Raw genomic sequence first — 72,089 nt, forward strand, 5'->3', positions numbered from 1 at the left:
CTCAAAGACGCAGTACAATTTACTGTACCCGCTGGTGCATTATAATGCCGAACATGCTGCAAGTTCTACTCTTTTGCTCCTTATTTAGTTATAAATGGATAACAAGGAGTTAATAACAAAAACTATAATCTGCCGATTAAGAATCATATTAGTGCAGCAATATTAGGTTCCTCCTACACAGTGGGGCAAATGGAAACTAATGAATCTGCAACTGAGAAACAAAAACCACTTGTCACAATGATTGAAAACTGACAGTAGCAATGAATTGCAATAGGTGCTGAGGTAATGAAAGTGAAATAATTGTCAATATGCTACAACTGTAAGTGTAAAAACAAAACAAAAATGGAGGGACCCACTGAAAAGACAATGCTTGTAGAATGTGGACCCCTCTTGGATAAAACGATTGATGCAAAATCAAGCTACCTGGTCTTTAAAGTATCCAAATACACACACTGCTGTACCAATCACAGTAGTCTTTGCGAGGCTTGATCTTGATACACGCATGATGGATCTCTGTCAAGCCGTCGAATAACCCCTCGCTCCCATTTCAGCACCGAAGGCGGGATGAATACATCATGCATGTTACGCCCGCGTACATCCTAATACCACCAATGTTGACACTTAACACAGAGCGGTAGGTATGTTTACAAAGAAGTCTTCAATTTTCTCTGCGCCTAAATAACGTGGGCAAACACAATCAAGGTCAATCCCTTGATGTACCCAGAAGCCTTTTGATTACATATAATGCACGATTAAAGCTCACTGGTCACACAAAATACTGTCTTTTTCTGAAGTGCTGAATGGCTGCATACACTGTATGTGGTAATAATTCCCCCATTCATTATACAAGCTTCTTAGATTAGAAACCACATATTAGAAAATGTTGGTGAAGACTGTCATGAATTCTGAAAATAACATATCATGTGTATACATTAGATATGGATGTTTGCATAAAAATACAATGTATATGTCGTAATGAACACTTTGAATACCAGTACCACAATCTTTCTTATGCATCTTCCAAAATTCATAAATTGAAATTGTACTTATAGATTTAGTTTGAAATCTATCCCCATCTCCTCACTGATCTCATAATCACATTGTATCCATGTACCTTGTATTTCACATGACCATGAAAGAGAAATGTCCAAAGTCTTCTTTTTTCTTTTAATAAGAGTGATTGTCTCAAGTTTAGCATGGTCTTTAAATCTGTCAACAGATCAGTTGACTTGCAAAATACAAGTGTACAAATGTATGCGTGTATATGGTAGCCTGTACTGCTGAACTACAGTGTATACAGTGTACATTATGCATGCAGGGGCTGACTTGGTGTATGATGTTCTGTAAATTGTACATTGATATCCTCTAATTTTGACCATTCATGTTCGACCCTACGTGTACATAATATATGATTCTTAAAGAGTGTTTTACTACATGGATGAGAAATAATATATACAGAAAGTACCTTTGAACATCATCACTCACATACAAAAGACCATTTTTGTAACAGTATTACAATTCTATGCATGTTTTGTTAAAAAATGATTGCCTCAATGACAACAAAGCTTGATGGAAGCTTGCCCTACCCAGCAAAAACTGATGCAAAGTGAATTCCTGGAAAAAAAACAACAACAAAAAACAAAAAAAAAACTTAGTTGGAGGGAGCAGGTGATTCATGATTCATTACTACAACATAAGTTGTAGGAAAAGAAACACCATGAATTCTAACACACTACAAAAATAATCTTTTGCACTTGGTTTAACCTTCAGTATTAAAAGTTCTTTTTTGCAGTCTTCCCTCTTGTATTTGCACCAAGCTAAAACTGTAAAGAAATACTACACCCCGCTGCCATGGTAACTGTCGTGAACGCAGACATGGCATTCCCGTCAGAGCTACAGGTGTCAGGCAGGTGCATCGGACCCATAGGTTCAGCCATTGGCTAGCAGTTTTACACCATGCAGTCAAGGCACACTGTACACATAATAGGCAGTGTGTGATCTTTAAAATGCTAATTAATGCTGTGAATTCTAAAGATGGTGGCACGTCCAGCTAAAGATCAAAGGACAGTTGATCACAATTTGTCCCCTTCCCCTGCCCCCCCCCCCCCCACAACCAAAGTTGGTCTTAATCCTTTGAGATTAGGGAACAAAGACATAATACATTTGTAGGAACTCAAATTTTCACCAATTTTCTCAGAGTCAATGGATAACTGTACTGTAAATAGCATATCATCATAACATGTTACAGCTTGTAAAGTTGTTGACAGAAATGAAAATGACACAGCTCTATTAAAAAATTCCATGCACAATCAGATTTTGTTGTTGTTGTTGTTGTTTGTGGGCTTTGAAAACTGGAATGCCAGTACTTTATCTTTATAGATGCCCAAAGGTGGCCAAATAATGAATGTCTTCGTTTGTGTGTGTAAAACTATTGAACACGTACAGTTTCTTACGGAATGAAACAGCTCTACAGTATGTTATACCAAGGAGGTTCTAGACCCCGTTTACAGTGCAAGGCCAGGCTCGGCCGCGGCTTGGCCGCGGCCGAGCCCGGCCTCAATTGCGCGGCCGAGCCTCCCAATTTTGTCCGTTTACACTGCTGGGCTCGGCCGCGCTTTTAATTCAAACCTTTCAATATTTTGTCGCAGTGGCGCTCTGCTTGTAAACAAACGCAATTTGGTATAGCCTGGTTTTCAGACCCTTTGCCAACTGGATTCCGTGGCGACAAAGTCGCCGTTCGGGCAAAGGCCTTTGCCAAGGGAAAAATCCTTTGCAGGACAAAACCACCTTAAACTATACTAGTTTTCCACGTTGAGGGGGTTAATATCATGAATAGTGAAATAGTATGGGCAGAGGGTCTGGAAGCCAGACTAAAATTGGCCGCGCATTTGGCCCAGTTTGCGTTTACACCAAGAAGAGGCCGGGCTCGGCCGCGGCTCGGCCGCGGCCGAGACCACCTCCAGAGCGAGGCCAAATGCGAGGCCAATTTTGGCCTCGCATTTGGCCTTTTGCGCATTCACACTGAAGCGGGGCTGGGCTTGGCCGCGGCCAAGCCTCGCACTGTAAACGGGGTCCTAGAGAATGGAGTCACAACCATCTTTTTCCTTTGCTAGATGTTCGAAGCTGCCGCTCAAAAATATTTGACGCATGTGCAAAACAGGATCTGCCGCGCAGATAGGAAGATATTTCTTTGTGATGGTAATTACTTTTCGCTATCCCTTCTTATAAAAGGTAGGTGGTATAGACATGAGGATGCGCGAATAGAATTGAGCAAAAAATGCTGAAATGAAGATGAAAATTACTCGACTGGGCATATGCAGGCACTAATCTGATATATCTATCAATAAAGAATTATACTTGAAGATTATTCCATACTAGTTTCATTTGTGGAAACTAAGCGGAAAAGTGATAAAACCAGCTTTCCAGGATGGTACAGTTTTAAACATTTTCACATGACACAGCTCAGATTTACACTTTTGTGGAAATTTCTGGACGGAAATGTCTTTTGTTTTACATGCTTTATCATTAATTGAAATTTCATTTCATTTAATAAATAGATAAGCAAAATATGGCCAAAATTATGATAACGTTCAAAATTAATCTTCAGAATGCTGAGCAAGACGGTGGCAAGGAACATCGATCATCAAAGGCACAAGTGCACCTGTGGAATTCCTTTGTAAATCAATAGAAATCTGACAACTGTTTGAATAATCACAGCCAGTTGTATAAAATGTATAAAACATCCTTGGTTATACTACTTGTGTACAAATTCAGAGTACAGTTTGAGTGACAACAAAATACATTTTTTACTCTTCAATTATGCTGAAAAGCAATCGGCAGTGTTTGATAGTTGTCATCAAGAAGATACAAAATAAAACAGCTGTACATGTATTCAATGTGCTGACAATCACCTTGGCGAAACAGCTATTTAAAGTTAAAAGGACCAAACAACAAACTAATATCAAGAAAATGCCAAATGATTCAATGAAAAAACAAACAAATAAACAAACAAACCCATACTCATTAGTGCTTAACATTTCAAAGAAAGTCCTTCATTACACAACAGACAGCCACCTGTGGAGAATTCTTCGTGTTCCTGTATGCAATACACAAACTGTGCAATTTTTCTGGGGCTTTATTTTCCAGAACTATTTTGTCAATGGATAAGCAGAACATATTCAACATCCTTAACCCGTTGAGGATGGACTGATTTTGCTACAACACACATTTCCCATAGACCCCTGCCCGAGTATACTCGGGACTCGTCCTCGATGGGTTGATTACACATGGTCATGAAAATGGTTCTATAACATTTGCTCTGACTGCAACAATTGCTCCCACAACAATTGCTTCCATGAAATATTTGCCCCCTACATTGTAAGTCAAACATAAATTCTACACACAAACACAACCCTAACCCTAATCCTAACCCTCACATCAGACTAAAACCTAAAACCCTATCACAACCGTAATCCTAACCTCATGCAAGTCCTTGGAGAAAATAAGACCAGAGTAATTGTCGCAGGAGCAAATGTTGTGTCACCCATGAAAATAATATTTCTGTTATGAAGATTCAAGCAAGTGATGTGTATTAAAGCACAGAACAAGCAAAGGGCGCACAGCTGGCACATCACTCACATGAATGACATCAAACAAAGTCTCCGTGACAGACAGTAGGAGACCATCTGGCAGTCCCCGACTGTTTGTCATTCCATTAAATTTGTCTCATTCAGCTCATATTGAATAGCAGTTTAACTCAATGCTTTCTATGCTGCATTAGGCAAGAGAATTCACTCCTGTCCTTACGATATCCCCTTCAATTGAAAGAGGAACCAAACTGAGTAATACTACAACACTCCAAGCAATGAGTAGGAGAAGGCCACTGAGGCATTCACTACAAATGCATTATAGGACCGTGATTATCTGGCCATCGATTATACGGATTCTCGGTTATCTGGACATCAACTGGCTGACATTTTTTTTTTTTTTTTTTTTAATGTTTTCATGTATTTTCAGTGCCAAATCTCACTCAAAACAAACACATGTTCAACCATCATTGTGCGAATACATGATGGGACATATTCAATTATCCCAGTAGACTTTAACTTTCAAGTCGGTTCGTGAGATGATGTCAATGACTGGTGCTAGGCTTGTCACTAGCACCGAGTGCACAGCAGTGGTTACAGTACAATGCAGTGGCAGTATTCGACAAGTCGCAATCTCAATCTCATTGTCGGTCAATGTCAATCAAACAAACAATACATGAAGGGACATGAAGGGATATTTACTCAGACCTATAATTTGTGTTATTTCCATAGCATATAAAGTATGAAACATGACAACATCATGTAGATAATAATAATAATAATATTAGTAAATTGGTACTTACATGATACCCCTAGCGTGATAAGCTACAAAATGCTGTACACTTGTATTTGAGCATATCTCTCTCATCTGGCCAAAGCAATTATCTGGTCCTATTGTATGTGTTCCTACCGTACAGACCAGTTTACCATTAGTGATGGCTAACATGACCCTGAATGCTCAACTCATAGGAACAAAACATTCTCTCGTGCAATCATACTTGCTTATATGCTAACAGGATGTTTTAGGAAATGTTTTTTCACCGCCACATAAAAGAAACTGTTCAGGTGCTGTCTACAACATCACTCATTACAACCCTGTGTCTCATAAATGTTGTTTTTCTCAGATGACCTTTATCTGCCCATGTGCAGAATATAACTTCAAACAAACTTCAATATTCCATCATATATGCAGTTGGAATTATCATTTCTTGAGAGAAATAAATACTTTCTCAAGCAAAATGGCATCCTCCAGTGCAAACACACAGAAAACTGTTTTTTTATTTTTTGTTTTTCTGCAAAGATCCTTCATGAGAACCTTGGCATTGATTCCTCTAGTTTTATATGCCTCATATGCAGAAGATGGTAACAATACTTTTCTTTGTAGTGCACCCTGGAGCATAAGAATAAATAAGCATTTTAAATCTGTGCAAGTCTGTCACAAGCCACATCTCATTTTGAATAACATTGTGTATCTAGCCCGTATGTCAATACAAATAAAACACAAACATATTGATGTGTTACCTTGCCTTCTGTCTCATACGATGGATTTCAAACACTGATGAATACACACATTGTATGCTTGTTGAATTTTCTGTAGATATTTTTTGGAAAAGCATTTTCATTTGCTTTCAACAAAAGGCTTTGAAAGGAAAAAAATACCAAGTTAGGGTCTCAAGCAGCACTCACTAGCTGGACTACCACGTGGTAATACAAAATTGTAGATCATACTGAAGTTGGAATATAAATCAAAACATCTCCATACAAAGTTCATTGCCAGAATTTAGGACTATTCTTCCTCACACATCACAATTGTACTAAATAATTGCTAAAACAGGATAGTGAAATGTGGCCAGATTGTCTTTATAAGTCTACGCATAGAACGTACTCAAAGGGAATTAGCTCTCACCTGACAATCATATTTCATAGACGTATGTACGTGTACAAGCACAGCTAATGAAATAAAGAGCTTCCTGAAAATCCACAGGGGGGTATTAATATGATTGCTGACAGAGTTTGAGTTCAAGCTTTGGTTTACTTTACATGGCCACTGCGGAAGCAATTGTCAGTAAGCAAACGATTACAAGACTAGAAAAGTCAGGGCACTTAATAGAACTAAATGAGTTTTAAACTACAAGTGACAGGCCACTCTATAGCAGCTTAATTTTCCTATTGATGACATCCCAATGGTAAAAGGAGGGAAATTTGTCATCATCATGGACTAATACTTGTCAACTGAGTCACCAGCAAGAACCGAAAATTGAGTGGGCAAAGCAGGAGAAAACTTGTCCTCCAGATAAGTAGATTACTAATAATCAAATACTTAAAAAGGCCAGCTGTATAGTTTGTGATGGTATCTCCTTCAACATAATGAATTGAGCAAGCCATGTCAATATGCATTGTTTTTTGTTTTGTTTTGTTTTGTTTGTTTTTTTTTTCTCACATTGCATCAACTGCTAGTCACACTCCCCTACAAATGACCCCAAGAAAAAACCACAAAATAGAGCTCAGATTAATCTCTAACTGTCTAGAGATATGGTATGAAAGAGAGTTATACACTTGTACAATATGTAAGTGAAATATATCCAAAGACTCTTGGTCAAATTGGTCACTTCCTTTTCAGACAAAATATGACAGGACTTGAAAAAAAAAAAAACTCATGCAAATGTTGGACATGTGTGAGTAGTATTAAGTACTTCTTCAGAACCTGGTGTTCTGGCAGATTCTCTGAATTATGAAGAATGCCTTTTTAACTGCCATAATAAAACATAAAAACATAGGCCCTATTAAATGTTCATGTCCCAAATTTCATCATCACTTCGTTTTACTTTCAGCAAAGGGGAACAAATGTAAAATCAGATGGATTTTCTGTCGTTTGAACATACGGAGCTGCGGAGCAACTTTTTCAGCCAATGCAGTGGGCCAGTCAGCCATCGGTTGGAAAAGTTTGCTCACATCACTAGTATTAAACATCCTGTGATTCCACCACTGTAAACTCTTTCAAACAAGGCATATAGACACTTCCTCAGTTCTGGTCAGACTCAGAAGTGGTTGTGGATAATGTATGCAAACTGATGTAGACACACGTTCTGTGGGCAGGTGAGGATGGCGAAAAGATGGAGATTGTATTCTGTACAGTGGACTCACGTTATAACGAAATCCATATTTTCTATATTTTACTAGATCTCTAGATCTATTGTATGTCTACATCGTGTGTAACCTTCAGCTAAAAATTTTCAAAGTTTGTAACTGTAAGATCATTGAAATAATTCCATTGTAACTGCCAGAGCTAGAAGAGCCTTAACCGCAGCAGCGACCCCATACGGACAAATACGTACCGTAAAGGGGTCGCACAGCAAGCCTATACCTGTCACAGAAGCACCTGATATGGCTTAGCATTTCGGTGACTAGAGACCAAAATACAGGGTTTTACACTGAAATTAGTAGCCTTACTCTTAGATAAGATACTTACAATCACAGCAGGCGAAGTCGATTTACAATATGATCTGTTTTGAGAGCCGAGTGAAAGAGTTTATCCGAGGGTTTTTATAGTCCTACCGCATTTCGTATTGTGGTACGACTTACACGGCGCATGCGCGAATATGGATAAAACGTAGCACATACTATAATACGCAATGTATGCGTGTGGAAAAAAAACGGACGGCTCGCTGAGAACTGAAATGAATATTCATGAGACGTAACAAAAAAGAGTGCATGCTGGGCGCTGATTTACTATCGGGCCTACCGGCACTTATTAATTTCGTTTTTAAAGCACATTTCGAATGTGTGGTTCATTATTTATTTGCAATAAAGGAAGTGCACACATAATGAACATCTGGAGATATGACGGATTAAGAAAATAACAGGTGATTTTCATGATAGAGGGTATATTTGTTTCTTTGTTTGTTTCTTTGTTTGTTTGTTTTTTCCCAGTCTGCAGGGGCAATGTCCCAGATGTCTCATCTATAAATCAAGTTTCCTTTCACACTGTAAAATGTTGAACATTCACAATGGGCTCCACTCACAAGCTCTGCTTCTTGGGGACTCATATTCATTTTTGCTTCATGTTTTTTATCTGCTGTGATTTGATTTGAATACACTTCTGTTACATACATGTCTTGTTTATTTTCAATGTTTCAGGATTGTTTGATTATTTATTAAAGAGACCTTTCTTTTTTCAAAGACCGTATGGGAATCCTTTCCTGTCTTTTTCTTTCGGGCATTTCACTTGCTTTTTGATTGTGTGTGTGTGTCTGCACGCATGTGTGTTGAATGATTATTTGTGTGTAACAAGTTGGATGAACTGGAAGCTAAATTTCTATGTACTGTGATTAGAGACCAATAAAGTTGACTCTGAGTAGTCCTTCATTTTCTTCATTCATTCATTCATTCATTCATTCATTCATTCATAGCAACGGGACAAGAAGTGTCTTCCGAAATTTTTATATCAGAATGTCATAACTTCCTTTTTTTTAAATCTGATTTTATCATTCTTGCAGTGTTCTCCTGGATTTTTTTTTTTCATTCTCATGAAATATAGACGAAGTTTTAGACTGGCTTTCATCTTAAAGGTATGATGGATTGGTTAATGAAAAACTAGAAATTAACCCTTTCAGATCCATCCATATGGTCATGGGGATTGTATTCCACTGCTCCCTATGTCATTTTTAAAACATTTAGTGTCTTTTTTTTTTGCACTATTATCGACACTATATCTAATAACACTATACACTCAATTATAGCTTCATATTGATATTGTTATTTATACATACGAGTGTGTGATTACACCTTTTATGTATTAGTGATGGTAATGTACAAGCATATTCATACACTTATTCTCTTCCTTCTCATTCGCATTAGGAATAAAATAAGCACTAAATTATTATGTCATGTCCCTAGTACTCATTCTCATGAATAGTTAACTTGTCAAATTGTTAAACTGTAAGATGATAAATGTCTAATCAGTAGGCCTATTGTTATGAAAGATAAATTGTAGACCCCATTCACACATTTTTATTCTTTTGATGCTGTCTTGCTTGATCCGGCAATGGCTTTTTTAAGCCTTTCTATTCGTGTTCAATCAATAATCATTTTTCCTTATCTCATAACCATGCTTGCTTTAATTGATCAATATTTTAATATTATTAATATGTCATCAGAACCTGCCTTGCTTGATAAATTATAGAAGATTATGATAATGATATAATGATTATTATTATCATGATTTGAAATATCTAATCATTACTAGTACCCTGTATAGCTTCAGTTTGCTACTTTCACTGTACTTATTGATGCCATTGTATACTCACTTTATCCAAGATTTGGTGATGGAAACCAAAACAAACGCTTTTGCCAAACCCAGTTGGCAATATCATTAAGGTGTCCTTCTGTTTCACTGTGCTTTCCATTATTTCTACCTGCTCCTCTTTAAACTTAATTCCAGCCTCCTCCTCTAATTCCTTGAGAGCATCTTTGAACTCCATGATGATGATACTGATAGCTATGAATGGTCCGAGAACTACGAGCAACATTGTACATGTACATATATGGCAGATGACGTAAACATGAATATTCATTTGCGCATGCCCAGATACGTGATATTTTCAAAATGGCGAGCGGCAGTGTCGATAGTGTCGAGTGGGGTTCCAGCAAAGATGATGGCGATTTCTCTTGTTTTCGGAGGTAATGGTGAGTAATACATAGTCGGCTATAATATTCAACATTATGGTATTACAACATGTGGCTTTTTGTTGCGAATCCATGTGTCGTTTTGAACGGTGAGTTTGTGACAGAATTGTACGCGTCGCAGTACTTCCTAAAAATCGCATGCGATGCTTCGGGGCGCTGTTACTGTGTTACAGCGCCCCGCGACGGGGTTAGAAGAGCCTAGAACTTTAGTGTTACTGGTGTGAGTGTTATTGCCAATTTGGCGTAGAATCCAAATTAAATGGTGTAGACCTATAAAACTAATACTCATTATAACTCAATACTGAGTGACGCACGCCATTATAAAAACCAAAACAACAACAAATGGTGGTCAAAGCATGGACTAGAAATTCTACAAACGTTAGGTCCATGGTCAAAGCAATCCACACCAACAAACGGGCAAGCTTCCAAAACACGAAAAGCGACGGTTTTGCTATGCTCCGCCTGCGCCTGTCTGCATATTGGAATCTGGATAGACAGTCAGTCCGCCCGTGGTGGTGGTACAGTATGGTTGGTGGACGGCGCGGTATGCATTACAAGTGGTATGAATGCGATTAAGCGTTAGAAGCCATGCTAATCTTGAATGAAATGCTTACCGAATTGGCTTGCCTCCTCTCCCACATTCAAAATATAGGCACTCTCAATACAGCTTATCAGAGTTCATTTTTGGTTGCTGGAATTGTGTCCTCTTCGGGGAACGTCGAGAACATACGCATACGAGTTGCACGATGAGTGCTCCAGACAGGTGTAATTCTGCACCTATGTAAATCTAGCTGAGTGGTGGTTTTGTGTAGCATGCAAGCTACGGGCGATTGCAGCAGCACGCAAAAAGCTTCCCTTCACCATCGATACGTAGTCGTCACACATCCTGCCTACCATACCACTCCATTGGTCCATTCCTTGAAATCATCAGTGTGTGTTCCAGAGGAAGAAAAGGAGGGCCGCAATCAAAAGTGCCGCGAGATGGCGCTGCTCTGCCAGTATTTATTTTTGCACGTTGCGTTATTTGGCCATGTATTTTTGTTCTTTGTTCCTCCCTTGTACAATTCAATTAAATTCAAGCCAATTTATTTTCATTTTTCGACAAAAGCATATAGACATCATTTTGTTGTTTTTTTGTAACAGAAAATAAGGTGCGTATAACTATGTAAGATGAAAAGAGTGTACAATAATAATTGTAGAACCTTACGATAATCATATACATTGTCATAAAACTAAACAAAAAAGTAATCAGAAGAAAGTAAGCAATATGCAATACGCAGAGAAACAATATGTTTTTCTGTCCCCACCCCCCCCCCCCCGTCCCGATGGTGGGATTATACTAGCATAGGCTATCTTATACAAAACCATAGCTTCTGCAAAGGAAACATTGCATCTGTCAGTAAAAGTTTTTTGATTGATCTTACCTTCAGTGAATCGAGCGCAAGATCAATATTGATCTCAAGTCTGTTTTAAAGAGATATATACGTTTGATTAAAGCAGAAGGTTGATAGCAGATCGAGCGTAATTATTTTTTTTTGAATTGCATCAATTGTAAGATCACTTGTAAGATCAAACTTTATGAAACCAGTCCCTTATGCAAAAAGAGTGACAGAGAGAGAGAGGATAAAAGAGAAATTAAATCTTATTGTTGCGACAGCATATGAAAAAAGGAGCATGGTTTTATGGTTTCATGGTTTTAATAGTATCATCAGTGGAAGTACCTGACCTCGCACCATGCCATATTATGTATTTCAAATTTTCAAATTTCAAGCTTTATTTTCACCTTTTTTCAACAGAATGTACAAGAAACAATATGATAAATTTGACATGCGAGTCGTTGAGAATATATACATAACCAGACATGGATAACAACATGTTCATGTCTACATGATCAGTACAAAAAAGATACACTCTGCGAGAGAGAGAAAAAAACAACAACAAAACAAAACAAAACTGGAGGTACCCACTCAAAAGACTTTGCTTGTATCATGTGGGTACCTCTGAGGGAAAGGGGGAAATAAGGGGGTGAAAAGCTTACAACTTCAAAGAGTGCGGAAAACTGGGAAAGTCGGGGAATAGAAAAACAAAAGAAAGCAAATGTGTGAAAAACAGGAACAGAAAATAGGGAGAAGAGGAAGAGAGAGAGAGAGAGAAAGACGGAAAAACCTAAATCATTTTGATGCATACACCAAGGGCCAAAGCCCACAGAGACAATTTAGCCAAGCGTCTTCGAAAGTGATATACAGTTTCGAGCTGCTTTCCAGCGGAACAGACTGTTAAAGGGGATGGCTAGTAACTGATGAGTGGGAATCAGTGGGAATACTGGGGGATGATTATTCCCATTCTTGTGGGATTCATTTAAGAGTAAATTATATATCTATTATTGTGTGAAAATTATTTGCTTCAAAACGGTCTCATATTCAAGTAATGTGCAGTTTAATGTCCCGTCACTGTACAGGCATGCTAACCTGGAAACATTAAACTGCACATTACTTGAATATGAGCCCATTCTGAACCAAATAATTTTCACACAACAATAGATATGTACTCTTAAATGAATCCCACAAGGATTGGAACAATCATCCCCCAGCATTCCCACTGATTCCCACTGATCAGTTACTAGCCATCCCCTTTAACCGTGAGGGCGCGTACTAAGTACGCAGTAATGATCGATGCCTCAAGAGAACGCAGCCTATAGTGAAAGAAGAGGAGATAATGTCGTGCTTACGAAATACATTACACAATTAAATTCACTTGGTTGCATTATAAAACTACAACTTCACTCTATTTTTAAAGGAATTGAATGAAGGTGCATTTTCTATGTCCATAGGAAGGTTAAGTATGTGTATATTTGTACGTGTATTGTGCATGTGTTGGTCTGTTTCTCAAAATATCATGCATTCAGTTATTGAAGTCGCATAAAGCAAAAACGTTACATGATTGTACAGTGTTATAAAACGCAAATCATATCCCTATACGATAATTATGCCATGTACCTCAACAAACAAACAAGCAAACAAACAAACAAACACACACTTTTTATATATGACTTCATCACTATGGTCAAAGTAACGAAATTGTGTCAACCCCCGGCTCCCCCCCCCAAAAAAAAAAAAAAAAAAAATCACAAACAAAACAAAACAAAGCAATTGCATGCAAACTAATACATACACTGCCCAAACGTACACTCTATCTATATAATTGCAATACAATGTTGTTGCAATTCATACGTTACTCGCAATGAATTTCAGATCAAGTAATAGTGTTGGTATATCTGGCAGTGTATTTGTCACCCCACCCCAGCTAGGCACACAGTATATATACATTTTCACCACAGTGCCATAGAGTTATGTAGGAAAAGCAATATTTAAAGGCGCATTTAGCTCTAAAATATAATGACATAACAATTATTATTTTTCAACTTCAATTTAAATTCAAATTCTATTTTTGTATTTCTCGATGGAAAATACATAAAGTATTATAACAAAGTATGATAATACATCAATATGATAGCGAGCATGGGAAAATACAAAATTCAAAAACAAAAAAATATATATCACTATTATAACATACACATACACGCACACTTTTCGAATAATTTTTATTGCTCATTACACATAAACACAAATGAAATTTACACATAGTACAATCGCTTTGATCGTGTTAAGACATGGAACTAAATAACATTATTTATTATGGATTTTTTTTTCTCTAATGTATTATTATATAGGCCTACAAATCAACTACATACCAATAAAAAAAAATCACCTGAAAATGCAGTTTAATGCTAAATCTTTATGATCAACTTATCATCGAGATCACATTCACACAAATAAACACACTCAGGCATACAACAGGCCTTTACATGCCTGTATGCCTTACACCGAAGTTCAGTCCTCCACACTGTAATCGGTGCAAGAACAATGACCAACCCGGATGCAGACCCGCCGGTGGTTGGGCTGTTACCTTTGTTCCGAATTACCTAAGGGCAGTCACTCTATCACTCTTCAATTTAGCGAGTAGATTGTTATATGCATGTGCATATACAACGATAATTTTATACGGAAGTGTAAGTTCTTTATAGCCACATTTAGGGAGGTGGGAAGAGACAACCTCGGTTTTTCTATGAACATGAATTTGCCGTAAAATAGGAATTAAAGGAAACCAAAACCCAAGAGCAATGTGGATTGAGTGAAAGTAGCAACACCAGTAGAACACATCAATGAAAGTTTGAAGGAAAATCGGACGATCGATGCAAAAGCTATGACTGTTTAAAGTTTTGGTGTTGGGACCATGGATCTAACAAGGAGACTACCAGAGTTCAAGACGTCATGCTGTGTGGACACAATATAAAGAAAATATGAAGAAAATTCAACATGCTTTCACCTTTCTATCTATCACCGTAATATCAAAGCGAATAGTCATGTAATATTGATATGTAATAATAACGAGAAACACTATAGAAATAACGTGTTTTCATGAAATATCGATATCACATATTAGTAAGGATAAAATTACAAATATATTTGGCACTGGCATTTTCTAACAATACTATTCATCACCTTAAGCTGAATACCTATCCTTGGATTTTGATCGCAACCGTTGAGATGATAGAGATTAATATATCCATGAAATGAAATGAAATGAAATGAAATGAAATGAAATGAAATTTATTCATATTCCACATAGTGAACATTATATGATAAAATATACAGGGTATAACACATAGTGGATATAATATCAATACTATACAGAGTATATAACATGTATATACAAAATATCGTGATATTCTGAGATAAAATCACACCATGTACAAATGTGGAGGGGACTACTTAGAAGCACTGCTTGTTAAATGTAGTCCCCCTACATATTATAGACAAAATAGTATCAAAGATAAGGCTGAGTGGAATAACAAAAACACCATATATACACTATTTACAAGGGCACAATTATGAACCGTACTATGGATATACAATAAGTCATTTATATGTTACAAAGCACAGGTTTATGTATAAAGTGTTTACAGTGTGCATTATATACCATTAGAATAATGAATGAAACAGAAGATAACCTTCCGAGTATACTTAATGAAAGTACTTCTAGAAAACATTGATTGAAGTATACATATACGTTTTATTACCATAAAACTGTTTATCAATACTTATCAAGAAACAAAGTTTTAAGCTTATACTTAAAGCTATTCAAGCTCTGAGCTTGTTTTAGTGAACGATCAAAGGAATTCCAAAGCTTAGGACCAGTAAACATGAAATTTCTGTTACCAAAACTAGTTCTATTTTTAGGAAGATGATAATCATTCGCATTCCTTGTTGAGTAATTATGTATAACATTATTTTTTCGAAACATTTCCTTAAATACAGCAGGGGTAGCGTTAATTTCTACATTGTACATAAAACAACCCAGCTGAAGACGATATAAATCAGTAATCTTAAGAATACGGTTTTCTTTAAACAAGACATCAGTGTGTGATCTATAAGCGGTATTGCATATTAAACGCATCGCTCTTTTCTGCAAGAGAAGTACCCTGTCCATTTTTGTTTGTATTGCATTTCCCCATGCCATTACGCCATAATTAAGGTAAGGAAGAATAAGAGTTGAATATAACATAAGAAGCACTGACTTGGGGAGAATCCGTTTAACGTGATTAATAATGCCAATATTTCTTGACACTATCTTACAAATATTATCAATATGACAATTCCAAGTTAGCTTATTGTCAATTGTAATACCGAGAAATTTTGTAGTCTTGACTTCTTTAATGACAGAATTATCAAATATCACTTGGTCAGGAAGTTGTTTAACAGAGTTACTAAATAACATGTAATTGGTTTTTTGTTTATTTAAAGATAATTTATTTGCTTTTATCCAATTTGTTACATGTGTAAGTTCTACATTTAAAACTTCTACTAACTTATTAGGATCACTGTGAGTATAGAATATGTTTGAATCATCAGCAAAAAGGATAAAAGAGAGAACACTCGAAGAACATCGAATGTCATTTACATAAATAGAGAATAACAGTGGACCAAGAAGGCTTCCTTGGGGAACTCCACACGTGATTGGTACCGTAGACGAATTATATCCATCAATGGTAACGAATTGCTTTCTTCCAGAAAGATAACTTTCGAACCATTCCAGAGCCTTACCTCTAATACCATAGTGCGCAAGTTTGTATAACAGAATGTTGTGATTTATAGTATCGAATGCTTTAGAAAAATCTAAGAACAAACCGATAGTATGACAGGATTTTTCGATTGAAGCTGAAATGGTATTTATTAAACTTAGAATGGCATGAGTTGTGTTATGTTTTTCTCTAAAGCCAAATTGGGAGTCAGATATGATGTTGTGAGATTCAAGGAAGGTAGTAGTCCTTGAATGAACAATTTTCTCTAAGATTTTTGATAACGAAGTTAACAAAGATATTGGGCGATAGTTGCTGATACATAATTTGTCTCCTTTCTTGAATATTGGAGTCACCTTTGCGAGTTTCATTTTAGATGGTACTTGACCAGATTGTAGTGAAAGGTTATATAAAAACAATAAAGGATCTGCTATACAATGTATAATGTCTTTGATAAGGACATTGCCAATGTCATCATAGCCAGGGGCTTTGTTTGCTTTGAGCTGAAGTACAATTTTGATTAATTCTTGCCTGTCAATTGGCTTGAAAAAAATTGAGTAGTCGTTTGGTGAGGAAAGAAATTCGTAAAATGATTTATCACTTGGAGTGATAGTTTGTGCTAATTTTGAACCTATTTTTGAAAAGTATGAGTTAAAAATCTCGGCAATTTCAGACTTGTCTTCAATGATAGTATTATCAACTTGAACTTTAGAAATGAGATTTACAGCCTTCCCTCTATTCAAAACGGTATTTATTACTTTCCAAGTGTTCTTGATATCACATTTGAATTGACTCAATTGGTCCGCAAAATATTTCTTTTTAGCTAATCTGACTGTATTGGTAAGAATATTTTTGTATGAGATATATTTCATTCGAGAGGTTTCGTCACGGTTTTTGATAAAATTAACATATAAAGTACTCTTGCGATTTATTGAGCGTAAGAGTGTTTTGGAAACCCATGGTTGCTTGGGGATTCGTTTGTAATCCTGAGTACGACATTTCCTTAATGGAATGCATGCACCTAGGCAATTATTCAAAAGATAAAGAAAATTATCATATGCTTGGTCAATATTTTCATTTGCGTCATACACAATTGACCAGTCCACAGATTGAAGTTTTTCTTGAACTAGAGCGATGTTTTCAGGGGTGAATTTACGACGAAATACATGCCTTTGAATTGTACTTTGACTCCTTGGTCCAATATCAAAGTGACAAAATATCATAAAATGGTCTGATATATCGCTCACCACTATGCCAGATTTTGGAAAAGGTTTAAGGTTAGCAAAAATGTTATCAATAAGAGTAGCAGAATGACCAGTAATTCTTGTTGGTTTAGAAATAAGAGGCAGAAATGAGGCTTGTAAAATGTTATCAAGGAAGTTATCACAGGCAGCATTACTGCTTGACAAAAGATTTATATTGAAATCACCCATGATGATGCAATCCTTGTTGTGGAATGCATCGTTTCGACAAATATCGTTCATAATATTCATAAAATCATCATAATTAGATTGAGGAGGTCTGTATATAACTCCAAGCAGAATGTTTTTGCCCTTACAGACTGAAATTTCAATAAATAATGATTCTATTACATCATTCATATATTTCAGTTCTTCCTTTATAGCGTAATCATATATTCGGGGAACATATATAGCTACTCCACCACCTGGTCTATTTGATCTGTTGTTAATGACAATATCATAATCAGCAAGAACATTAATTGGACCTGACGCTGGAGTTTCAACAGACCACGTTTCAGAGAGGCCTATGATAGGTAACATGGGCAAATCAATATTATCAAGAAATAAGCGAAGCTTTTCAAAGTTTCGATTAGCACTTCTTATGTTCAAATGGAAACAAAATAATTCGTCTCGTTCTAGCATTCGTAGATATTCTCTAAGGGTAGCTTCTGTAAAGTATGGCGATTGAGCAAGTTGACACGCTTCATCGTGGCTGTTAAACTCAATGTTAAGTTCGTCTAGATTGTCGGCTAAGATTCTAGTTGCAGTCCTATCAAACTTGGTGTTTCTAGCAGGTACATTTCGGTCTTTTTGAAATAAAGTAACAAAGTCATCATCTGTTAAGAGATTAAAAGGAAAAATATTGTTATCCAGCATTTAGCGGAAGGATCATAGTGGTAGACAACAAACAGAGGTATAATTCGTATATTTACTGTAGCTTTGACAGGTCCTCTTTCCTGTTGATGACACTGATTGCGCCTCCGTCGTTTTTCTTCACGTAGATTCGCCCGTTGTGGGTCCACAGGTACTTGTATCCGGCCAGCCTCCTTGCTCTGTTAGTTTCCTTCAGCAGCTCCCTGGTGGACGCGACAAGGTTTTCGTTGACGTAGATCCGTCCGTTGCCCTTAGAGCTGCTGCGGAGCCCGAAATCTTTCGTGGTGAAGTGCTGTAGCTTTCTTCGGCCGTCGTAGATCATGTTTCGTGAGCGTCGGTTGGTGAATCTCACGATTATCGGCCGTGGTCCCCGCTGATCATCCTCTTTTCCTATTCGATGAGCAATGTCGATGTCGCCAGCGCTCACATCTTCGGTGATCTTTTGGGCAATCTTTAAGACGATCTTTTCAGGGTTTTCACCCTTTTCTTCCGGCACGCCGGCGATTTCAAGGTTGACCCGACGGTGGTACTGATCAAGGTCATTAATTTGGTGAGTCAGATCGTCCACTCTTCCCTCCAGCTGCTGATTTTTTTGTTTGAGCTCGTGATTTTCTCCCTCCAGTCGCTCGGTGGTCTTTTTCATCTCCTCGAATTTGGCATTTAGAAAAGTAATAGAGTTCAATATGCCTTGCTGGCCCTCCTTGACCTCCGAGACCGCTTTCTCCAGTTGAGAAAATTTGCCGTTGAGAATACGTGAGAGATTTGCTACTTCATCTCTCAACGCGCTGAGATCCACTTCCTCAGCAGATTTCTTCTTCGGAGGCATCTTTTGATGATGTCACAAAAGCTCTTAACACTAAGCGCGAAATAAAGGGATGGTTGCTATGCGCGATGTGGTAGTGATGGAAGAGTACGCAGGAAGGATGCGTGGCATACGCACCAGGTAAGTTTTGTTTGAATAGTCTCAAGCAAAATATCTTCCCAAAACAGCGAAAATGAGTGAAATAATCGCACTATACGCGAAGTAGAAGCACTTAATGCAGATGTCAATCAGATAACTAGATTCTTAGTCAAAAACGCCGTCATTTGATGTAAAAAACTCACAACAAAAACTCATATCCATAATATGATTGCGACCCTCATTAGACACGAACAAGTGGTTTTGTCTTTCATTTTCTTCATTGTACCCAACTTTGATAAACCCTTTCAATTTGCTTGGTGTTAATCAAATAAAAACAGCAACAAAATTTTCCTTTCAGGTAAGTTAACTGTAACATGGATTTTACTTCACTTTCTAGTTAGAATAGCAATGCTGTCAGCTTACGTGCATTCCCGCCTTTTTTTTTTTTATTTTTAGGGGGAGGGTTTTAAATTTCAATGGTAAATCCCTTCCCTAGACGGGAAGAGTTTAAGGACATCAGAACCTTCCGTAAGTAATGAGTATTCTAATTTCTTTTCTTTTAATTTTTAAGACCCCCCCCCCCCCCCCCCGCCTACTAAAAAATTGGCCAGAGGGCTACAGCCCCCGGTTCCGCAGCCCTATACGGACTATAAGTCAGGCTAGTACAGCAATCATGACTACGTGAATATCGTGCGAACTTCTGCGAAGACAAATTAATTTGAATGGATGTTGAATACAACATGCATACAGACACGCAAACATTCAACATGCACAGGTTAAGACACAAATCAAGACTTCATGAAACTTGATTAGTTTGTTTGTTTGCTTGCTTTCTTACTTTTTGCAGAGAAAAATTGGTGGATATTCGGAGAACTTTTTTTTTTTTTTTTTTTATTGATTTTCAAAAACAAATCATACATAACATTAAAACAATCAAAGCAAAAAATAAAAATAAAAATAAAAATAAAACAAAACAAAACAAAACAAAACAAAAAAGCAGCCATACCAAGTATTTCACAAATAGCAGTTGTCACCCATTTTCACAAATCATCTTAAAGCAAAATAATGTAGGATTACGAGAGATGTCCCAAGCAAACCGCCGACAAGCCCGCGAACATGCCAGCCGGACCGCCGCTCAATCCACCAGCACCAATTCGGGCCCCCGGCAGACTCCATTCTTTATTCGAGTGTTAGATATTCGGAGAACTTATGCCAAGACATCAAGAAACCATAAAGCTCATCATGGTCCTCTAGCAGGAAGGGAGTATTTTGGTCATCTCGGCAATTGGTCATCTCAGCAATAGGTCAAGGGAATGCGTATTTTACATTTAAAAAAGTGAGCACTTGTGAAATGTCCAAAATAATAGGCCTATCATACGGCACCGTACCACGAATTGTTGTAGGAATCCCATCGAGAGAGGGCAGCATAATGGCAACAAGAAGAAAATTGAAGGAATCGTCTTCAGTTCATCGAACTTTCACTGAGTGTTTTTTTTTTTTCTCTCTCTCTCTGAAATCTCTCTTCATAATATTGTCAATTTCATATTGTGTCTGGATTAATTGTTCAGTTTTGAATTCGGTATGACGAGTTCAAAATTAGACCTGCGAGTGATGAGAATGCAGAAAATGTTTTGAAGTTATGCAATATCAAAGCACAACACAAAACAAAGCAATACTGAAAGCGAAATCTGACAAACAGGCTGTCTTCATTTTGGCTCAAAAGTAGCCCATTGATGGTGGAAAAAAAACCCATAACAGTAGTATTTTCCCTTACCTATTTTTTTTTTCTTCTCGGAGACCCTAGAATATAATACTTTATGCTTGTTTTGTTTTGTTTTGTTTGGTCTATTGTTTCATTTGCTTTGTTTTCAAACAAACAAAATTCTACATATCAACATGGCTTTTAAACAATATAACATGCACTAGACACTTGGGCCTAATCTCTAAAAAAATCGAGTGAAAATGTTCACTCTTGAAGGAGTGAATCTCATATTTCACTCTAAATTCACTCTTTTCTGTTATTCACTCCTTCAAGAGAGAACATTTTCACTCGATTTTTTTTTAGAGAGTACAATGTACAATACATATCGCAGTGTAAATAAATAATAACCCACTATTGTAATCACATGTCATACATAGTAGGCCTATAAGAGGGAAATGTTTCATGATTTCCATGCATGCAACCATGTCTAATCACTTGAAAATAATATAATAATTTTGATGGCAGCCTCGGGAAACCAAAATTTACGAGCCTTGAGTAAAATGAATGAGAAAATACCCAGACAAAATAAGTAGAAAGCAAGTATAAAGAGAAGACACACAAAAAGATAATAATTCATTGGGGCCTATACGCCTAATGTGCAAGTGAGATACGCAAGAGGGAGTGGATATAGAATGCATCTTAGATTTTGTTTTGTTTTGTCTGTTAACTTTTCAAAACGTCTCAATGCAGTGGGCCTACATTATTTTGTACCCAAAAAAAAAAAAATATTGATGATCACGAACGTCCTTCAATACTTCAATTTAGTGTGTTTTAATTATTTCACTGCCCTGTTCGAAGAGAAGAGTAGGCCTAGGCCTATAAAAGGGACAGAGCTGGAGGGGAGAGTTTGAGAAGTTTGAGAAAAAATCCACACCAAACAAACTACAGTTATTAGCTAATGAAAACCGCATACTGGTATCTGGGTTCTTCGTGTTGCTCTGTCTGTCTCAGACTGTAGTTATACTATTGTATGAAATCACCTCTCAAAGTTGCAAGCAACAAGTGCATTGAGAAGCCCACATTCTATTCAATTTTCCTCTTTTCCTTCCGAGAACTTAATAATATAATGCGACAATCCCCTACACGAATTGGGTTCCGGGGGTGGGGCAATGTTTACAACGGACATGGCGTGCTTGGCTGTCAAAAACACGCGGTTGCGGTGCGCCATCAGCTGTATTATTCGCGTACATTTTCAGCTCGCACACAGCGCATCATCGCTCCCCTGCCTAGCCTATCAGCGTATCAGACCTTGCTTTTGTATACAATCGAGTCTTACACTGCACTATTCATGGTGCGCATGCAGTGCTATGGCAGTCGAGTACATACACAGATGAGACAGATGATCAGTGCATGTGTAGCTGTTGATGTACCGGTACTGCATCACGCTACACTATCCAGAAAAGAATCCTGAAATCAAATGAACTTAAAATGTCAGCCGTAAACTACTTTAGTGAGCTCCAGGGGGATGCATCTTTCAGTGGAAACAGGACGAAAGAAGCAGAGTGCATGAGGCGTTATGATGTAAACGGGTAAGGGAACAAAAACTGATTCAATTACGAAGTAGGCCTAGTGTAATGTCAGCTGATGACAGATGTTCAATGAAAATAATGTGTGTCGTCGGCCAGCGACTGGCAGGCTCGCGTTGCGTTGCTACGCCTACGGTCAGAGCCAGGCCAGGGCAGGGGAGGTGTCCGGTGTCTGTACGCTGGCCTGGGCCTGTTGCCAATGCTGCAGAGGATCTTCCATCAATTGACCAACTGAGCTCTTTCAAATGGCTCAATGCTTGCTATATCAATTGGAAAATCATATTTTTGTGCAACATACAGCACATTTCCTCAATCTTCATATATAATCATGGACCCATGGTCATGTGATATGGGTTTCATGACCTAGGCCTACATTGTAGTTCTAGTTTTTCTATTTTTTTACTTTATTGGTGCTTAATTAGCTGTAACCGGCGTGTAACATATTGCTTTTGCTGCAATGGAATTCTAACGTTAAGGGGTCCAGCTATCCCCAGGAGATCCTGCTATCAGTATCACTATCATTGCACTCTACCCTAGGCCTACAGAAAATGTCGACTTCTACGACTGGATGTCATGCTAGCTTTTATCGTGTTTATCTTCTTCCTCGTACTCTAGTCCTGTAATCATGGTAATGTGCTGGAAATGGGCCCCATGTAACGTTAGGAGTTCAAACGTTAGGACTTAGGTAGGGATTAACTATACACAGCCCAGTCGCCGCTGTACATACGTAGCGCGACAGGGCTGTACCAACGAAGCTCCAAACACGAAGAGGGTCCAACGATCACATGCGATCGGATTGAATTTTGATACTTTAGATCATTTTTTTGCCACTTCAAACTCATCTGACGAACAAAATGATAATGAGACTTCATATCTATGCTATGAGTATTGAAATTTGGATTCAATAACTTACCTAAATTGATGGTTATATGCAGCATGTGTGAACGGTTCACGAACGGTACATCGTCTTTCACGCCAGGCCATTTCCAATATTCGGGAGGTCACATGATCTGAATGCCCTTTCAAAAGGTCGCGCTGTCGACCGTGCTGCTACACCAACACTCGAGCAGCGCATCGCACGCACGCAAAAGATTTCCGCAGAGATCAAGGCGCCATTTTGAATTCTGCAACGATGAACCGCGACGGTGTTAGGGAATCCGCCAGAAAGTATCATTTTTTTGGTTCCACGGACTTATCACGAGGGCTCTCAATGGACTTACGAACCTTCTGTAATACAAGCATGCACTTAAGGTGAGTAACGTTTGGTAACGTGTACATTGTTTATAAAGAACGTATAAATTTTCATAAGTTTTGTAGTTGTGTTGTGGTTCCCCACTTTGAAGGTGCCCGCTCGCTGGTCAGACGCTGTATTCGCGTAGCGTATTAACAGCGTCTGGTCGGGCTAGGTAGGGATGTCTACACAGTACTGGATAAGATTTTTTTTTTCTTCTGAGGATTCTTTTATCTTTTAATACCACATTCCAGTGACATGGGTAAAATCACTAGATAATCTACCCGTAATGTCAAAACATCATTAAAATCTGAACCTCTAAGGGGACCTCCAGGCTTGCAAAAATGTTTTGTTTAGACTATCTGTTTTTGCTTTAAAAACATATATGCCAGTACAATAATCTCTGGCAAGATATATCATGTGTACAATGTACAATTATATGATGTAAAAAGTTTAATTTGCAACTTTTTTTGTTGTCTATGTACAGTATATATTATTACTACTCATGGATGTTATTTGTATCAATTGTATGTTCTTAAAAATGTGATTTGTCACTTTCAATGTATACCTGCAATTATCTAAAGGGATAATTGACCTGGTTATGTATTTACATTTTCTTGAATAAAGAAATGATTCAATCAAAATAATGATCATATGCACAAGTTCAATACTTACCGTCGGTAGGGCGACAAGATCTCGTATACAAAATGTCAAATGTTCAGGAGAGCCAAAAAACATGACAGCCAAAGCACTATGTCATTGTCAAATGGGATAGCCTTTCCTTTGACATGCTGTGGTGGCTTCATTTTTGGGGTAAGACAGCTAAGATTTGGACAGGACATCACTTACACTGTAACTGACTATCTGACCATTAATCAAAAAAAGTCATTTTCACCAAAATTTGAGATACAAGGTCTTGTCACCCCATTATGCACTTTAATTGGTGGGTCCACAGAAACGATACTGTTGAAAACACAAAGTTTTCATTTCCTTCAGGATTGAAGAGCTGCAGGACAGAGAATTTACTGGCCATGCTCATGGGAACCTACTGTCTCTTTTTTGAGCACTTTTGCAACAATGACAGAGGCAAAACATGGTGAAATAAAAAATGATGGTTTCTTCCTCTCGTTTGTCCTGTCTCAGACATTCATGTGTACGTAACATATGTGTAGATATGAGAAGTAAGACAGGTGTGCAATTTCAACAGACCATGTTAGTTGTTGATTTTGTTGATGACTTAGCAGTATATGTGGCAGTTCTGACAGACGGACCCCAAATACAACCTGTAGGATTGCTACCACTGATGTAACCATGTGATACGACACTGTGATGAAGGAAGTGCAACACCACAATTCTAAATTAAGTTTTGAAATCTATAAATTTCTCTAACCTTCATATTAAATTATTGGCCTAATTACTTTGGTTCCAGAGTTTAGACATTATGCAAAACATGACTTATTTAATTGTTTACGTGAATGGGTGTATTCACTTACTGTACCTGTATGAGTCACATACAGTACAAACACGTGTTACAGCTACATGTACACACAGAAATTTTGAACAGCAGGATTACAGATAGAATGTACAATGTAGTGCTTCAAAACCTCGGCAACACGAATGCTCATGGAGTGGGTATAGACTGCCGATACCTATGATCATGCATGCTTATGTGGTGGTTTCGTCAGGATGCATGCAGGGGCCAGTGATACCAATCCAAATTGCATGATTGCATCAATTTGATCAAATTATGTATTATTACAGAATGTCAACACAGCAAAAGAGGAAGGAATTTCTGAAAAGAAAAATACTTGTGATATCTGTTTATGAACTTGGTGTACATTGTATGTACACGTGTACCGGTACACTGTGTAGCTGTCATTACAAATGTAAGTCCTTGCCTCGAGTTACCCTTGAACTGAAAGTTGCAGTTATTTATCTGGACCAACTTTTCTGGGAGTATCCATGAAAACTGTTTCTTGTGGGATTTAACTGCCAGCCTGACTGATTTGAAGGTAAAATAGTACGATGATGCCTGAATACAATTAGCTACAGATGTATTATATTTACCATTTGTCAATTTGAAAAAAAAAAAAAGGCTGTTTTGGAGGTGGCACAGCATATTTGTTCCTGCAACAATGGCTGAGGTCTTATTTTCTCCAAGGTCTTTGGGTTGGGGTTAAGGTTGTGTACTAGGGTTTCAGGTTTAGTTTGATGTGAGGATTAGGGTTAGGGACATGTTTGTGGATAGAATTTATGTTTAGCTAATAGTGTGTAGTATATACAAGTATTTCATGGGAGCAGTTGTTGCACTCTGAGCATTTGTCATGGAACCATTTTGGATATGTCTGCATACAGATCTGGAAAAACAAGAAGATAAAGGCAGACAAGAGAGCATTAATCTTTGCAAAGGAAAGACCAAACAGGTCAATGAAAAATAAAATGAGAAGTTTTATACGACAGTTTAAATTTGTCAAGGCAAGTTTAATACTTCTAGCAAAGCACAGGGATTGCTTGAGATCCGTAGCAATTCCTGCAAGCATCAGGCAAGCATCTCTGCTCTTTGTTGCTGATTCCTGTGAGCTGTAGATGCTGTAGACTACATTAAGTTATAAAGCTAAACTAACTCTTTTAAATGTTTATATAGGAAAATATTCATTTTTTTTTTTCAGAGGTTGGCTAACATAAAGATGTTGAGACTTAGCTCTACATTTCTTGATGGACAGTATGTTATCATGCCATTCAGTCCAGAAAATAGAGGTGCTGAATCTCAATGTACAACATTAAAAAGCAGGTAAAATAGAACAAATAGTGTTCATGAAATGATGAATTGTACATACCCTAGGCTAGAATGATGCTGCCAGGTACAATGGATTCTCAGCACTTCTCAGCACAAATGGTATACAGTAATTTCGGTTGAGAGGAGGCTTTGAATTTTTATTGTTAGTGTGAGATAATGAGAAACTACATATGACATGTGAAAGAACAATAATTCTAAAGAGAAATCAAAGTTAATTTAATGAAAATCAGTTTTTAAATGGCAGAGATATCTAAAAATGAAGTGCTCCTAATAAATATTACAATTCTAAGAGGATTTGGATATCACAGCCATTCCAAAACCAATTTTCATCAAATAAACCCCTCATAAAATATGAAAAAGTGTACAATTCTAAGACAAATTAAAAGTTTATTTGAGGAATATCAGTTTGGAAATGGCTGAGATTTCATGTCCAAAAATGACCCACCTTTTTATTAGGACCACTTTTTTTATATATCTCAGCCATTTCAAAATTGATTTTCATCAAAATACACTTTTAATTCCTGTTAGAATTGTAAGCTTTTTCATTGTTCATAAGTGGTTTTTCATTATCTTAAAAAAAAGTTAAATACTTGAACCAAAACGATACCATCCTTATACCGACATATTAAACTGTCCATAAAAAGTAAAAAAAATTGGGATGTTGTTAGTCTCTTCAGTGTACATGTCCAGAACATGTACACTAAAAATGTGTCAATTGTTCTTGACTCATGTCAAACATGATAATAATATCACTGGAAGGATATATTTAGAGAAGTCTTTATAGTTGTTCTGCAAAAGATAACCATGTATTTTATTTTCAAGGACAAAAACAGTATTTTCAGCAATCTGGTGCACACATGTGACTGTTGGCAGTTTTATTACAGCATGCAATGTATGCATAAAACTGTATAAATCATGCATTTAATTCTTGACATAAATTTCAACAACAATGCCCTGTTGGGACTACACATATTGGCTGTATGCCCAAGTACTAATTACAGCATACATTACTTTGTATCATGGCAGCATAAATACAGTGCTGAAATTTGATACTATTTTTCTTCTTTCCCTACAAATCATGAGTAAACCTGTTCCAGTTCTAGTTTCATTTTGCTAGTCACTGTTGAATGATGTGCCTTCTTGTAAAGAGCAAAGTATGAATTCATAGATAACCAAACATGTTGGCAGTTGCTACACATGTATCTAATTGTCAAATGGTATTAAAAAGTGTAGAACCAGAATATAACTGTCCTGGATGTGTGTTCATTTTCTACTTGTCTCTATTGAAATACATGATATCACTATCAACCATACATTTTAGTGAGACTACAAATTTGAAATACTACATCTAGTCAGGTTTTTTTTTTTCCACCATAGACTATGCACACTTGGAAGGGAGCAAACTTGGTAGCATTTGTCCAAGTTGTGGTTTGAGAAAAGCAAATATCTATATGTAATTTTGTTATTCCCTTGTTCAGTTAAATCAAACTGCTCTCAGTCAAATACAGACATGTATAGTCAGTGGAAATTGCACGTCTTGACAGATAACCACATTGTTTGTTATCTTGCCCAGGTCTCAAATGATATTGGTATCTGTGCTATAAGGCCTTTGTCTCTTTGTTAAGTATAAACACTAGTAAGATTGTCAGGGCTCCAAGGTACAGACTAATTCAACAACAGGACATCCCCCCCCCCCCCCACACACACATGTGCACATTATTGTCTGTACTCTTTAAAAAAAAAAAAAAATGGTGAGGAATCATCTACATTTGTACATAGGAATAGGATACAGTATGAGTTTCAACAGTTCAAGGCTAATCCTGTTAAAGGCACATGGTCCCTGTAGTTTAGTCGAATGCATACGCGGGCGCACGGCGTAAGTTTCCTATAGAGACCTACGCTATCGACTCTTCTTTAGTGCTTACGCTGTGACCCACTTCCCCGAGTCCGAAGAAGTCCGATCCACAGTAGTCATTTGTCTGATCACAGTTCGGCTCATGATTTGGCTGAGGGGGATGACAGTTTTAGCAAACTTCTTTTGTGATGTCATAATAAGAATCACATATGCACCCAACCTGGCATTACTACAGACTGCGCGATGCGCAGAGAAGACAACGAAGGCAACATTACTTAGCAACACCTATGCACTTTACTCTTGATGACAGCTCAACTTTGGTAATCTTCGTATCAATGCTAACGGTGATCGGCAGTATCATCAACAGCGCCCTCTTCACTACCGGGACTATGCGCCTTTAAGCACTGAATCACTTTTAGTAAGATGATACAAAAAAAGAATGATGAAAAACACTGTCCACATGAGTCTAATCTACACTTGTACTAATGTACTTGTGAATGGATCGATTCTCTGTGGCCATAGTAACCAAGCTTTTCAATTTAAACCCAATACTTTATACTATGTATGTACATGTAAATACTAATAGAATGATAACATTTCAATACTATAGATTTAGGTTGCATGCATTTAAAGTTTGTGTTGTGGGAAAGGTGTCAAGCAAACTTCCTGGTTGATAGAATCAACCAAGCTTTGTTGTTTAAGACAGTCACTTAAGATTTGAATAATACATGTATAATAATGTGGATCATTATTACAAATGTTGGATAGACTGCAAAATTGTAGTGTGTGAAGGGTCATCAATACAGTGTAGTCAACAGTGTACATGTACACAATTTGTTCACTGCTCTCACATACAGTGTTGTCATTGCATACGTATACTCCTAAATGTATTTAATTATGATTATATGCAACCATTTGTATGTCATGAAAATCCTATGGGAGCAGGAAATTTGGTCTTACAATACACAACATGATACACCCATACAGTATTACAAGACATGATATACCCACAGTATGATGGCTCTCATAGAATATGCTGCAGTGGAACAATCTTTGGATGTTTCATACTTAAAGGACAAAGGCTTGTTTTTATACGTGTTTAGAAACTTGTTTCCTGCCTCTTGAACTTCCACATTTGTTTGCCAGTTTGTATCTTTTCTGAAAAGGATCATGAATCTCTACGTTTCTGAAGACGTGTTTGACTGGACATGATGCGGAGGTATTTGCAGTCTAGTCTTCACATGATACTGAGTTAACATTTTGACCTTCTCAACTTGATATAGACCAGTTCGATTTGGATACTGTTTTTCATGATAATTTCTAACTGCTGGGCTTCAAGTATGCCAACAAAAGATAATTTACACATTGACATAGCAACGCACCTTACTCATTGCATAACCCATTAAAAGTGCTTTTGTTCTTTGTTGGAAGCCCCCCATTATGGCTGCCATCAGTGAGGCTGACCTGACCATCACCTTTAATTGACTTTGACCTTGTTTGCGACCTTGTCATGGCGCAAGCAGATTCACATGCCAAAACATGTATACATACATTTGTACAAAAATACAAAATGTAGATACTTATTGTACCAGATACATTTGTGAACAAGTGTTTCCCTATTTGACGGGCCATGGAGTAGTTGTGAATGTGACACAGCTATTATTGAGATTGTCATTTGCAAGTTTTGCGGTTGCCAGGGAGACTCATATCTGTATATCACTGAATTTGTTGTAATTCTTAAAAATGCTAAGAAACACATTTCAGAAACATGACTTCAGACACAGGTTGTTTGTACACTGTAAGTGTGAAACCTCTCCCACTTTGTCTTGTGCCGAGATATTATCATGTGAGATCTGATGTATTAACCTTTCAGCAACTGAAGATTCCATGTACATAATGGCCTGTTGTTCCCTACACTGTAGAAGGTACAGCAATATTACTCTCATTTCGACAACTTTCTAAAATATGTAAAATACATCTCACTGCATGTTTATTTTTGTCTATTATAAGTCATGTTTATTTGAAAACCTATTCGTATCAAGAGAATGGTGTGTCACAGAAATAATTCTGACATACAGTAATGTACTTGTGTTGACTTGGCCTCATTCAAATTACGTATTAAATTGTATATTATTCTACATGAAAGCAATAAAAATGGTAAAGCATAAAACTATACAAAAGCGGACAGGCGGTTTGGGGCGGTTTAGGGAGTAATACAAGACAGGCGGTTTCCGGTGCATCACTTGCAGTGAAAGCTGAATGTACAATAGCGCGGCGTTGATGACGTTCGGTCGTGGAAATGCACATATTTTACTGTCTGTAATATGAGTGGGTTAGCACTGTGCATTCATCAATGCTACTGTATAATTGTAAATGGTGTATGTGCATATATTTCCCTCTCTCCTTCTTCATTGAATAATAATACCAGAAGAAAAAAAAAAAAAACACAGAATGAATTGTCAAGTGATTTCTCCACTTACTGTGCCTGCATGCATTGTGACTACTTGTTCAGTAAACCTTACAGATCCCATTTCAAGATTTTCTTTATCTTTGTGTGGCCATTCTCCAAAGAGGAATAGCAGGAAAGGGTCCAGGCTATTGTATGCAAAATTGGGCATGACTTTTTTTTTTTTTGTTGTTCAATGTGGATATAAGGATTAAAGCCCATATGTGTTCGATTGAATTCACACAAGTAGCTATAGTCCGGTAGTTCCGGCATACATGTAGTGATACAAAACTTTGTATTTCTGACTTGTGATATTTTCATGTATTTCTTCTTCTTCTTCTTCTTCTTCTTCTTCTTCTTTTTGATAACACACATGAAAGTACTGAACGTCAAGCGTGTGAACAAAGCGCATGTGGTGCATGTTAGGATGTGGGTTTTTTGTGCATACAGTTTGCAAGAATCTATTCTCAGGATACTCAAATACGCTGTGAACCTCTGTGTGGAAAAGGTCAAGCATGGAGCAAACATGTATCACGATGTGAACTGTGGGGTCCTTTAAAGGCACATTGCAAACATTTGTGGACGAAGGGCCAATTTCCATATGACATTGTAATGAAAGAAATTTGTGCAATCGTTGCAAGTTAGCATTATATGCCAGTGTACCAACGTGTCAACAATGTAAATTGTCAATATTGATCGGTCGTTCCTGAATACTCCCATAGAAACCTTCATTATTGCAGCTGACAGTTTTTAGACGGCGAAGCTCCTTGTTTAAAATGAACCCCAGAAGGGAATAACAAACCACTGTTGGAAAACCAGGGATATTTCACCTTATATTTATATTTTGGGCTAATTTTGCATTCTGCTAAACAAGCCTCTAAAAAAGGATGTGCACAGCTTTTTGAGAGATATTAATATTTATATGAAAATGTCAAAAATATGAAAATGTCATCTGCAAAAGTAGCTGATTATAAAGTCCATGGAATGACATTTTAATGGTTTGGTGCTGTATCATTTCATCACAATATTTATCATTCGTTAGTGCTTCATAAGCTAGAGTTTCTTTCCTGTGTGCCCTATGTTGTTTGACTTGATTGCAGAATTTCTTTAAATGACTTCTTATTCTTATCATTGGCTACACATTTTAGAAGAAAAATTATTCCTGTTTCTTTCTCAAGCTGGCAAATGTTTCCAAAATTTCTCTCTGACTTTGTGCAAATTTAATTACTTGAAGAGTTTCATATTGTAATCTTTCTCCACAGCAAAGTACAGAGGTGCCTATCAGGTGATGACAATGACAATTTCTGCAGAAAAATTCCCCAGCACTTCATAAATGAAAAGGAAGCAAATTTTTACAACTCAGTACAAATAAAAAAAAAAGTATTCACACACAAATGTCCAAATGTCCACACTTGCAGTAACTCACGTGCACTTACATACGTACATTGATCCATAAAGAATTTAAGCAAGAAAGTTCAAGTTCAAGGAAAAAAATAAGGGTAGTAAAAATTATGAGTACGTTTCATTAGTCTTGCAAAGTACCCATAGCATATTGAGCAAATTCAATGTATTGTAAATGGCAGCGTTAACATACTACATGTACACTTGTGTCTGAATTGTGCAGTTCCTTCTTGTCACCTCTGTTTTCCCCTTTAAAAAAAAAAGATCAGGTTTAAACATCTGCTGAGAATGATGATTCATACACTCTCAAAATATTTGCTTCTAGGATTTCACATTCTCATTGCATATCAAACTTCTGCGTATGTGTAAAAGGCCAGGTTTCTCCAAGGCTTTTTGGTAGGTATCAGTGAATGCAGGTAGATCTGGGGAAACAGTCTGTGAAAATGTGACAAAAGTCAGAAAATCTCAAATGCTTTATATTTTTTTTTTTCTATAAAGTGTTGGTTGAGATCATGTCCCAGTCTGTGTAGGAACTCATGGACGATTTGTGATAGGTCCAAATCCTTGTTCCAAAATTAAGTCGGGCATTACCGAGTGCAGGATTTGTGCAGATAATGGATATAAAACTACGTTTCTTGGAAATTTGAATGACACGAAATTACGCAAATCCCGATTTGCGGTTTGAAACGGAACCAGTTTTACCATCTAGTGGCTTCCTTGCAATGTGAACCTTGTGATGTAACAAATTGTACTACGTACATGCGTTTAAAGTGTTTTAAGAGTGACCTTGTCCTGATGAAGTCCAAGCTTGCCAACTTGCACAGTAAACTGACATTGAAATCTGTTACCAGTTGGAGTATTGTGCGTGCCTGAATTTAATTGGCTTTCCAGGCAGAAATGTGGGGAGATGACTCATTTTTAATAGGAGTTAATTAACGAGATGAACTACTCAGGGTTTGTTTCTATACTCTTAGTACATTGTAAGCAAGCTTTCCAAGAAGCCATCGCAAGGCTGTGTAGAAATATGAGGGGAAGTCCCGTGAAATTGTACGGCAATGCAATGTTGTTGTTTTTTGTTTTTTTTTTGGGGGGGGGCTTCATTTGTCAATGCAGCAAAAAAGAAAAAAGAAAAAAAAATTAAAAAATCACTGTTTTCTAATCTATTTGACATAGTTGTCATGCAAAATCATTTGTTAACACTTTTTAGAAAGTTTTAAATGGTAATTTAATCCGATAACAATCAGAATACTGTTTTTTTTTTTTTTTTGTTATTGTTGTTCAGTGCAGCAATCTGATTGTTGCAGAAATGAAGTGATAAACACTAACCTTGTATTCTGATCCCACTTGCACTGTTATTATATCTGTTGTACATTGTATCCAGGCCTGGCTGTATGTAGGTTGATAGCATTTCCGCTTTCAATGTAATCTTGTGCCTGTGAAATCCCCACAACATGAGACCTTTTGCAAACCAACAAACCTTGGTTGTTCAGTGACAAAATAGTCACTATGTGTCCCTTCATCGCTGTCTGAATTTGGGCTCTAACATCACTCCCGGCATTTTAATTTGTACCAAGGTGAGCACTATGAAATTGTGGTGCACTGTCCCCTGCCAAGGATGATTGTGTTGATGTGTGTAATTATCAAGTCCAGATGTACACTGTACAATGTATATCCTCTCAGGTATTTGCCCTCCGATTGTGCTTGTTAAGCGCAAAGGTTGTGATTGCGTTTCCTTTCTGTTTGTGTTTTTGTTTTCTATAGAGAAGAACACTGATGTTATACATGCAACTATAAATTACCAGTACTACATATTATTGTAGTATGCAAAGATTGTGTAGAGATTTAGACTGTGAAGTTTCTCATTTAATTCAATGCTATCACATTACTTAGTATGAATTGTATTTCCTGGTTGACTGCAAAGAACAATGACATTCAATCTGTAAAACAGCAGTGTCATAGATCCCTTAGCCTCTCAATCAGATACATAACTCTCTGCATGAAGAGTTAAATGGCAAAACAAGTTAACTCCATTTTTGTTAATTTTAGATGTTTGCAATTAAAACTTTAAAAAAAAGTGAAAATAATGCAAAAATTTGGGATTTTTCAAAACATAACTTCAAGAGCATTTCTTGTAATATGTAACAGTAAAGGCATCACTGGAAATCTCTGTCTGATAGACTTAATACATTAAAATGAATGAAAATTGCACTTCTCCCGTTTTGCAATCAAACTCTGATGTGTACTTGTGTGCTCCTCTTTCTCAGAAGTTCGACTGTTTCAGATTTCAGTCACACAATTCAAGCATAACTTGATTTGATAGAAATCACATCCTGTCCACCCTTGGACCCCACATGCCCTCAGAAACGTAATGGGCGGAAGCACGATTATCTGTAGTTTGCTTTTCTTTTAATACAAAACTCACAAGATTGGCATGAAACGAGACTTGTAAGAACGTTCTTAAACGGCTTTCTGTGTAAGTCTAAAACCTGTCACAGGGTCATCCGAGTGAACTTGGCTGTGTCCAGTTTGCTTGGTTATGTAACCAGCTGGAATATTCTGGTTACATAACACTTCAATTCACGCTGGCAGTTGTGCTTTGAGTCAATACCATCCCAGGTACTGTAGGCATCCAGGAAATGCAGTTAGTAATGTACCATTCAATTAGTGTGATATAGAATATACTGCCATCATACCAGCATATTATTGTCCAATGTACTTTTGATATGTGATTTGCCTGACAATGACACAATTGTCATTGCCCAATATGCATGTACTTGTATGTATAGAAGAATCAGTGTTTTTGTTTTTGTTTTAATAGTACATTACCAAATTTGAGAAAAAAAAATCAACAAAATTGTCTGACCTGTTTTATTCTGCTATAAAGAAAAGGTTATGAAAAGGCTATTATATGTGTAGTGCAGCAGTCAATTAAATCAAGATGACAGCAATTTACAAATTTGTGGGAACAGTGCAGATCAGTTTCAACCTGAGGAAGGCACTCTTAACCGAAAAAAAGCAAGAGAATGATTTTTTTTTCTTCATCCACCCAGAACATCAGTTTAATTTTTTTTCTTCTTGTTTGTGTGATTAGTTACAGAAAATTTATATTCTATGACCCCTGCCTGAGACTGTAAGTGTGAGGAAAAAATGCACAGATTAGTTTGTAGTCAACACCTCACTCTCTTTGTATGTATGCATACACAACATTGTATGCTGTGCTCACATCAGTATGCTTTGCCCATAATGAAATGAAACGCATAACCTCAACCTCTGCTGCATTTGCCGAGAGTCAGTGTCGAAATATCTGAAGAGCTAACATGTGCATTCCAAGTTTACTGATACTGAGTTATTAGCAGAGCTACCAAGTCTCACGCATTCTGCGTGAGACTCAAGCATTTAGGGCCTGTCTCACGATCTCACGCAGGGCACCCATTTTTCTCACGCATCGGGTGAAGTCTGCAATTTGTGCCAAAAATAAGGAGCATAGCTGAAAGGATTCAAGTGATTGTTGCAATTGAAGGTATATTTCCCTTTTGTCTTTCAAAATTAGTAAAAAATAGTCACTTAAGTATGCACCAGATCGCATCATTAAAAGCTACAGGTGCTGTAATAATTAAAAAAAGCTTCCTACCATGGGAGGGGTGACACCCTCCTCATTCGCGTGCGCATGCGCGCGAGCGCCGAAACGCCGAGTCATGAAAATCTCACTCATAAAAGTTTTTTGAACTTGGCATCTCTGTATTAGTTCAGTGCTTTACAATGTATGGTTGAGGGGTCTAGATATCGCGCACGTAAATTTGAAATGCTCTTATAATAGAAGTTATTCTATAATCGTACCTGAATTTCTCAATGAATATCACGAAAAAGCAGAAAAATCACCTCCCAGAATCTCCTGATGATACGATGACGGAGTAGTGCGCTGTCGCCGTTTGTATGTCGGACTTTCTTTTATGCGTTCAATTTCTCGGGGTATGTAAAGATCGCGCAGCTGCCCTCTGTAGTTTCATGCGTGAAAGTGTCTGCCCCTCTGCGGCTGTAACGTGCTCCGGCTTTCGTAGAATATTTTTTCACTTGATATTAAATTTGTCCCTGTTATAAGCAACAGCAGTTTTACCTAACTTGTGTATATTATTGTTATTATTATTATTATATGTGTTATTATTATTATCATTATTATTATTATTATTGTTATTATTATTATCATCATTATTACTATTATCACCACCACCATCATCGATCATCATAATCATCATCATCATTATCATTTTCATTATTATTATTATCACTTCCACCACCATCATCATTTTATCATTCTTATTATCATTATTTCTATCATTGATATTTTCATAATCGTTAATGATTTTCATTTATAAAGCTTTCTTACAATATTTCTAATCACTTTAACCAATAATATACACGTAATATAAAATGGAAAAAAGTAAAATATGAACATATACTTTGTGTGTGTGTGTGTGTGTGTGTGTGTTTGTGTGTGTGCTTACCCATTCGTCACCCTCTCATTTTCGTCACCCATTTGTCACACTCTCATCTAATTTGTTTTCTTCATATTATGGCCCTCCCCTGTCACAAATATATCACAAGTTAGCGCAAGAAATCACAAGCAAATTCAAATTGAAATCACACTTCAACTTCGATAGACTGAAATATTTATTCCTTTATAATATTATAATCGTTGTGTTAAAATTTGACTTAAAACAACATTTATTAACAGTATTTCAGCGTAGCTGGCAGCATACATTGTTCTTGTGTATGATGACGTCACGTGGTAAACGATCGATCGAACAAATTACGAATTCTATCGACTACGAACGAGACAAGCGAGACGACACGTCTAGGCTACAACATCCTTAGAACAGATTTTAAGGGAAGGTAGGTTTGTACAAGGTAAAAAATTGGAAATTTAGTGGAAAATTCGTTGGAAATCAAAATTTCTTACCTGCTTCCTTCTCATGTTGAGCGGTAAGTCAGGTATGTTTATTCCATGGGCGTATCGGCAAATTTTGCGCTTAGTCCTACGCGTAATATCGCTTGCTATACGCAGTTACGCTATGCGCGATCATTAGGTCCCTGCGCGAGACCTAGTACCCTTACTATACTCTATATCACATGGTGAAAAGAAGAAAGTGCAAGCCCCACACTAAGTGAACCATGTGACCAGCAAGACACTGTACCATCAATTATTTGTGTACTATGTTCGTTTATAGACACATCCGCTCACATGCTTCCTTATAGCCGATCGACACAGTCTTGAAACTAACAATCTATGGAAATGAGGGATTGTGAAATGTACCATACATACTTTGTAGTCCTCATAGAAATGATTAACCACACTGTTGCAGTTTGGGTTGTGTCATATACAGTGTGTATCATAGTCAATTTAAAGATCACATTACTTTTATTATTATTAACAGAAGAGCTCAGTTATAAGGATTATATGGTTGGTAAGTGAATTAGGAATTGTTTTTGGGTACAGTGTAGAACACAGCCGGCAAACGTTTTTGATGGCAAAGGGTTATGGTGCATTCATTTCCAAGAGGGTTTTTAAGAGGGGTTGAAGATTAGCTGCTTTCTCGTTCCCCCTTTAAAAGTCGGTTCATGTTATGACACACAATTCTGTATCGTCATTGTTTCTACAATATGCAGGGAGGTGCCCTGGTACAGTATACATGATTGTATACTCCCTTGAGGCACTGTGAAAGGTTTTGAATGAAAATGTGTTGATTACACATTGCAACTCCTCAAATGAATATCATCACTGCAGTGCAGTCAATGCATTCTCACGATGAAATATTGATAGTCGTGAGTCACAGAAGAAGAGAAGTGTGTTTAGGTTCAAGGTGACAACAAGACCCTGAAAATAGACTGAAATAGAAATCAGGGAACTATTTTAGTTTGCCCAACACAAGGTGGGGGTATGGTGGTTGGTTGTTGGTCGTTGAATCTCAGTCTTGATTCACGTTATGCTCATGGACATCGTTACTAGCAAATGGAATTTGCACAAAATTTAGAAGGAATATAATCTTTAACAGGACCACATCACACACAGAAAAGAAGCTATTAATGTAATGACTTATGCAGGATGGTGTGGTGCAGAGACCTCCCATAAGTGGTTTGCCACAATATTGTTCATTTTCCAGTCCATTTATGAATTGAATAAAATTACATTATCTCTTCATTCCTAAGGGCTATGTGCCAAGACAGCCATGATGGTGGTTTGTTCCATTTTTCTTTTTTCAATGCATATCATTATAACAGCTCTTTTCCACTCTCAGATAAGTTTACCTGAAAATCCCAATTTTTGTGGTTTATGTTATACCTCATTTCAATGTCACTGAGGATTAGATTATTTTGCCAACAAAGTCAATTTTCTATTAATTTATTGTTCTTCCATATACATATGAAAAAAGGGAAAAATGCCTCAAGTTGCTCCTGGCAGCCAAAGAGCTTGAACAAGACTTGCCTGACATAGCAATGGCCAGTGTATTAAACTTGATTTCAGGTATTGAGATGTCTTGTGCAGGAAAAAAGAAAATACGACAAAAAGAAAAACTAATCGCTAGTTCTGGAAGGGGGGATCCATAAATCTGAAAATGTTCTGACCTCACTTTGGCATGAAAAATTACCAATATGAGTGTTTGTTTGCAACTGATTGACAAATTGCCCTACATCGACATGAATAACGTAATTACGTCGATGTAGGGCAATTTGTCAATCAGTTGCAATGAAAACATCTCGACAGAAGAATTTCATAAATTGAAATTGAGTGTTTGTTTGTTTGTTTGTTTTTCATTTTCTACAAATGAGCAGAATGTGTCCGTCATTTAAATAGATATCAGTGCAATGTTGTGACATCTTGACTTTTATCTTTCTACAGGATACAATGTAAGTGCTTCTTTGTATACAATCCCAAATACTTCTAATATAGAAAAAATTCAATCTCAAAACATCAGTTACTGACAGATAATTGCTATTTCGTATAATTGGATGATTGGGTAATTGGATATTTGCTATGTTCTTGCTTTATAGGGCAGAGTAATGAGTCAGCCTATAGATATCGAATGAATTTGTTTTTTTCTCCATATCCCAGCATAACTTTATACAGTGAGACATGTTATTAACCCATTCCATACAGGAACCTGGTGGCCTGTGTATCAGCTCTATGGGGATTTGAGAATTCACTATGGAAAGGGTTAACTCTATAAAGTATGAGGCATTTTAGAGTTGCATTAAACATACACATTTTTGTCCGCTTGATTTGGATTGTTTGTGCAGTATCCGAGTATATTCAATGCAATACCAAATTCCCTATATACATATAGGCTACTGTAGTGAAGAAGCGATGCGAAATACACTGTGTTTTGTCTCTTCTATTGTGCGAACTGTATACTGTATACAACTGTATGCCATTGATAGCGAGTCTAAATTTTCGCAAATAAGGACTTCCTGACGATATCGCGAGTGGTTATATTCCCGATTATGGAGTACTGTACTGAACGGAGAAATGTATATGTGTTCGTCACGTTCATATTGGGATCAGAGTCATAATTTTCCATGTGTCTTTAATTTCTTGAATAGCACCTGACTCACGAAATTCGCAAAAATAAAAACCTCGCAAAATATTCAGTGTATATAGTACTTGTTACGTGCTCAAATTCTTACTCCAAGTCCAAGTCACAACTTAGTATAGAGTCCACCTCAAATTCTGATTGCTGCTTTTTGTAGCTTTTAATGCCTTTTTCTAGATAAAGATTTAACATACAGTATACAATTGTAGATCACAACAGATGATAATGACTATAATATACATTTGTATATTTTATCTTTCCTTGTATCATACACATTGTACTCTTCTTTCACCAGTGATGGTGTTCTTGATGTAGCTGAGTTCCATGGCTTGTGCGAAGACCTCCTGACAGATGAAAATGGCGTTCCAACAGCCAACCAATCTGAGACACAAGCAATCTTTGAGAAACTGGACGAAAACCAGGTACTCTTATGATCATCTTTCTTCCGGAAGCACGGAATTAATATTAATAAATAAGTTGAAATTAATAATTATGTGATATTAACAATGTAAATGTATTGGTAAATATTAAACAGTTTTTTTTTTCTTACTTTGCTGTTCATTTTTTTTTTATATGGAAAGCATATTTCTTTTGTATCAGTTTAGATGAGATATTTTTTCATTGTTTGTCGGACATACACGTATGAATTAAATGCTGCTTAATTCTTTTTTTTTTTTTAAGACACATAGCTCATATATTGGGATTGAAAATGGGTAATTGCCATACTTTTATTAAAGCTTCTATTGCATAATGCATACAGTATATAGTATTTCAATACATGCTTTTGGACTGGGATGATTTGGAAAATGAAAGTGATTATTACCTATTAGTAGTACAGTGTACTACAAACTGATCAGAGCTACCAATATGGAATACCAATATTAACAGAATATTCCTGGAATCACCCTGATTTTGATACTCTTTGTGCAAATGTAGGTAGCCCAGAAATGATGCACATTGCACACTATGCAACAATTGCTATCAGTATGTGTTTGAATTCATGGAGGTCTATGTGTACAGAAGCCAGATGTCCAAAGGTATTATACTGATCACCAAAATGTCCTCTTCCTGCGTTTTCTTTCAGGATGGTAGAATAGATGCAGATGAGTTTCACATTCTTTGGAGGTACTGGCTCCCGATGGTAAGTTAATACACTTGCTTGTTTTTATGATGTACTATCCAGCGTGATCAAAAGATTTTACACTCTATTAAAAATGAATAGAATCACAACCTATTTACTTCTTTAATACTGGCCACTCTTATACTATAGCCGCCTGTTTTGGCCAAATTTTTAATAGGAGAAGTCAGAAGTGTGTCTTAATATTGTGAGGGCTCAAGTAATTTTTCACTGAAGTACTCAGTGCAAGGTGAAAGCTGTATTTGTACAACATGAAATGATATATAGTCACAGAAAATTATATGACCACAATATACACGTAAGTGTCTTTTTCAGACTCGGCTGTTAAACATGCTTATCATTTATTACGTGAAGATCGGGTACTAATTCAGAGTTCATTTATAGACTAACAATCAGTGAGTACTAGTGACCTTGTTTGCATAAAATACATATGACTGTGTGGATGTACAGTGGTGGTGGCAAAAATAATCGGGGATTTACAGAGAGAGAGAGAGGGGAGGGGATGTATGTACTGTACATGGAATGACCTAATCTTCCATGGTAGATCTGCATTGATGTACAGGTATGCACAATGTTAGCCATGAGCAGCTGGTTCATGGAAGGGGGTTACTAATGTGTTGGCACAAGAATTCAGTGCCTACTTTCAGCTACATGTATACGCTCGCCATTTTTTTTTTTTTTTTTTTTTGGGGGGGGGGGGGGAGAACTCTGATCGACCCAAACCATCCATGCAGGAATGGATGATTTTTTTTTTCCAATGATCAGGATGACTGCATCTTCTATTATTTCTTTGTGACATGATTGTTTTTTCCTGCTGAAGCATCATGTCATGACGAGGGGTGTCAAACCATTACTTTCACAAAACGACTAACACAAAATTATGACACAGTACACAACTCATTTCAACCAATTCAATCTTGGAAGCAGTGTGTAACTGCAACAAGACTCATTTTCTTCGTCATGTTCTCTTGTGGTTGTCATAGCCATGGTAACAACTGGCAAAATATTGAGAAGTTTAAGTTTAGTTTTGCCAGTGTGACTGCAAACTTCCTGCGAAACTTCCCACTCAAACTAGGGATATTCCCCACCCCCGCAAAACTTCTCGAACTTATGCCAGTGTGAATGCTAGAAACTGAAACTTTGCAAAGTTTGTCAGGTGATCAGTCCACCACCTGTTTTCTGGCTGTGCCTCTGAAGCACGCGGCCGTTGTGATGTACAGGTGTTCACTGTTTCGTCACAATCACTATAGCCATCAGACTGCACACTCTTTCTTCTTCCTTGCGCACGTGCACCAGTGAGCCAAGCTTCTCGATCCAAAGATCGATAAGCTTGGCTGCCAGTGTGAACGGATAACAAAAGATCACGAAGACTTCGCGATCTTAAACTTCTCAGTCTTTTGCCAGTGTGACCACGGCTACTGCAATGTGTGACATGACTCAAAAGGTTCAACATTTGATTTGGGATGCAGACAATGTGAACAGCTTTGGTCCTGGAATTATGAATGCAAAATAACACTCCTTCAAAAGTATTGTACAGCTACAGGTTGTATGATACCTGTCAATATTGAATATAAATGTGACAGCATCTTATCTGTGTTTGCATCCAGGCAGAATACCAAATGCAGTTATACTGCGGTAGATCTCCTATTATCATCAACAAAGTTTGCCTGTTATCATGTCATGTTTACTATTTTCATTCATTTGATTGTTCATGAAAATGGACAAAAATTAAAGTTCAAGTTGCTGAGAAACAAACATGGTTTTGTTTTGTTTGACTGTATGCTTGTTATCTTGTCATATTTACCACTTCCTTTTTATCATTCATGAAAGTGGACAGAAATTAGGGTTGAAGTCACTGAGAAATGAACAGAGTTTTGTTTTGTCTGTTTGTTTGTTTTTTATTTGCTGTGCAACAAAGCACTCCCAAATATGTGAGAGTAATTCCAATCAGTTGATATACAAATTGTACAGTATCGTGCTGAAGTGTCCTACACTAATATTCATGCTGGTCTCCATCAAAATTTGCTTCTATTTCCGGTCTTCATAATATGTGTCATCACGACTGTGCGCTGTAACTTTTTAAATTGATGGTTCCGTAACTGCGCGATATGGGCAATGTTTTGCCGACTCTACTCCACTCGCTATATTTCTGGATATTGGCAGTATGCTAAACCTCGTGGGGAGAATATTTCCTCGATGGTTTAATGGCAGTTTTAATACTAGGGATGCGTAGCTTTTATGGGTCAGTTTGTCCACTGAATGCAATTAGATTTGCAGTATAAGTTCATTACAAATAAATTGATGTGAAGCATAGCATCATCAGCCATGAAAACAAACACGGGAGTAATTAGGCTCTGGGCTTCAAAAGGTGGCCCCTGGACTTGGCGGTTGCCATGGCGTCAACAGTCACGCCTGTTTGGCTTGCATTATCATGGACACCTTCCCCCCTGACGTTCAGGGACGTCCACCGCACGCACCTATCGTCAGCGTGTCCTTTAATTTATGTCACATCTGGCGATTAATTTGAGAAAAAGGATCCATGTCTATAGATGCAGTCTGATGCTCATGAACATACGGACGTAGTGTGGCTAACCAGTTCATGTTGGGGACATTACTTGATTGGTATCATGGTACTTACAAAATGACATTTTTATTCATCCGTCTGACAGTATATGATGCACATTTTGTCATTTCCTGTAATTGCCATTACAAAAAAGATTAAATGACCTTCAGCAAGCAATTTTGCAATATTAATTTACCTACCGCTGGTATAACAGATACCAATGATCATAAGGTATTTTGTTTCTTGCAGTAGCAGTAATACAAAACACATATTAGCCATTTTTGCTGCAAAAATTTGATTTTATTTGTAACAAAACTATACTGAGTCTCATTAAGGCTGCAATCCATGGCGTTTTAGACTGTTCGTCCTCTTGAATGCCTCTGTGAATTTTTGATATGTTGTGTGAACATCTACGTGTGGTTATACTTGTTTGGGACTCCCAAAAGAAACTTTGCCCTTTATACAGTACGGGTGTACTTTGTTTGTGATGATTGGCACAAATGTCTTGAAACTAATACCGCATTCACACTGGTCATTAGATTTAAGCCGTGACTGATGCGAGGCGGTGTTCCGCACCAGTCTAGCATCAGTCGAGGCTTAGATTGTGTGCAGCGTATCGGTAAATCCTACGTGTTCGCATTGAAGTGGATTAAAACCGCACGAAACCACATGTGAGGGCAGCATTAAAGCTGATCGTTCTGCTGTTTATTTACATTGCATGTGTATAAATGCACAGCTGTAAATGCTATTATTTTACCTCATTGACTTTTCTTAAACTATAATTTAACTTTAAATCTCATAAAATAAATGTCCGTATGTAATGATTATAAGTATAAATAATATCAATTGAAATATAAAAGATATTCAAATATTTTTTTCAAATTAAAAACTCTGCTTTGTTTTTAAATTGGCAATTTTTGCGATTCAACCTCTCTGAACTTTTTTTTTGGTACCTCTTGTGCGCCTCTGGTGTGGACGCATTCACAGTGTCAGCCGTCTGGTTTCAGCTCCGCACTTGGTCCTCAGTCAAGCCTAGTCGGCGGGAGGATTAGTTCTAGACTGTGTTGATGCGGTACGCAACCACACCGCCTCTAATTAAGACGGTGTTTGAGTCTTCACATTGACATGGGTGCCGCACAAGTCGCGGACAAGTCGAGCACTCACTGCGGAATGGCATGGCCAATGTGGATGCAGTATTAACTGTCAATAAAGAGAAAGTAACGTAGTCCCTATTGCGTCACATGGCCTGCCTGGTGGACTGAGGCACATTGCTACACGCGAATAGGATTGCTAATCTACAACTAGGTCAAGTTTAAATGGATTACGGAACCAAATGCTGATGAAAATCTTAGCTAGTTAAGCTGAGTGCCAGGGCACATGTATGCATGTATTGGGTTTAACAAGTGTCAGAGCCAATAGAATTCCAAGCTTCTTCACCAGTTAACTGACCAAGCATGAGACCAAAGCCAGACCAGAACCGGGTCAAAGCTGGGTCAGAGCCAGGCTAAGATCCAACCCAGGAAGAGTCAAACATGTTGAACAGGTAGTCAGATTTCACAAGGTTTATCCTCTTCCTTTTGACCCCAGATCCTTGCCCCAAAGTCAGCCTTCATCGTGGTGGATGTGCAGCATGACTTCATCGATGGATCTCTAGCTGTCAACGAGGGCGAGACGATTGTACCCATCATTAACAAGTAAGAATGAAGCGTACGTGTCAGGAGCAAAAAATTCTAAATTTCATTTGTAATAATTTCATGGAAAGAGGCCATTACAGCAAGAGATCAAAGTAAAATCCCACTTTACATTTCAAATTGACTTAAACTGATAAGATTTAAATGATTATAGTTCAATCAAGTATTCAACTGAGTGGTAGAAGTGCCATCTGAGTTAAAGAAGAAAAAAGTTGAATTTACAGATTCTTATTTGTTCCCTAAATAGTGATGTTGGTCATGATCAATCATGCAAATTGAATGAGGTATTGGCAGCATTGTGCTACAACTCTCCTTTTGAAAAAACTAACAACAACAACAAAACCAGCAATAAGCTACTAAATGAGTACTAATTGGGGTGATAGTTGAGAAACTAAAAGCCCTTCCCTCTTGAAAATTATCAGCTCTGTGCTGTAACTACTCTAGAATTTGTTGCCAAGGATACAAGGATACAAGGATTCTCCACTTTAATGGCTTGTCTTTGAATTCATGATCACATTTTCATAGTATGACATATTCTGTCAGAAATATAAAGTAGATATTATATGACATGAAGTCATGGATTTAGAATGTTTTCTGTACAATAGAAATTTGTTTTTTGTGTGACTATCTCCCATGCAATACTCCAAAACAGTTTGGTCACATCCCATAAAGGTTCGGCTCTGTGGAGCATGATAGCAAACTGTCAATCAGTGTCATTTACAGTTGAAGTGAGCAAGAAACTCAGTGAATACATAGATGAGATCTACAACTGTTGTTTATGCCTTTTTAATACTACCTTTTCAATGTAATACCTTTTCATCATACTCATGTACACATTTGATTGGCATCCTCACATTGTGCATTGAGATGTACGTAGTTGTGAGAGTTTCAATCTGTATGTATTTTGCTGTTATTTTGCCATTTTTGTTAAGAATCATGAAAATAGTACAATGGTTTGATCACATCTCATGCACATTTCACTAGCATTATTGACAATGTGCATGATTATTTCAAGTTTTTTTTTTCTACAAGTAAGAGTTGCAGCCTGTGTATGCTTAGCAATTGTTTTCTAATCCAAGTTTTGTCTAGAATCATTAAATAATATAGTTTGATCATGTGTCATGCACATTTCACTTTTATCATGATGATGACGTGCAAGATTATATAATTGGACCTTCTTTCTCCCAGCAGGAGTTACACCCTATGTGTATTCGTTGTTTTTCGAATTTTCTTTAGAATCATCGAAGCAGTGCCGTTCAGTCAGGTTATGTACACGTTTGACTGGCATCCAGACGACCACATATCGTTCTTCAGAAACCTAGGGCTAAGGGAGCTCAGTCCGTCATCTCCAGTAAGTCCAACTTGTGATAGCAGTATGGGGAAATATATGTTCTGTGTTGATATGAGCTCAGGCCTACAGCTGAAGTTATTAAAAGTTGGAGTGTATTTGTGAGAAATCAGCAGAAAAACAAAAACAAAAACAGGAAGTCGTACTGCAGCTCTACTCTGGATTTTATTTCATAGTTATGTGAAAGAGGACACCGTAATGCAATATATATTTGAAGGCAAACTGTAGCTAGCAAAATACCTATGAGATCAACATTTTTAAACCGCCTGATCCAGGAAGTAGAATATGTAAAAACTACGGGAGGAAATGAAGTCCGAGGGGGAGAATAATCGCAAGGCTACAAGAAAAGTTGTTTTTAGATGTTCCAGTGTAATGTTTAGAAGCCACCAGAAAAAATGACAACAAACAAACAAACAACAACAACAACAGCGATATAGTATCTTTGCTTACTTTAACATGACACAAAACAAAATACAATATATTTGTCGGTGAACTGTAGCTGGCAATATATTCTTGAGATCAAAAGATGAAAATCTTATTCTTTTTTATAATAGGTACAGTACTTTCATGATGAGAGATATAAATCAGTAAATAATTTATTCGATGGCATCAGAGCATTGAACTAAATCCAAGCACACAAGTTCTCCATCCCCTCTTTGGACTATAGAACTATTTTCTGAGAAGCTGCACCCCCCCCCCCCATAGTAAACAAAAACTACTACTTTATGTGTGTAGTCACCCCTCAAAATATGCAAAATGTCAACTGGAGCCTTACAGTGAACAATATATTTGATTACGATTCTGTTACTTTGTTCCACTCGAAATAACATTGGCTCACCAAAAGACATACCAGCATTTGCTTGTACAGTGACATTGCGTTTACCAATGCCTGAAGGAAATTATCATAAGCGCACTGAGATGCGTGCATAAAATGAATCAATTTGATATGGCAGCTCTCCGTGCTAAAAGTGCAAATGTGATTTCCTGACCCCACTGATTGCCTGTTGTTAAGAAGGCAGGTATTTTATGAGTGTCCCAATAAAAACAATTTGGCTCATTGGATTTGATGTGACCTCAGTTGATTATGTCATGTTATGCAATCAACACTGTATGATGCTCTTCCTGCATGGCATGTGTAAAGTAGAGCTTGGACCCCGTTTACAGTGCGGGGCTGGGCCGAGCCACGCTTTTAATTCAAACCTTTCAATATTTTGTCGTAGTCGCGCTCTGCTTGTAAACAAATGCAATTTGGTATAGTATGGTTTTCAGACCCTTTGCCAACTGGATTCCGTGGGGACAAAGTCGCCGTTCAGGCAAAGGCCTTTGCCGAAGGAAAAATCCTTTGCAGGACAAAACCACCTTAAACTATACTAGTTTTCGACGTTGAGGGGGTTAATATCCTGAATAGTGAAATAGTACGAGTAGAAGGTTTGGAAGCCAGACTAAAATTGGCCGCACATTTGGCCCAGTTTGCGTTTACACTGAGAAAAGGCTGGGCTCGGCCGCGGCCGACATCCAGAGTGTGGCCAAATGCGCGGCCAATTTTGGCCCCGCATTTGGCCTTTTGCGTGTTTACACTGAAATGAAGGCGGGCTCGGCCACGGCCGAGCCACGGCCGAGCCTCGCACTGTAAACGGGGTCTTAGAAGGAATAGAACTATGAGAAGCAGTGGCACAGCTCATTGGAGCTCAAAGCCATCTGCTGGCATTGAAAATCTAGAGGAAGGAAACATAGTGCACTCAGAGAGTTTTAAAATTCATCAAAATTCCCAGATCACTACCAAAATTTAGTCATTTGTTCCATGTGTTGTTATCAACTTTTTCTCCAAGTTTCATCCAAATCTGTTCACAATTTTTGAGTTATTTTGTACACAGACAGACAGACGAACAAACAAATCAGACATTCCAACAGCGACTAAAACATAACCTCCTTCCTTGGCGGGGGTAATGAATAGCAAGCTGCTACCATTGTGGACTAAATGAAAGAAACAAAGGTGTCTATGTATACAACAAGGCAGCTTACCTATGTGCAGATTGTGGATGAACGGTTGCCAATTTACAGATCATGGTACTTGTCACTTGTAGATAAGGCACTTCTCACTGCATAGAATAAAGAATATGCAATATGTTAGTAATTAAAGAAAATAGAAAATGAAAAGTAGTGTGCATCACATATAAAATCATCAAGGGTATCCTAATCAAGTGATCATTGAGAGTGTACACGTGACCAATCATTTCTTTTATCTAAAACATAATTGTGCTTATGACCGGTCATTGATAAAGTTTAATGACCGGTTGTTCGCACGTTCACATTGGGATGGTGATGGGGCGGGATTTCATTGCTTTTGTTTTGTTTTGTTGTGTTATTGCTAGTGATGAGGGTTATTTATCAAATGACAAGGATCTGCTTCATCATTTTATAGAGCAAGTAAATGCACATCATTATGTTGGGGCATTAGTGTAATTATCCATGCTTGGTACCCTCGAAACTCTCAAAACACCCTTGGCTATCGCCTTGGGTGTGCTAAACTGTTCCAAAAGTACCTTGTGTAGGTAATTCTTACTAATGCCCTCACTGATGTGTATTACTTCTATACTGATATGGAATATTGTTATGCATCATGGGCTACAAGGTAGCAGATGACTTAAAAGGGCATTTTACCGGTTTTTTATTTTTTTATATGTTGTTCTTTTAATTCTAAAAGACCCAGCGGTGCAAACAGAATCAAAATTTCATAACGATTAAGTCCGTAATTTAATGTTAAAAATGGAACTTTTTAGGTGAGAATTATGCTAATGAGCTGACGAGCCCGGATGTTATGATGTCACAGGTGCTCTCACTATTACTGATTACAAGTGCTCGCATTAATTCGTATCGAGTAGCAGACGACACTTAGGCCTAATTTAGCTAGCAGGCGGCGCTTGTGTACTGTTCTATCCATGTAGATATCTCAAATTTCACTAAACCAAATCGCACCAAAATTACAGGATATACTTCATAGCATATTTCAAAGTATTCTCTTATATTTGAACGAAATAAGTAATCGAGAAGTATCAATATTGACTTCGACTTTCAAGTCGTCACTCAAAAAAAACTCACTCATCGCGAGAGATCTTGGCGAACGCAAGATGCACAATCTAGAACTGAAGTTAGCCGACTAGTACTGTGCGAACGGGGAATTTACGCGAGAACTAAACTCAAAAGTGTAATGATTTTTGCGACTTGTGTGATATAGGAACTACATTTTTCATTCATTTTACCACAAATAATTTGTAAATTTATTTATTGCCCCCGATTACTTGAAAAGATTTGTCTCATGACATTTAATGGCTAACTTCAGTCTGTGCGTGCGCAGCAGGTAGGTAGGGCCTGGCTGCAATCACTTGTGTTAGTCGTAGAGCAGATTATTTTTAGCGACGCCGACAGGAAAGTCGACATCTACACTTACGCTTCCCGACATGTGATTTGTTTCCAATTAACCTGAGCTGTTGGATATGAATCATAAAGTATTTCCTGTGAGTTTGGTGCCATTTGGCAAGGTGAATTTTGAAATATCTACATGGATACGGAAGTACGCTGCTAGCACTATACCTAAACCAGCGCTGGGATCGCGAAGCGGCGACACTGTGTTAAAATCTACGTGGTCACGCCACTCTTCCGAGATATTGGTCCTAGTACGTAGGCCTACTGAAACAAACTGTTAGATCTAACATTAGTCCTTGGTGTAAATAACACCACTATGAGATTTATCTCGACTACAAAGCATCGGAAATCCATAAAGCAGATACCTTACCTGAAAAATCCAGCACAGGAACAACAGTGCCTGCAGGACAAGGGTCCAGATCTAGATCTGGAGTCTGGACTTTCGTCTGGACTTTCTTCAAGTTCTGGCAGCAGGGGTATGTAACGTTACGCTGTGCCTTATTAGCGCTGTGCACATAGGGCCTACAGCTGCAATGTCGACGGTGAGTGAGTGTAGGGCCTACTCATCAAAACTTGGACTGCCACGTAGAACCTACTCCTTGACTGCTCAGTAGTCCTAGTCCTAGTTCTAGTATTTCAGAGTCTATGTGTAGGTCCTACTGGGTACCGTTTTCATCTCACTAAATGTAAATCGTGTGTGCCGTTGAAGAGAGTCTATCTACATTTGGATTTAGATTCACTCAGCCCTCATCTACGTTAGATAGTTTGAACTGGCGAACCATCGCTCAATCATGCGATGATCACCAATGCGTAACGTTACAATTGTACTTACACACAGTCTTCTATGGGCAGCACGTTCGTATAACGATGCCAATTTCATTTTGCATATCTGGAATTTCCCCACAAGTTTTATCTAAATAAAAAGCTGTTGAAGAGATTGCTTTTAAAGATTAATAGATATTGTTTAACATGTTTATTATAGCTCCATATTGCAATTATACTAGATAACAGCTTTTGCAGTACTTCGTGTGAGATTTCATCAGTAAATTGGCATTATGTAGTTCGTCTTGCTAATGTCGGAGTTGTACACCAAGAGCACCTGTGACGTAGGCCAAATTGTGTGGATCGTTCCATGGCTTGCTCGTTTTCATTTTTTTCAAAAAATCATTACAGGGTTATCCTGGGTTTTACAATCCTCTCTTTCCAGTAGTAGGCATCAAAAAATGTAGATTAGAATTATCAGACAATTAGAAAATGTCAGTACAGTTTTCTTTTAAAGGTGCATGGTCCCCTTGTTTTAGTCAAATGCGTACGCGGGCGCACGGTGCAAGTTTCCTATAGAGACCTATGCTATCGACTCCTCTTTGGCGCTTACACTGTGGCCCACTTCCCCGAGTCCTAAGAAGTCCGATCCACTGTAGTCAGTGGTCCGATCACAGTTCGGCTCATGATTCGGCTGACAGGATGACAGCTTTAGCAAACTTCTTTTGTGATATCATAATACGAAGCACATATGTACGCACCCTGGCATTACTACAGACTGCGTGATGCGCAGAGAAGACAATGAAGTCAATGTTAACCAGCAACACCTACGCGCTTTATTCTTGATGACAGCTCAACTTCGGCAATATTCGTATTAATGCTAACGGTGATCGGCAGTATCATCAACAGCGCCCTCTACACTACCGGGACTATGCACCTTTAAGTCTTGTCAGTCCTGTCTTAATGGGTGATCCAAAAATCCGAAAATGTAGAGACTGTACTTAAACAAACCTTCAGAGAAAAAAAAAAAAAAAAAACATCTTTTTTTATTTTGGGATTAACAAACCCAACAGAATAACGGACCTTATTTCATTTTGGGATGAACAAACCTTCAAAATAACAAACCTTCGAACTGTAAACTACTAAACACTTTGTTCCACAAGATTATCCAGTTTGGGCATGGGGGTAAATCACCAAAAATAGATGTGAGGTAGATAAGGAATTCTTACCGATAAGGAGCTCTTATTGCTCGTTTCATGGCCGTATTGGATCAATCCCAATTCAACCTGGTCTGTGGTAGTACCTTTTAATGTCCACCTCCAGATTGTAATCAGTGCCGAAAGTGTGACAGAAAAGTATGTGTTTATGTCAATAGAGGCATATTGACAAAACTGTCTCTGTGGGCTAAAAGCAAGTAGGTAAGGAAGTGAAAATATGTTTAAAACTGCCAAAAACAGCTGTGTTGAAATGTATCTTGTGAGGAAAATTCTGTAATGAATGTGATAGTTTCATGGCATCTTTTTTTTTTTTTTTTCTGTGTAAGTCTTTGAGTGTTGGTTCACATTTAGGAACTTAAATGAAGTTGTGCCCATTAAAGCATCCAAAAGTTACTCTAACAAAGCTTTGAATGTGTCTCATGAATAGTGTCTTTTACCTGTTTTGATTATGGCATTGCAGCCAGTTTGCTATTCTTTCACAGAATATTGCAGTAAACAAAGAATATTAATCACATGCATTATGTCAACTTTTTCCTCCAATTATTCTCTCTCCTTCACTCCCTTAAAGATTCTCAGAGATACTTTGTTTTCATATTTCATGGAAAAATCTGCATGGCTTCATATGGTACGATTACATCAAATATTGACCCAAGTTAGTGACCGGAGTTCTGTATTTTGGGATTTTTTAATTAATTTTTTTTTTTTTTTTACTGTCTTTACTCATGTGACAGCTCAAAAAAGAAGAGGCGAAGGTGTTTGACACCGTCATCTTTATTGGGCCCCCAAAGACTGAACAGACATTGTGGCCTGCTCATTGTGTGCAGAACTCACCCGGGGCCAGATTACACAATGATCTGAAGGTAATGTTCGTCAGACTTCCGTGCCTTTTCTATCAGCTGGCACGGCAGTTGGTTATCACAAATGTTTCATCCCAGAGCTGAGATCTTTTACTGGTCGTCAGTAAAAAGTGAGAGGGGTCATGGGATAATGAGATGCAGCCAGTATCTTGTGAAACCTCTCGAGACAAGATATTGTTAGCAAGTCTCGATGAGGTGTTTTGTGGAGCGACAGTGCCTAGTTTGTGGTGTGGCAATGCATAGATTTGTGGTGTGAAGAGACAGCATGCATGGGCCACAGATCTTATTCAACACTTGTTACCACACTCCATGTAAACTCCACTGACTGTTGAGAAAACTTGTCCCAACTTTGCAATCTACCAATTTCACTAAGGTCTACCAAACTTATTACATGGGCCTTGGCAAAGTTGATGGAGGTGCATAAGACAGGGAAGGAGGGAATGTAGTCTTTTCTTGGTCTTCATAGGGAATCAGTCTGTGTTTTACCAGTTGGTTGATTTGTATTTGGATTGTGCAATTTGTTATCAATATACACGTAAAAGCAAACCTAGTGTGGACTCATATTCATGGTAGAATTCAAGAGATGGAATTACTATACACAATGTACTTCAGCTTGCCTCGGATATCATTTCTCTTTGTGACCAATTAGCATGACACGTCTTATGGGATTTTTTTGCAACTTCTTCTTACAATATGTACTTTCAAGACACCTAAGTGTCATGGAAAGTAGGTGTGTATTAATTTGAAGACACACTTTTTGTACACATTGTTGACAGATTGCAGAAAACCACACAAACATCTTCAAAGGCACCAATCCCAATATCGACAGCTATTCGGCATTCTTTGACAACAACCGACTGTCTCAGACCTCCCTCACGCAAGAGCTGTGCTCACGGCGCATCACCGACGTCTACGTGTGCGGCCTGGCCTACGACGTGTGCGTGAGGCATTCAGCAATCGATGCGACGCAGCTGGGTTTTCGAACGTTCGTGATAGAGGACGCCACCAAGGGACTCACGCCTGAAAGTTGCGAAAAAGCCAAGAAGGACATGCAGGACTCAGGCTGTTTGTTTATACCCTCTTCCAAAGTAAGTATGTCAGTTATTAGACAAGTTTAGTAATAGCTGCGTCATTCTCTAACTTTGATTGGCATTAAAGCGTTATGAATGTCAATATGCACTAGATTTGTTAGGCATGTTTGTTTTAAAATTCACTGAGATACACATCTGTAATGTAATGATTATTCATGTATCTGTATAAGTGGTGCTTGCTAGCACAGCCATCCAACAACAAGCCTAGTATTTAGCAATATAGATACACGCATTTCCCATAGACACTTGCCTGAGTATACTCGGGACTCGTCCTCAACGGGTTAATGCATTCAATGTGAAAAAAAATGTAAACTGAAGGGCCATTGTAGTTGCCTGGTCTACGTAGGTTAATTCTTTCTTTGAACAGGAATTCCACAAATTGTAATGTTGGGCAAGGCTATGCGTCATCGCTTGGAAAATGACTGAAGTCTCTTAACCAACTGAGAAAAAAAAAAATTGTCAAAATGTGCACATGAGCTAATAACAAACCAGCTTATTGTAGGAGTATGAAAAGAATTGGGGTTTATTCCACCATCACACTCTGTCGATATCTTCACTATCATTCTTCATTTTTCTTGCTCTTCATGAGCAGTCAAGCATGGTCTCATCATGTGCCTGTTTTGTGTGCTAATGCTCATGCAAACATCAAAGTAATTTCTCCTTAGTGTTCCCCCTAAAGGGAAATACCACTTTTTGTCAGAAGGGAAGTCATATTGACACTAAAGCATTTTACCAGTGATTTGTGTGCGAATGTTTCACAGACTTCACAGAGGGCAATGTGCTTTGCCCTAGAAAAAGACAATGAATATCCTGCTTGTGAGAGAGTTGAGGGGGGAAAAAAATTATCTCCTTTTTCCAAACAGCAAATTAAAATGCATTGAAGGGTTCAGCTGCCCCCGTACATCCGTACATCCTTGTAAGTTAAAGGTTCCTTGTACCTGTCACCAATTGGTATTAACCGCATCATGTCTCCATGATAATGAATGCATCTGCAGCAGCCGTCAGCAAATTTTTCAAAGCTTTCAGATGGCGCCTTGAGAGGAGAGCTATAATGGCGTCATGATTAAATGCTGCAGGTCAATGGCATGGTAACAGCCTCCACGAGACTACCCGTCATGGCGCTGAAGGCAGCGAGTAACGTGGCCGAGGCGAGGAGAAAAGCGAAGGAGAAACTGGCGGCAGGCGTGGAGGAGGAGGACGACACGCATGGCAACCAGGCTCGACCGTCGGATTCGTTGTTTCCGGCAGCTCATCTCAAGGAGCCGGCCCTGCCGGTCAATGGCTTCGACAGCAATGTCAGTCTCCTGGATTTTTGATCGGCACCAGATCAGACTCGCCTGGAGTGTTGGATTGGTGCCAGAGATCCATTGTTAGAGGATTTCAAGCTAATACAGAGACCCCGCCTTCCCCTTGTAATTGCAATCGTTGAAGAACGCTGCGGAAGGTTGCCAAAATCAGTTCATGCCTGTCTTAGCCTCAGATTTTTTTTTTCCAGCAGGTAAAAATAAACATTGTTTGATTAATATGAGGCCAGTGATTTTTTTTGAAGTATTCCTTATCTCATGAAATCTCCACTGCTTTGATCGTGCTTTTTATTTTATTTCGTGCTCTAATCATCAAGTATTATGCACCTATTCAGCTTTCTTCCGCGTCCAACTGGACATAAATTGTGATCATTGTCTACATTTTCTACTGTATCATTCAGTGAAATACAAATTTGCTATTGTATGTGTTTGCCTTGTGTGTCTTAAGCTTTAAGCCTGTTACAAAGGGCTTTGAGAGCAAATATTAATGTGCATTTTAATTTAAATATAATCAGTACTTTGAAATGAAGCGCCGCTTATATGTGTATATACATACAAGATGATGATGATGTCCATGTTGGATACTATTGATTTATATTGTTACTGGAAACATTTTGACCAATTACAATAATATATTATATATATGAACTCTATGAAGCTAGTAAATCTCATTTAGACTCTCATAAAAGCGTAACATCATACAACATAGTCAAGGTATTATGGAGAAATATTTGTATTTGCATGTATGTGCCTGAATAAGTCAGATCAGGCTAATCATTTTGCAATATTTTAAAAGAGGAGATTTTGAAATTTAAACTGTATACACTATATATTTCGCGAGTCTAAATTTTCGCGAATCGGGAATTCCTGACAATTTCGTGAGTAGTTAAATTCATGATTGTGGAGTCCTGTACTGAATGGAAAAGTGTATACGCGTACGTCACATCCACATCGGGATCAGAGTCAATATTTTCGTGTGTCTTTAATTTCGCAAATGGCACCTGACTTGCGAAATTTGCGAAATATTTGGTGTATACAGTAAAGAAAAGTGGCACACACACTTTTGTGGAATGAATTCTTGGGTACTTCTGTTGCATAGTTTCAACATGATTCCATTAATGAAAGACAAGATGAATGAAAGATGGATTGGATCACACTCCGCGCCACACTCCCTAACATGCAACACTCATAGCAATAGCTAATCAGCCCTCTGGGATTTCTGCGTGTTGCCATGGAAATTGCTGTATTTGTTCATTTACTGTGACAAAAGTCCTGTATAAAGTGGGGCCTGACATGAATATGACATGGCAGCATTATTGAACAGGATAAAATGATGACGAGTATGGATGTTTCATATTCTGCCAGGAAAAAGTGGTATCCAGGGTCTAACTCGGCAATGATATATTGTAAGGCAGTTTTTATATTCTAAAAAATGACAAGACTGTACCGAGTCAGTGTCCCATATGATAGCAATCAACATCAAAGAATCCACTGAACTGCTACATTTTTTTAAAATGCTTTTTGTAATTATCAAATGCAACTTATCATGCTAGTCGCTGTGACTACATGTGTATATATTGTACTTGCGTGCTGTGTATAGAATGATGTGGATGTCCAAAATGTTGGCAAAATTGCAGCTGATTACCTGTCAAGATAAAAAATTTAAAAAATGTGACCATGCTGTTGGGACTTGGACCTCAGGAATTATTAGTGAAATAGTTTGGAGATTTTCTTACAAAATAAGATGAATTAATAGCCTTTAAATTTGAAGTGTGCAAGGAGAGTACACCGTGATGCCGAGCATGATGAGAAGAAGGTAACACCATCCACGCACAGGCCTATTACATAACCAAGTTCACCTTCAGGTAGTATTACAGTGTTCTTCAGCCACATAATGTGCTATCTGCAAATAGGTGATATGATTTAGATTGACCCCCTCCGTACCACCAACGTAGGCTATCATTGAAATGGTACTTGCCAAGATGCAGTCTGCACGGACAGACTTGAGCCCCTGTCAGAAGTTATCGTGCCATCGGGGTGCTTTCTTTGCTTATATCTCGCAGCAGCTTCCTTTGTTGTCATCACCATTTTAGCTCTCCTGTAAAAATCGTAGAATTTTTAGCATTGGCATTATGCTGATGTCTTTTTGTTTGTTTTACTGTGTTTTGTCTCACTTGTTGTTGTTTTTTTTTGTGTGTGTTTGTTTGTTTGTTTTTTTTTTTTTTGGGGGGGGGGTTATGGTTTATTTGTTGTTGTTCTTTAACCCATTGCACATAGGAGCAGCTAGTGTCTTTGATTATATCTCCTGGAAGTCACCACATTTGCTGGGGGGGGGGGGGGGTGAGAAAGGGGAAAAGGGGAATAGGGGAATCACATGTGTCCTGTTTCTTCAAGTGTCTGGCTTCAAGAGAAATGTGTGGAAGTTGAATGATCATTCCTTACGATTGCATTCCAAGTCAGATTAGCTCATTGTTGTTACATTTAATGACAATTTGTTCCCAGTGAGAGCCCTTCTGTCCTGCATATATATAGAGTGACTGGATTTTGTGACTGCTCTTTTTTTCTTTCTTTTTTTTAACACAGATTGATGACGTGGTCTTCAGGCACGGAATGGAGTATTAACTGAAAAACCAGAAATTTTCATGCGCTTGAAACTTTTTGCAAACTTGGAGAGGAGCCAAGATTTGTGAAAGTAAACTGCACTGCACACAAAAGTTTTAGTCTACACAATGCCCCGAATGCCAGTGGCATGTTGCAAAAGTTTCATGTCACGAAAAAGGGCTTCGGCTCCAATTCACGAAAGTTTCGTTCCTCGACTGTTTCTCGTATCACAGTACTGTAGTCTGTCTGTGCCTTGAGAGGTAGCCTCATTGTTTTTGTGGCAATAGAATGATGTCTGAGAGAGAGAGACATATATAGATAGAGAGAGAGAGAGAGAGAGAGAGAGAGAGAGAGAGAGAGAGAGAGAGGAAGAGAGAAAGTTAACATTGTCCATGGCTTTAGGGCAGTATGAACCACTTCAAACAAATATATTGCCTCCCAAAGTTTGTATGGTTGTTTTAGGGGATCATGAAAGTGAGTTATGGCGATTCCCGAGGAATTGAATAGTGCTTGTACATTAGTGTATGTGCACTTCACTTAGCTTTATACTTGGATAGATTTGGAATGTAGATTTCAACCCTCAGCACAGCTTTTTGCTGTAGTTTGTTTACTTGCTTTTTTTTTTATCATTCCAAACAGATGCCATTCAGATTCATCAAAAATAAAAGCTAAGAAAACTCTGCAGTCTTTGCTTGCAAGTTGCCATTTCCATGTACCAAAGACAATAAGGATTAAAATTGGACGTGATCGATTGTGCAATGTAGCATGTGTAGGTTCAAGGTAGTGCCTTTGTAAATGTTCAGATAATGATTTAATATTGTGTTCGCTACTATTTTATCACCAACATTGTTATCTCAAAGTTTTTCTAAAAATGATGAATTAGGGCAATTTGTCATAGTCCAGTTATTGTAAAATCATGAAATATCCTGGTATGTGAAAGCATGAGAATATTAAGCAGAAGGGTGAAGGTTGAGCTGTGAATTTTCTTCAATACGTCTGCTGATCTATAATTCAACAAACATGTCGGAAAAAGGGATAGCCAGAGATAGCCTGGTGGTAGTGTTGCTGCCCAGAAAGCAGTAGATGACAGGTTGGAGTCCTGTGGTTCCTTTTCCCGATATGTTTGTTAAATTATACATCAGCAGTTGCAATCTTACAAATTCCATTTGTAGAGGGAGACAAATTTTGAAGAAAAATCACAGCTCATCCTGGTATGTGTTGGTTTACTGTTTCATTCCTCAGAGTTCTCATACTGTTATTGTAATTGGATGCATTCTTTAAGCAACCATAATCATTGTTATGGTAATTGTCATCCCCTCACTACACATCTCCAGTGGAAAGCCTTAACCAATAATTAGTGTTTATTCAACATATTTTGCATAACAGAAGGAGCTTCAAGCTGAAGTTCCCATCTGTGCTCACTTTGAAAGAAATTTGAGAGAAATTGATCATGATATTAACTTTCTTTGGTTTTTTAGCTTTTTGCTCTGATATTGATAAGTGGATTATGTTGTTAAATGATTGTGTCTGTGTGTACAATCTACTTGTTCATGACCCTTTTTATTGTGATAAAGTGGAACCTCATGAATGCAGAGGTCAGATAAAAATGAAACCTTCTTTAATATAGCAAGATGATTATGTAGGTCTCAACACTTTATATTGCTCTGTTTGTGTACCCTGGTATACTGAAGAACCTTATATAACAAAGCAGTTGTCCTGCTTTTAGGTTTTCGTTATAACGAGGCTCCCTGATATTACTCTGTAAGCTGCTGTTTTTGTGAGGGTTTAATTTTTTCATGAATTTTGCGAATCACAGTTGGATGGCGACTTTAGTAGTAACAACACACAGAAATGTCAAGGTAACAATGCATTTAAGATATATTCGGTGTCAATTTGCGAAAACGACATCTTGCGAAAAGATCTGCGGCCTCTTAATTCTGTACGCGCAAATAACAGTTTATGCAGTACATCTTGTGTCATAAACCATTGGAATGCATTGGTCGTGTCAAAAACTAGAAAAGCACTCAGAGTTCAAACCTCCATCAAGCAGCTCATTTCCAGCAAATTTCACATATGCCAAAAATGGCCCCATTTCCCAGTGACAAAGAATCCTCTGTAGTATTTCCACCTTGCTGTGCCATGAGTGTGCTCACCTCAAATACGCGCAGCTTGAATTCCCTGGTTTGATGGCCGTATTAGCCAATCATAAAGAATCGTCCAAATTTTTTTTTTTTTTTTATAATTCCTGGATCCAGATGGTGATGCCGATCATTAACAAAATTTAATCATCTGTTCCTTGTGTCATCAAACATTCTTGTCAATTTCATGCAAATCCTTTTTGAGTTATTTTGCAAACAGACAGACAAACAAGCAAACAAACAAGTACTGTAAAACATGATATATTCGCGGCATGAATTGGAGCCGGTGGCCTTTTTTGTGGTATGAAATTTTCGTGAATTGCCACTGGCGTTCAATGCATATAGTGTAGATAAGAAATTTAACATGCATTTTAATTTCGCGAATTTTGGTGCTCGCGAAATTCAAGAAATTAAAATGCACGCGAACATTCCTCGTTTTACAGTAGACAAATTGACCATTGCTGGCAAAAACATAAACTTCTCAATGGTGGTGATAAAGTTGTGTCCGTCAAAAAAAAAAAATGCAATCGGCTTTCGTGAAATGTAAACTAAAAAAAAAAAAAAAAGGACATTCACAGTGCACCATAAGAATATTACATGTGTACTCATTATTTTGTCATTGAGATTGTGAAAAGAGGAATTTACCCCCAACAAAATTGTGGAGGCAGTGAATGTAGAAATACACTTGTATTAGAAGAACACATCAGTGCAGTTTTAGGAAATATGATGCATTCTAAATTCATTGATTTTAAGTTTTTGGTGTTGTTGTTTTTTTTTTGTGGTTGTTGTTAAATCCAAGTGTAGTCATTGCTTAATAAGAAGGCTGTAAAAAGACCATTTTTATGTCACAGTAGTTGAACAGTGTAAAAAAAAATGCAAAGAATTTGACCAAATTTTGTTTTTATGAAAAAGTACACATTCCTTTCACTTGTAACAGACAATTATAGGGTAATATTATTCTCCCTGCCTTCCAAGGGATGTAGGTCAAATGGTCTTTCTTTACGATGGAAAAACTGAAAATGTTTGTAATTCTATTGATGTTAACTTTGTAGCATTCCATTGCTGCTATGTGAGGAAGTGTTGTAGCCTTTTTATATAGCAGTGACAACATATGGATTTAATCAACACCATAGAAATTCATAACCACTGAACGAAAAAAAAACTGATTTTCTTCAAGGTCTACTGATGTGTTTCTGTGTATTAATATTACACATGTATTGTATTCTCTGAATATACATGGATGCCTTTGGGGTAGATATCCTTTCGATTGGTACATTATGCGGAGAGCGGCACGCTACCCTAAATCCTGTGAGCAGCTCAAGTACTGCAAGTTTGATGTCATGGACAATGACTTGTGTCTTATGTTATTCATATCATGTTGAAACAAAGCTATATTTTAAGGCAGCTTGTCTTGCTAATGAGATACAATATGTACTTGCTTTCTTTCTTTTATCATCACCATGTGAAATGCAGCTTTGTGTAACAAGAGTAAGGAGAGCGCCTCATAGCAGAATTGCATGGCATTTATATTTGAAGCAATAAAATTGGTCAGTTATGATGTAGGTCAGGTGTTTATAATAGCTGTAATTATGGCCCTGATTGTTAAAGAAAAAAGGAAAGCAACAACAATTATGTCGCAATGATGATGTACACTGTTCATTAGTACCTGCTTTGGATGGTTATTCAAAGAAAACTTTATTGAAGAGTGGTCTCATATGTAATGCAATGCCTCTGTGATGGTTTCCTAATCAAACATACTGTGAAATTAGACATGTTTGCGTGCATTTTAATTTCGCAAATTTTGTGAGAGCCAAGATTCGCAGAATCGAAATGCACACGAAAGTTCTTTTTTACACAATAATGCTTTGGATGCCAGTGGAAGAGGGCATAGAGCATGTAGCAAATTGAAAAGTGAGATTTCCCAGGGAGTAAGCATCCTCCTTCTTGAAAACAGGCATGTTGAGACTGGAGAAACTTGTTATTGCTCCCCCTATCTATTCTCACGCAGGTGGATGAGTACCAGTAGGGAGTGGAAACATGCTCCAGATCCCGGCCCATTGTTGTGGGCAGGCCAAGAGACCGGGGGTTCACAGAGAATTGAAGTCGATCTTCAAAGTTCAGATCAACTTGAAATTATGGTATGCTGTGTCTGCCTTCAATAATATTCTAATTTCCAAGTGAATTTGAAAATAATTGGAGACTTTTACATGCAGCCATTAATGTACAAAGTAAACATATGGACAAAGGCACTTTCTGCAAATTTTGAGGGTAATTTCAAGTGAATTCTGAATATGTTATGTCAAACTGAATGGGGAAATCAATGGCGTACTGTAATTTCAACTTGATCTTAACCTTAAGATCAACTTAAATTATTTGTGAAACAACCCAACTTAAGTTAGAGATAACTGGTGGATCAGATATTTGAGAGAGAATGTACCCATATCTGTGTTTTCCCTTGTGCCTCAGTAACAATTTGCGCATAAATCATGGAATAACACCATTTGTAGATTGTACTCTGTAGCTTATTACAATGCAGGGAAGTAGGCCTATTGGTTCGATAGTAACCATTTACTGGTTGAATTTAATCACCCCCAAAGTTGGTACAAGGGAAAAAACAAAATGTCAGCTCAAGTGCCTTGTGAACATGATGTACTGTATAAAAGCTGGACGTTCAATGTGTAAACTTGCAACAATATCTGCGTCTTCTGTTTTTTTCACTTACCTGCTGTGTATTTATAGAGTCTGCTCTGCAAGCGATTGTGATGATTGTTTGATATTGTAATTAAGGGATTTTGTAGGTTGCTAGCAAATGGTGATGTCTTTTTTTTATAGTTACATGCACACATGTTTAACTTCAGAACCAACAAAAACAACAACAAAAAGAAACCACCCAAACAAATACTAATTGAAATACATTCTGTAAAGTGTGTTTGTGGACATGTGTGTATATGTATAAATGAATGTAAAGATATATGGTATACATACATACATACAAAGTACATTTATCTAACATTCTCCATGTATACTCAGTAATACACTGTGAATTCATTTTGCCTACACATTTGAACAGCCTTTGGAAAAATAGAAAAACAAGAACTGAAGTGTGTTGCATTCGTTTGCTAACAGAGACCATTTTTCAAAAGGGTTCAATTTTTATGCATGCCCTTAAAAAGTGTCACAGTTAAATAGATAGTCATATATTTTATTTCAAAACTAATAGTGGGGCAGATATGTGAAAAAGATGCTCACATCCGGCGGAAAGTATGAAATTTTGCATATAAGGGTATTTTGAGGCGCTGATTTCAAAAATTGCCAGATCCAAGAGATCTTACCACGGGGTCGGCCGCCATTTTGAATTCCAATATGGCCGCCGTCAAAGATCCCTATCTTCAGTTCTGAATGACATTAGCCATTGGAATTTGATATATAAAAGCATGGTGATATGATGACTTCAATAACAGACTTATTTGATATGTCTGACAAGCTGCACGGCAGCCAATTTGAATTTTTATACATATTTGCCATGTTGGAGTGTTGAAAATCTTTATCTCGGGTTTGTAAATTAGGCTACCTGATTGAGCGCGCGTTTGTAACTGATAGAGTGCGCGCTGATGTATTTACATTGTGACGTCAGTGAAAGGTGCATTATGCTTCCTTTTTGCTGCATTTTTTGACATGCCCGTGAATGTTAGTCGTGATGTTTGTCTTCGTAGCCACATTGGAATTCAAAATAGCAGGCATTGCGTTTGTCAGACACATCACATCAGTTGATATTTTAACTCAGTATGTTAAAATACTTGTTTACACCTGATTTCAGGGTCACTCACCACTTAGAAATCGAGATAGGAATTTTGAATATTTCGTCGAGGCGGCCATATTGGAATTCAAAATGGCGGCCATTCGATGTTTGTCAGACACTCCAAATCAATCTGTCATCAAAATCAATGTGTCAAAACGCTCATGTGTACCAAATTTTGGTGCCACTGGTCATTCAGAACTGAAGATAGGGATCTTTGAATTTGTTTTGTGATGGCGGCCATATTGGAATTCAAAATGGCGGCCGACCCCATGGTCAGATCTCTTGGATCCGGCAATATTTGAAATCAGTGCCCCAAAATACCCCTATATGCAAAATTTCATACTTTCCGCCGGATGTGAGCATTTCGACCAATTTTTGTTACATATCTGCCCTACTATAATGAACCAGGCTGGTGCCCTGTCCATACAAGGAGAATTGCGCCCTTGATTCATGACGTTCAGGGCATCAGGATCATACAGCATTTCCTATGTTATTTTGACCCCTATACATGTATCTCAATGTGCTATCACATTGAATACTATGACACATAGACCACATGCAGGATTATAAATTCAGCACATGTATTTTTTTTTTCTCCCAGCTTAAAGTAGCTGAAACACCAAGATCAAAGTTGCAAGGCTAAAATAAGGCATATGCTCCAACCTGTGCCTTGTCATCAGTTGTTGAAGTAACTCCTGTCTGTCAAGTTATAGGGATCGTATAGTTTTGGTGGAGACCTAACATCAGGTTTATAACATTTTTTTTTTGTGTGAGATAATGAGAAACTTCTTTAAAAATGTGAAAGAGAATGTAATTTCATGAAGGATTTGATGAAAATTATTGGTCTTGAAATGGCCAAGATATCCAAAAAAAAAAAAAAAAAAAAAAAGCGATCTAATAAAATTGACAGGTCACAACTTTCATTATGATCTCTTTGTTTACCTTGTTTTTAGATATCTCAGTAATTTCAAAACCAATTTTCATCAAATAAACTTTTGATTCCCCTTAGAATTGTATGCTCTTTAACATTTCATAGAGTAGTTTCTCAATGAGATATCTCGCAAAATGTTACAAGCTGAATCCTCACCTCAACCAGTACTGTACGGTCCCTTTAACCTATGTGAACAGCGAAAATGTGCTAATGCTTACATCTTTGTCCCAATAAATGTTATGCTTGAGCCAATTACTCATATGGAAGTCGACAAACCTATACAATTTGTACTGTATACACATATTTCATGTATTGTCAGGAAAACATTCCAAGAACTCGAGTGTGGTGGTGTAATTCACAAGTTTTTTGTTTTTTGTTTTTATTTTGTTTTGTTTTGTTTGTTTGTTTTTTGTATGCCTGTGCCATGAATTTACACCGGAGGCATTATGTTTTTGGGTTGTCCAGCCGTCTGCCTGTCCTTTTATATGCGTGTCCATCTTTCTGTCCATCCGAAGTTGATTTTGTGAACATTGTAACCAACCGTTTGAGATATCCCAATGAAACATGGTATATTTATACTCGGTATATAATGAGTGGACGAAGCTGTACCTATCAACTTTTGGGCGCACGCACTCAAGGTCAAAGGTCATATAGATCGGGATCAAAAGAAATGCTATACAAGTTCACTTTCCCCCTATATCTCTGCAGTGCCTGAATACATTCTCATGAAACATGTATACATATATTACCAGCATAAGGTTCTATAGGGAAAGTTTTGGGTCATAAGTCAGAGGTCAAGTGAAAATGCTAAAATGTCGCTTTTTCCTCCATATCTCGGAAATGACTCAAGGTATCTTCATGAAAATTAGCACACATTCCATTGCCTGACATACATTCTCTTTAGAAGTGTTGGGTTATGGGTCAAAGGTCAGTTTGATATGCTAAAATTGTACTTTTATGCTGAAATTACACTATACATTCTCTGTATGCCCTAGCTATGAATGAATGCCATATGGTTACAGTGTAATTAAACTTTGGTTTAAAGGGTCCTACGTGCATTGCACAGTGATTATAGATAGGGAAAGTATAAGGCCATTTAAAAGGGCTAAATTTTCAGTTGTGTGATATGAAATGTGGCTCAATGTATTGTCATGAAAATTGGTGTATAATTACCAAATGATAATTATTCGGCAATCATTACATGAAATTGTCGTCTCACATGGGCAATAATTATGTACTGAAGACCTATGTGTATTTGGAGAATAATGCGATATGGCGGAGACATACCAGTTGCCATGTAGCGACATTTCTAGCCTTTCAAGGTTCTTTCTTACATTAGCCATACTCTTAGATTATGATCGCGGCAAAAAACAAAACAAAACAAAAAACAAAAAGCTTGGTTGTACAGCTTGTGTCGTAAAATACAGTGGCGTATCTAGGAAAAAAGGTAGTTTGCAGGCACAAACCCTTGTTGGTCGTAAAGGAGTCTGCGCCAAGACTACTACATGCACCACTTTGGCACTGTCCCATAGGCCCTGTGTTGAAGCTTCTCCCAAGGCTGCAGTGTAGTGGTGCGTGTATTAGTCTTGGCGCATGCAGACTCCTATACGACCAACAAGGGTTTGTGCCTGCAAACTAGAAAAAAGGCGCCCGGGGCAAGCGCGAAAATTGCGCCCCTAATTTCTGAAAAAGTGTTCAACCCCAACTCCATCCCGGTAGGGATATTATGCTCTCGTAAATTTCGATCATTGGCAACTGCATGTCAACCCCGCAGATGCACACTTCATACACAGTTATCAAGAACGACGTTATGAAAACCTAATGTTGAATAAACAAAGACAAAAACGATGGCTACTACTGCTACATACAATTATTTTTCATTAATAGGAAGATACCATGACGACAGAATTCCTCGAATAAGTCATGGAGCTCCAGGATCTTCGTCACGCAGTGCGCTAGTTTGTAACTCAAGAAAGCGCAAACATTGCCTCGATTAAAAATAAACAAACAAACAAGTAAGATAATGAAATTCGTGGGAGATTACAACAGATTATACACGCGTTAAGATGATAAATTTTATGGAACGTTCATCGCATTGTCTACATTTGACGTTCATCGCATTGTCTACATTTGACGTCTCAAGAGCGATGGCAAATGCGGCAAGGTAATCCGTATTGTCGTAGCTGATTAAGCCTTAAAGGAGAGTACTGATGGACATGTATTACCTACGCTTCAGGCAGTCTAAATGGACAGGAAATGAGAGTCATTGTACAATAGATAAAAAATAATGAAATGCGTAGGGGGTAGGGACATAATATGCTGTATAATGAAATAAAAAATTTCCCCTGAGATAGATTTGATGAGGCTTCGTAATGGTAGGCTACTACCACGGATAAAAACTTCTCTTCGGACCATGGTTGGTATATTTCAGAGTACAGTGAACACGAGGTGTAACGCTCATCAAAGAGCGTCGTTACTCGGTCAGTAAAAAACAATCACAACGTTCCCGCGCCATCCGACTTTTCCGATAGGTGGATAATTGAGGCTTGCGCCGACATTTGGGTTTCAATCAGAAACGGTATCGTAGCACTGCGATCTCTCTGTCAATTTTTTCCCTGAACGAATTCGTAGTGAATAACATGTTGTGCCTGCTCTTCATAGCAGCCCTCACCGCCATCACGCGGACATGTGGTTCACCCTGCTCCTTTGCTCGTCAGACTATTGACTGCTGGTCGTTGAATCTCCGAAAGGTTCCCGACAATCTCGAGTGCCACGCTCTCCGACTCGACCTCGGAATGAATTTTCTCACCGTCATACGCGCCGACGACTTCGTGTGCTTCAATTTCTTGCAAGTCCTCGACCTCTCCAGCAATAGGATTAGTAGGATTGAAACGTCCGCATTCAACCACACAACCTCGCTTACGCATCTAGTCCTGAATAATAATCACTTTTCGGTTGTGCCCTCACTCATCCCGCTGGGAAATCTTCAGCGTTTGGAAGTCGCCCATAATTTGTTCCACGACTGGAGAATGCGTCTCTCCAGCAAAGTGAAGAGCATGGTCACCATTAAAATGCAAAGTAATCAGTTCGCAGAAATCCCTAGATTATCCACTGGCGTGAAACACCTCGATCTGTCTTATAATGAAATTGAAGTATTTACACCATCCAGCTTCAGTGATCTCAGAGTCCTCACCGTTCTGGATCTCGACAGCAACGCCATAACATGGATACCCGATTTAGGGCCGATGACGCATCTACAAGTCATGGTGCTGGCCAATAACAGAATCAAGCGCATCTCCGCACGAGCTTTTCTGAATCTGATAAGTTTGATGAAGCTTGACCTCAGCTGGAACAGACTTGGGTCACTGTCTGGCCTTTGCAACGTAACCTCGCTTAAGGAGCTTTATCTGACATCTAACAGGATACGGCACTTAACAGTAGAATGCCTATCTAAACTACGAAATCTTCAATCGCTAGATTTGAGAGACAACCGCCTAGTTCGTGCTGAGTTTTCGCCGGGCCTAATGTTCTTAGAGAGTGTGGTCCTCAAGGAAAATCTGTTAACTTCTCTAGAAATTTCAAGGGACTCCCTCCCCAAATCGGTTGTGCTTAATGTCGCCTACAATCCAATTAGAAATATGACTTTAAACGGACTGGAAATGGTCAGGTATATATATGCCGACTATTGTGATCTTGAGAACGTTGAGGTCGATTCTGCAACAAAGGGCAGGGTTGTCTTTCTTCAGGCACGTAATAATCGATTCAGCAGTTTAACATTTTTGCGAAATTTTCTTAGACTTCGCATAGTTTCCTTGGACTATAATATTGTTTCTTCGTGGAATCGCGATGATTTCGAAAATTCAACTAATTTGAGCAAGTTAACCATAAGTCATAACAAATTGCAGACACTATTTGAGACGGGCTATCACCCGGATTTGACTATCCTAGATTTGTCGCACAATTTGATTCGTTCGATACACGTCGATGTATTTAGAAATTTTCCTAATTTGCAATCATTGGATTTGTCGGGAAATATGTTGCAGAGCATCCCACTTATAGGATGCCCAAAGTTGTTAACGTTGAATTTGAGTCTAAATAGCGTTCAAGATGGAGGGCCATTACACATTCTTTCAAGCTTGCCAAACTTGGCAAGTTTGTCATTGGAACGGTGCAACTTATGTTGGGTGCCTTCCCTATCATTGCCTAGACTGACACGATTATATTTGCAAGACAACATTATTTCTGAATTGAACAAAGAACATCTCGTTAATATTCCCAGCATCAGACACGTATTATTAACCAAGAACAACATCACCTCACTGGCGACAGGCTTGCCTCCTGATGTTCAACTTCATTTGAATGGTAACAACATCAGTAATATTGAACGATCCGCCCTGTATTCACTGAAAAGAGCGGAACTCTCGAACAACAACATCAGAACGACAAGCAACCTGTCTGTTTCCGAGAGAATGACGGCACTTCATCTCAGATGCAACGCAATCGAATTCCTTGAGCCTGGGCTATTCCTAGACGCAATTTCCCTCCGGACCCTGGATATGTCAGGAAACCTGCTATATTCACTCCAGGGTAACGTATTCGTCGGTTTAACAAATATCAATTTCATTTTCCTTAGCGAAAATAATATAACATTCTTGCCGACCACTCTATTTTCACCTTGCCTCAATCTGATTCAACTAGACTTGTCCGGTAATCCTTTGACGCAAATTTCGTTTCAAATGTTCTCCTATTCTTCACGCTTGACAAATCTGCATTTATCTGATTCACGTCTGTCACATGACCAGCTACAGATGACTGACGAACTGCAGTCGCTTAAAGTGGTTTTTATGGACAATTGCTCGGGTCTCCATGGATGGTCTCGGAACTCTCTGAACATGTTGCACGCTACCACCCTGCGTCACCTGTCTCTGAAACGTAACAAGTTTACCGTCAGCTTCCCTTCTTTTAATGGGCAGGACCTATTAAGTTTGGATTTATCGGAGAATAGGTTGATGGCTGTGCCATCACAGATACTCACTGACGACGTCTATTCCAACCTAATAATATTGAAATTATCTGATAATAGAATAAAGTGGCTGCCACCAACTTTGTGCTCTAAGTTGTTGGAATTGTCCATCCTTTGCCTCGATGGGAACAAACTCACCAATCTTGAAACCATGACCTTCCCCCATTTTCACCGTATCACTTTTCTCAACGTCAGTCGCAACGAGCTTCGGACCGTTGACGGGAGAGTGTTGAGCAGTGCACCTCGCACCGGCGTCTTCGATGGCAGTGGAAACCCGTGGGTGTGTGACTGTCGTTTGCGGTCCCTACTGCTGTGGATGCCACGCGGTTCAAGGACGGCTTTAAACTGCTCCTCGCCAGTAGTGCTTCAGGGACGCAGTTTGCAATCCTTGAGTGTCGACGAATTGGCGTGCATTCCCGAGGTTTGTGCAGACCAAGACGTCACTCTCTACGCCTACGCCAAAGACAACCACTTGATGTTGCCATGCCCTATTAGTCGTACCATTCATGATCCTTTGAGGTGGCTTCTCCCCGGTGGGCTTTCCTTGAGTTCTTCGGGAAATGTGTCTGTCGTTAAACCGACCAATATTCGCTTGGACCACTTCGGCAACCTTCTGTTCGATAGTGTGGCATTTGAAAACGAGGGCAATTACACCTGTTGCGTGAGGTATAGTGAGCGGCGAAAGTATGAATATCGTTTCACGTTAGTTGTATTGGGGAGTAATGCCAGTGAGGGAAGGGCAATTTCCAAGAGCAAAAATATCAGTGGGACTATTGTATCAGCCACAGTATGGCAGGAAACGCTTTGGTGTGTGGAACACGTTTTACCCTCTTCAAATAGCATCGAAGTGTCAGCATCGAGCGGTGAAAGTTTGAGGGGCGACAGAATAGCTGGCAGGTTGAGGTACAAGCATTTCCACGTCATGTCAATCGTAGTTTTAATGAATTTATGTTGCCAAAGGTGCCATTTACTCTCTGTTTAGAAATCACTCTGCAACAGTTTGTTGTTTCAAAGTGTTAAGATATTGGTCTTTCGAACTTCTGAAAGATCTCCCAATTGAAAAAAAAATGTACTGAGAAACTTGTGCCATCTGAACATGAAACATCGAATATAAAATCCGATTGAAATTTCGATGTGTACAATTTCAGTGATATTTGTATTGAGTTAGACTTTCTGCTAAAGGTCTATGCGTCGGGATTGTTATGTGTTGTAAGTGTGTATGTCATCAGAATGGAAAAAAAATAAACAAGCAAAACATAAAGGCTATTTCTATGCGTGAAAGATATATTTTTAAACAAAGATCGTTATACTATCAGCAGTCTTTAAAATAATGATATAAATCCTGCGACAATATAGCCTTAATACGTGAAGGGTGTCAACAGTCGAAGACAACAGACAATGGATGACGAGTAGGCCTACTGATGACCTGGAAATGCACAGACGCAATTTTTGCACTGAACTTAAATTAGCGGACCTATCCCCAGCCTTCAGAGCATGACATATTTTCTTCTCTTAAAGATATCATGTGTGCAGGTATCCGTACCTAAATCTCGGTCTTTTGTGTTTTGAGTGGACATTGCAATGTCACAAGTTTGATTTTGTCAAATATGATAAATAGGAAACCATCATCTAGTGATGTTCTCGCTTCCTCCTTGAATGACAGTTGTAAGTTTAAACTATGGCTTAAAACAGTAAGAATTCAATGTTAAGCATAGTATTCATGGCATCTCACAAAACAAAACGTGACATTCAGCGATGTTCCCGATCAGGTGCTTTCAGGAAATTCCCGATCCCTGTCTATGATGTAAAGAATAACCACGATGATCACAATCAATAGATAGCTGCTCGTCAAGGCGAACGCTAAAACCTGGTTCAATCTCTGAGACACCATCCTCCACTGGCGGCTGAAATCTTCGTCATTCTCGCGACAGCTTTGCCGCTCCACCGTGGTCGGACAACGCTCTCTCTTGATGTTGTCTTTATATCGCTTATCGCCGTCTAGGATTGGGTTTCCCGCCCTGATTGCCAGACCCTTTGACCGGTACTTCAGTTCGCTCCGGTGGATGGCTCCGGAGACGGTTCGTCCAGCCAAGTCAGAAAGACGACGCACCACCCACATGCTGCTGCGGTGCGACTGAGGCACGCATCCTGAATGGCCAAGGAAGGCTAGTTTT

The 72,089-nt window shown here is 38.1% G+C and overlaps 3 protein-coding genes across 3 annotated transcripts in view; 1 reads left to right on the forward strand and 2 right to left on the reverse strand.

Moving 5' to 3' along the window:
• Nucleotides 1-18,579: 18,579 nt before the first annotated feature.
• On the reverse strand, nt 18,580-19,350 carry LOC140235355 (uncharacterized). Its single transcript, XM_072315383.1, has one exon. The coding sequence runs from the start codon at nt 19,348-19,350 to the stop codon at nt 18,580-18,582; it is 771 nt and encodes a 256-aa protein (XP_072171484.1).
• A 3,202-nt stretch (nt 19,351-22,552) lies between these two features.
• Nucleotides 22,553-55,798, forward strand: LOC140235081 (nicotinamidase-like). The gene is made up of 8 exons (XM_072315119.1): nt 22,553-22,716; nt 40,325-40,451; nt 41,114-41,170; nt 45,318-45,424; nt 46,658-46,772; nt 52,903-53,031; nt 53,805-54,116; nt 55,196-55,798. Exons 1-8 carry the CDS (start codon nt 22,616-22,618, stop codon nt 55,433-55,435), a joined length of 1,188 nt encoding a protein of 395 aa, XP_072171220.1. The 5' UTR covers nt 22,553-22,615; the 3' UTR covers nt 55,436-55,798.
• Nucleotides 55,799-71,680: 15,882 nt separating this feature from the next.
• Nucleotides 71,681-72,089, reverse strand: part of LOC140235357 (neuronal acetylcholine receptor subunit alpha-7-like) — a 7,931-nt gene continuing 7,522 nt past the window's right edge. Inside the window, exon 7 of the mRNA XM_072315384.1 lies at nt 71,681-72,089. This exon is cut by the window's right edge and continues 109 nt beyond it. Within this exon, the coding sequence (XP_072171485.1) occupies nt 71,681-72,089 (409 nt within the window).

Source organism: Diadema setosum, chromosome 11, assembly GCF_964275005.1.
Source record: "Diadema setosum chromosome 11, eeDiaSeto1, whole genome shotgun sequence".
Classification (NCBI taxonomy): Eukaryota; Metazoa; Echinodermata; class Echinoidea; order Diadematoida; family Diadematidae; genus Diadema; species Diadema setosum.

Excerpts from the sequence above, each read along its gene's own strand:
- LOC140235355 (XM_072315383.1), bottom strand. The coding sequence starts at position 19,350 with ATGCCTCCGAAGAAGAAATCTGCTGAGGAAGTGGATCTCAGCGCGTTG.
- LOC140235081 (XM_072315119.1), top strand. The coding sequence starts at position 22,616 with ATGTCAGCCGTAAACTACTTTAGTGAGCTCCAGGGGGATGCATCTTTC. Across the intron at positions 22,717-40,324 it reads AGGCGTTATGATGTAAACGG|TGATGGTGTTCTTGATGTAG; the intron begins GTAAGGGAACAA and ends TTCTTTCACCAG. Across the intron at positions 54,117-55,195 it reads TGTTTATACCCTCTTCCAAA|GTCAATGGCATGGTAACAGC; the intron begins GTAAGTATGTCA and ends TAAATGCTGCAG.